Here is a 62,629-nt window from a genome sequence, read left to right as displayed (position 1 = left end):
CCTGGGGCCTCTCTAGGAATCTCCTGGGAGGAAAGAGGGCGGAAAAGGCTGGGAGAAGCCTCTGTGGGGCCTCTCTAGGAATCTCCTGGGAGGAAACAGGGCCAGAAAAGGCGTGGAGAAGCCTCTGTGGGGCCTCTCTAGGAATCTCCTGGGAGGAAACGGCCGGAAAAGGCAGGGTGAAGCCTCCATGGGGCCTCTCTAGGAATCTCCTGGGAGGAAACAGGTCCAGAAAAGTCAGGGAGAAGCCTCCATGGGGCCTCTCTAGGAATCTCCTGGGATGAAAAAGGGCCTCCACCCTCCCTGTTCACACGCATTATTTGCTTTTACATTGATTCCAATGGGAAAAATCGCTTCTTACAAACTTTTCTACTTAAGAATCTGGTCCCGGAACCAATTAAGTTCGTAAGTAGAGGTACCACTGTATAAGTCTGCTATTGCTAGTGCTGCATGCAGCTGCAGGGATAGTTAAACCTAATCCATGCGCAACGCAAGTAAACCCGCAGCTGTGCCCCCGTGCTGGAGTCCTTGCCATCAGCCCGAAAACTGCCCAGAGCGACAACTTTACATATAGATATATATATATATATGTTCGTATTTATGTAAAACATTCTCAGCAAAGTTATATGCAATAACATTAGTACAAACCGATTTTAAAGTATTTACAATGTGTTTTGCAAGAGTCCTGTTTGTTCAAAGAGATTCCACTGGTGCATTTTTGAAACCCAAAAGACTTTCTAACCAGCATTAAGACGACCACTTCTTAAAGAAGTCGCTTCGGAAGCGATTGCATCTGTTACAAATTTAACCGGGATTAATTGACCCGACTTTGATGGAAGAGATTTTTTAATGGACTCATCCCATGGCACTAATAGCCCTTCCTAAGATCTTAAATTCATCCACCCGTTTGTTAAAGTAACAAATGCGTTAATGAGCTGTGTCAATTCCGACAGAGATTGAGAGTTTGTGCAACAAATTGTGTCACCTTAAATCACACAACCCGTTTGGGGTTCGTCTGGACAAATCTCTGTAGGTAACCAACTGGCAAACCTTGAGGAATCTTGAATAGTTTTGCCGAGCAGTCCTCATCCACTTCACTGCCAAACATTGGCCATCCTAAATCACCGCTGACCTTCTAGGATCTTAGGTTCTCCAGCAATATTCTAACATATTCTGAGATTCTTTTATCATATTCAGCCTTGAGTGGAGCTCAAGGCCCTAAAACAACATGGGAAGGTCATGTAGCAGCTCAAGTTGAGTTGAGCTTCTCCAACTTCATCCTGGCCCAAAAGACCATGCCTTGATGCCTTGATCCTGATAGTCAACCAAATTTTGATACGGAGAATCGAAATTCTTTTAACCTGCTCTCTAGCATTCCACACTTGCAAAGCTGTCAAGATTAAGTCTCCTTGGACTTCTAACTTGCCCCTAGTGGTCAACCATACCTGTTAATCCAGGTTAGGTGTGTAACATCTTAGACCAGGAGTGCCCAAACATGGCCACTTTTAAGATTTGTGGACTTCAACTCCCAGAATTCCCCAGCCAGTCATGCTGGCTGGGGAATACTGGGAGTTGAAGTCCACAAGTCTTAAAATGGCCAAGGTTGGACAACTCTGGTGTAGCCCTCTCCCAATGACAATAGATATCAATTCTTTGTTCTCCATCAAATATTCAAGAGTTTTTTTTTCTTTCTTTTGGGCGTCAGAGAAGCAGCCTTGGAAAAGCTTAGTGCATTCACCGACTAAGGCAAAGGGGAAAGCCATTTTGATCCAGAAGGCAACCTTTTAAAAGTTGACAGGGAGAAAGAAAAAAAAAATTGGCAGTAGATAAAACACCGTGCTTTGGTCGAATGCCGAGGTAGCCGCGGTTAAAAATCAAACCCAAGTTAGCTGGATTGGGGTGCCTTGTGAAAGCTCCCCGCCCCTAACTTTAGCGCCACTTTACCCTTGGAATTTAAAACTGGTGAACAGAAATGAAATGCACCAATGATTTCTCTTCTCAACTTCCTTTAAAAACAAAAAATAGAGAGAGAAAGCAAACCGATCCATTGCGTTGGATATTCTAAGGCAGATTAATACAGAAGGTCAACAAACCTGGTCCTACATCATTGTAGGTAATAAAATAATAACAATAATAATACTGTTTCTGTTCAGAATGAAGACTATGAACTTGGGAAAAAATCATCCCTAAAAAATAGATCGTGTTTTGGGCAGGAACAAAAACATGTTTTCCATCACAGCAAATCCTATGATCCTTGCTGTATAACAAGGGGTATCCAAGCTTGGCAACTTTTTTTTGTGGACTTCAACTCCCAGAATTCCCCAGCCAGCCAGCCAGCTTTGCATGGCTGGATAGAGAATTCTGGGAATTGAAGTTCACAAGTTTTAAAAGTTGCCAAGGTTAAATACTCCTGCTGTAGATCAGAGAAGGCTGTGGGAACTGCTAGAAATTAAATTGCTCCCTTATAAGCCAGATAAGTTGTCAGCTCCGATGCTTACCCGATCAGAAAAAAATAGAGAAATGCGGATTTAACTGCACTCCATTCTCTCATTCCTCTTTTTCTTCAATGGACCAGATAAGTGGAATTGGTCCAAAAGGGAGATAATGCATAAGATCAGCCTCCTCTGTTTTTGGCTTGGCTAAATTATGGAGCTTCATTTGAAAACCGTTGTATGGTTTAGCCTTTCCAAGACCTAAAGCACCCATTCAAGATTTAGAACTTAGTAACTTTGGAGCACCCCTTAGTAACTTTGGAGCACCCCTTAGTAACTTTGGAGCACCCCTTAGTAACTTTGGAGCACCCCTTAGTAACTTTGGAGCACCCCTCAAATGATTTGGGAATTTCTCTTTTGTGCATCTTGTCGGATCCCAAGTTCCCTTTCACTTACAAAACAATTCAAACCACACCCAATGCCTTCCCTTTATGCTCTTGCTAGCACTAGTATTTTTCTGCAAGGGGGGAAATAATTAACTACCCCACGAAAGGAAATAAGTGTTTTGCCACACTGCACTTTCGGTTAATACTGATATGGTTGTGATCAGTCCTGGAAAGCATAGATTGGAAACCCTGTAAAGTTCACTAAGTTATTACAAATTAACACCATTTGGCCTACCAACCTATTTACATTTTAAATTAAGAACAGGAAAAAAAATGACTTAAAAAAAAAAAAAGTAATCAAAATACATCTTTTGCCAAAATAAAACCCCAACAACAACAACAACAACAACAAAAGAGAAGGAAAATAATTAGACTGCAGAATTCTACAAACGAAAGAAGAACAAGTAGAAAAATAATAATAATTCGGTCTTCGGTCCCGGGAACCAGATCCAAAAGTCAGAAGGGTTGGCTTTTTGTTGTTGTGGTGGTGGTGGTGTTGTTGTCTGTTGTTGTTTAGCAACCCAAAGAGACGATTGCCGTGTGTGACCTGTCCCGCCAAGGGGCATCAAAATCTGTGATTATAGAGTTTGTCTCTGAGGCTACGTTCGTGTAAGAGTAGGAGAGGCAGCTCTGCTACCTTGAATGCCCTGCGGAATGATTCCCCGGAGACTTTAATAGAAGCGATTTTTTCCTCCTGCCAAAAATCGAAGCAACGGTCTCCTTGCCTCCCCCCGGAGAGAGAAAGATAGAGAAAGACACAGAGAGAGAGAGAGACCTGCAGTGCTGGAAACAGTCACTTCTGGAGTGGAAGACAGCAGTTTGGCAGTGAAAAAAAATCCAGGGCTCGGCTTTGGCAACCACAAAAAAGAGAGTTTTCTTTTCAAAAACCAGGAGCCGATCACAGGCCATTGCGCCCGCATGCCTGTAAATGAGTTTTTTTTTAAAAAGAGACAAGTTGAAAGACACACACATCAGCGATCGCCCCTTGCAAGGTGAAGATTTTTCTGCCCTCTCCTCTCCCCGCCGGGCCAAAATCCAAAGTGTCTCTGCTGGTTCATATCACGAACGAGGACTTGTGTCTGAAATCACCCTGCAGCAAAAACACAGCACAGTATGTATAAGAGAGGAGGAGGAAAAAGTTGGTTGCGTATCTCCCTCCTCTGCTTTGCCTAAATTATATCACCTGTCCGTCTGTTGGGTTGGGTTGGGGATATACAGTGTTCCCTCGATTTTCGCGGGGGATGCGTTCCGAGACTGCCCGCGAAAGTCGAACAATAGCACACAGCACAGAACAGGAAATATGAAATGCAGATAACAAACCCTTAAGAAACCCCATGGAAAAAATATTTAACAGGGATGGAAAGAAAGGAGGAGAGAGACAGAGATAATGAGACAAACGTAAGTCTCCCGAAAGCTAAGACGAGAAAATATGACGAAGCCTATGTAGCGCTTGGCTTCACTGTGACTACGGTGGGAGGCGAGGAAAGACCAGGATGTTTACTGTGTCTAAAAATGTTAGCAGTGGACAGCATGAAGCGAAATAAATTAAGGCGTCACTTAAACACATTTCACCCCAATCACGCAGCAAAAACCGCTTGAGTTTCCAGCAACAACTGTGCTAAATATTGCAAACAATCGTCCCAGCGGAGAATGGAGGGGGCGTTAAATGTTTACTTCTTCCTAGGGGGGGCGTAACAGAAAATAATTGAGAAATACTGCTCTAAGAAGACCCCCTTACCTCCTCATCTGTGTGAATATAGTTCACGCCATCTGGTTTTGCCGGAGTCTTGTAGCTGGGAAGGGAAGGCAATGTTTAGTTGGACCGTATCAACTGAAGACAACAACAACAAAAACTGTATCTCCTCCTTTGCATGAGAAGGACAGGCAGAACTAAAAGGGGGTGGAGTGAAGAGAGGAATAAGCCTAGAGTCCTTGCGTTCCCACAAATGGTCTAAATCCAACCCCTTTTGACGTCTGCTAACGGGTATCCAGCACCAATGTTGTTCTGGCCACAAGTTGATAGATTTTTATGCACAGATAGATCTGTACCTATAACATCTTTATCATTTAGTAAAAAGTAACTCTTTGTGGTTTAATAAGGCGTGGTTTTCCCAGCTCCCAATAAGGATCAGTTGAATTCCATTACGTAAACCAAGAGGTGACCTCCGACAACTTTAAGACCTGTGGACCTGCTCCCAGAATTCCTTAACATGAGGAATTATATTAAGGGGTCGCGGAACCCTGAAAAGAATGTAAATGTCCCACTGCCTGCAAGGACTATTATGAAACCTGGACAAAATGGTACCAATGGACAAAAAAAAGAAACTTAAAAGAAGCATTGAAATAAAATATTAAGAAATTCAAAAGCAATTAAAAGATAGGAATGTATATACAGTGGTACCTCGGTTCTCGACCACAATCCGTTCCAGAAGTGTGGTTGAGAACCGATTTGGTCAAGAACCGAATTAATTTATCCCATAGGAAATAATGGAAATGGATTTAATTGGTTCCCAGCCCATTGACTTGCTGGGAACCAATTAAATCTACAGTATTTCCTCCATTTCCTATGGGATAAAGATCTGAGGGGACGAGGTGAGAGGGAATGGGAGTCGGAATCCCAACACGCCCCTCCTGGCCGCTCTCTTAACAGCCTCCCAGTCTCTACCTTGTAACTGCTCCAAGCTGCAGGAAGGGTAGGGCTGGCTGCAATACCGGCAGCTTCGGGGGGCTCCTTTCCACAGCGGTTCAGTTCGTTACCTCCAGGCAGCTGCACCAACTTTTTCTTTCCCGGCGGCGGCGGCTCCGGCGGCTTCCCTTCATCACGTGACGTTCCTGATGCTGCTGCTGCTCCTCGAAGGGAAGCCGCCGGAGCCGCCGCCGCTGGGAAAAAAAAATGTTGCAGCTGCCTGGAGGTAACGAACTGAACCGCTGTGGAAAGGAGCCCCCCGAAGCTGCCGGTATTGCAGCCAGCCCTACCCTTCCTGCAGCTTGGAGCAGTTACAAGGTAGAGACTGGGAGGCTGTTAAGAGAGCGGCCAGGAGGGGCGTGTCGGGATTCCGACTCCCATTCCCTCTCACCTCGTCCCCTCGGATCTTACATTTTGGATAGTAAACAAAATTTTCTGTTCAGTGTCCGAATTTTTGTTCGGAAACCGAAGCAAATTTTTGCAGAAAATTTTGTTCGTTATCCAAAATGTACGAAAACCAAAGCGTTCGAGAATCGAGGTAGCACTGTATGATGTAGATTCATCTGTAAATATGATCATGTACTTTTTTTAAAAAAAATGGAAAAATTTAATAAATATATATTTTAAAAAAAGAAGAGGTGAAATGTCTTCAAGGAAGCACCAGAATGTCCAATTGCCTTTTGAAAAAAAGCTTGGCTTGGCTTGGATGACAGAATATCCGTAGACTTCTATTACAAAGACGATCCGAAAGGGAAATCCTTGCAATTTCAATGTTTTTTTCCCAAGAGAAGACGAAAGATCACAGAGTACCATCATCTTCAACGCATGAGTCAGCTGAATCAATTGAAAAAGGAACGGTTATCGCTCTTTGCTGGCGTTGGCATGTTTTTCCTCTTCCTGGTGTGGTTATTTCCTGCTAGGGACAATTTTGAAGCCAGCTGTGGCTTTGGTACTTAGCATTGCTGGTCCAACAGGCGATGCTCATTTCTTTTCATCCAACAGAGAGATCCAAGGAAAGAGGAAATTTGGAGATCCCGGTTACTTGTCCAATGCCAGTAAATTCAGGCCAACAGATTGATTGAACTTACTCTAACACTGCTAAAGTGACATGGTCAAGATTTTTTCTCGGCTTTCTATTCTCCTCCCTAAACTCGCTTCTTTCTTTCTTTCTTTCTTTCTTTCTTTCTTTCCTTCTTTCCTTCCTTTTGCAATGACCAACATTTAAATCTGTCCTGACATTGCTAAGGTGACATAAAATCCTTTCTTTCTTTCTTTCTTTCTTTCTTTCTTTCCTTCTTTCTTTCTTCCTTCTTTCCTTCCTTCCTTCCTTCCTTTTGCAATGACCAACATTTAAATCTGTCCTGACATTGCTAAGGTGACATAAAATCCTTCTTTCTTTCTTTCTTTCTTTCTTTCTTTCTTTCTTTCTTTCTTTCTTTCTTTCTGTCTTTCTGTCTTTCTTCCCTTCTTCCCTCCCTCTTTCTTCCTTCCCTTTCTCCCTCCCACCCTTTATTTCTTTCTTTCCTGCCTTCCTTTCTTCCTTCCTTCCCTCCCTCCCTCCCCCCCTCTCTCTTCCTTCCTTCCTTCCCTCCTTCCTTCCTTCTCTCTCATTCTCTCTTTCTTTTGCAAGGACCAAAATTACATTACATTGCCAAAGTGATATAAAAACCCTGGTCAAGAATTGTTCTCAGTTCTCTATTCTCGTCCCTAAACTGTCTACGGGAACGCAGGATGAATGACATTTAATCTTGTTTCTTTTGGCGCCGTTCCAGACTGAATTTCTTTCTCTACGTAGCATTTCCAGTCGCCCAGTGCTTTTCTACCAAAGAAGGATGAATAAAGAAAAGAAGCAACAACCCAAAAAAAACTTTTTCAGGAAAGGAAGATTCTGAGCAACGTACGTCAACATTTTTGGAGTGTTTCTGTTCATAACACAATTTGCCATTGGCCATATTTCTTTTTTTTTTTTCCCCTTTTTCCTTCTTTTCACGAACAGCACAAAATAAATGTTATACCCTGGTATCTGCGCACGTATTTCCTTTGCGTTCCTAAGCCCAGCGCTCGACAATAAAGTTGTACCTGTTTCCATTTTGTTTGTTGTGGACAAAGAAACCGTTCCTGTAGGCACAGCAGATCCCCACTGTAGTCAGGGACAGAACAGCCAGGACCACCAGGACTCCGATCACGATCCCAATGACATTAAGGTCATCTGCGGAGGCGAAAGGAGCATCAGTTGACATGTCCCCATTTCCTAAGCGCCCGACTCTAAAATATTCTACCTTCACGGCCCCGTCTACCAATTGAAGCATCTATATCAGTGGTGGGTTACTTTTGGTTCCGACTGGTTCTTAGAACTGGTAGCGCTGGTGGTGGGAGCTCCGCCCACTCAACCGGGACGGTTCTGCGCATGCACAAAAGCGTCACTCGTACATACATACCCAGGGGAAGAGCCTTCCCTGTGGCGGCCCCGGCCCTCTGGAACCAACTCCCCTCAGAGATTAGAACTGCCCCCACCCTCCTTGCCTTTCGTAAACAACTTAAAACCCACCTCTGACACCAGGCATGGGGGAATTGAGATCCTCTTTCCCCCTAGGCCTTTACAATTTTATGCATGGTATGTATGTATGTATGTTTGGTTTTTATATTAATGTATTTTTAATCATTTCTAATACCAAATTACTATTGTACACTGTTTTATTGTCGCTGTTAGCCGCTCCGAGTCTCCGGAGAGGGGCGGCATACAAATCCAATAAATAAATAAAATAAATAAATACGAGAACTGGTGGTAGAAGAATTTACACTCCATCTATATCCAGTAGAAAGTCTTAGCCACCCAAAGTCATTGGATACGAGGTGGGTGGGAAAGGAAAGAGGGGAGAAGAGGAAAGGAAAGGAGGAAGGAAAGAAGAAGAGGAGAGAACAGAAAGGGAGGGAAGGGGGAGGAAGGAAAGGAAAAAGAAAGGGGAGGAGGAAGGGAAAGGAAAGAAGAAAGGATGGAAGGGAAATTAGGAAGGAAGGAAAGGGGAGGGAGGGAAGGAAGAGAAAGAAAGGAAGGAAGGAAATACAGAAAGAGAACGGAAGAAAGAGAGAAGGAAGGAAGGAAAGACAGACAGAAAGAGAACGGAAGAAAGAGAGAAGGAAGGAAGGAAGGCAAGAAAGAAGGAAGGAAGGAAAGACAGAAAGAGAATGGAAGAAAGAGGGAAGGAAGGAAGGAAAGAAGGAAGGAAGGAAAGACAGACAGAAAGACAGAAAGAGAACGGAAGAAAGAGAGAGAAGGAAGGAAGAAAGGAAAGAAGGAAGGAAGGCAAGAAAGAAAGAAGGAAGGAAATACAGAAAGACAGAAAGAGAACGGAAGAAAGAGGGAAAGAAGGAAGGAAGGAAAGAAGGAAGGAAGGAAAGACAGACAGACAGAAAGAGAACGGAAGAAAGAGAGGGAAGGAAGGAAGGCAAGAAAGAAAGAAAGAAAGAAAGAAAGAAAGAAAGAAAGAAAGAAAGAAAGAAAGGCTGTTTACTATTAGTTTGTTCAGCAAATTTCTTGATTGGGGTCTTATTTACTTCATTGTTGATCTGATGTTAAACTTGGAGTTACTTTATGTTGACTACTGATGGGGAGGAGTTTCGGTCTTTGTGTTTCCCTTCCTGGGCTTGTTGAATGACCCTTTTGCATAATACGTAGGTATTGTTTATGTTCATGTGTGTTTATTGATGGCTAATTTGTCAAGAGCGCCGCGAGGCCTTTAGAAACCCCGAGAATTCCCCCCCCCTTGCTCAATTTCCCAAGCGCAACTAGGGTTAAGTTTGGCCGTACCCTGTGAAATTAAAGAGTTTTAAATTAAATTTAAAGAGATCCCAATTCAGGCAGTACAGCGAGGACTACCGGCGATCTGAATCGAACCGCGCCCGTTCCGCCCTCCGATGTGAGAACACGTCGCCCCGCTACTCACAAACTTCCATTTCTATCCCTTCGCACCACGCTTCTCCCACGACGTTCGCGGCTCGGCAGCTGTAGCGGCCCGTGTCTCCTTTCTGGACTTCTTCGAAGGCCTGTGCAGGAGAGGAATCAATAGTTGAGTCCCGTTGGGATTGGACGGCACAGAAGCTGAGTCCAATAAATAACATAAATAACGCCTTGGTCTCTTCATCCTTGAAAGACGGCGTTGAAGCGGTGACTTGATCGAAGTGTAATAAAATCATGCATGGGATAGAAAAGGTGGATAGAGAAAAAATATTTTCCCTATCACACAATACTAGGACGAGGGGGCCCTCCCTAAAGCTCATAGGTAAGAAAGTGAGGACAAATCAAGGGAAATATTTTTTCATCCAGAGGGTCCTTGGTTTATGGGATTCACTTCCAGAAGAGGTCGTGACAGCTGTCAGCCTGGATAGCTTCAAGGCAGGATTAGACAGATTCATGGATGCCAAATGTATCGGTGATTATTGAAACGGATATTCATGTGCCGCTTCTATGTTGGTTGAGGCAGGCAGGATTCCCTTGAGTATCACTTGTTGGGAGTCAAGGGAAAGGGAAGGTCTTGCCTTCTCTTTCTGCTCAAGATCCCCATGGACAATTGGTGGGCCACTGTGTGACACAGAATGCTGGACTCGATCGGCTTTGGCCTGATTCAGCATGGCTCTTCTTATGTTCTTATAACATAAATGTGGTCTCCTGTGCTCGGGAGAATGTCAAGTCAACTAAGAGAACCCCCCCCCCCCCCCTTTGCAGGAAACCCAAACTGTTCCGGGATCGCTGGCTTGGGAAGGAAGCGTATGAGCTGCGTGTTAGTAAGCTTCCTGCCATGACAAAGAAAAAAGGAGGAGGAAGGAAGCAAGAGAATGAAACAACCCTGCTTGGGGAAAAAAAGAAACAAAGGAAAGAACAGTTGAAGTCAAGATTTTATTCTTCTTTTTTTAATTGCCGTGCTAGGTTCCCATGTGTTTCCTACCAAGGCAGCATTCTTCCTCCTTGCCCTATCTTTCTTTCTTTCTTTCTTTCCTTCCTTTTTCCTTCATTCTCTTTCTTTCTCTCTCTCACTCTTTCTCTCCCTCCCTCTTTTTTTCTTTTCTTTCTTTCCTTTCTTCTCTTTCTTTCTTCCTTCCTTCTCCCTTCTTTTCTTTATCTCCTTTCTTTCTTTCTATTTGTCTGTCTCTCTCACTCTTCCTTTTTTGTTTCTCCTTCCTTCCTTCCTTCCTTCCTTCCTTCCTTCCTTCCTTCCTTCCTTCCTTCCTTCCTTCCTTCCTTTGTTCTGTGCTGTATGGAATTGAAAACCTATTAAACCTGAACTTTTGATTCACTGGACAGAAGCATAGAGATAAATCAGTCCCGGTCGTAATATTCTCGCCCCTCGGAATTTGCAAAGCTCTTCTTAATCACAGAATATACTGTTGTGTTGTGTTATGTTATGTTATATTGTGTTGTGATGGTATGTTGTTATGTTATGTAATTAAAATATATTATATTATAATATATTAGATAATAGTATAATATTATAATTATAATAATTTAATATTATTACAATAATAATACAATGTTGTTATTATTATTGTTGTTATTATTCCCAAACCCTTCCCGAGTCTTCGCAGAGGGGCGGCATACAAATCTAATAAATTGAATTGAATTGAATTGAATTCTCCAAAGAAGGACATCCCCCCCCTACCCCGCTTCTCCTTGTCCTCACCCCTGACTTACCAACAAGCCAGTTTTGGGGTTCACCGTAAAGGAAGAATTCTGGAACTTCGTGCTGGTTTTGGAATCGAGGGGCAACGTTTCATCATTCCGGTACCAGCTGTAGGTTGGCTCTGGAAACCCTTCCTTTTCTTGGCAGTAGAGGGTGGCTGGTTTCCCCACGGGGACCGAAGGCGGCACCCGACATTTGGGGGCCACCGGCTTCACTGCAGGGAAGACGGCAGAAGATGACGCGCGTCAGACGTGAACCTACCAGCCTCACCCACTCTCGGGTTTAAGTGTTCTTCGGTGTGGAACGGAGGGGGTTACAGGGGAGTGTAAACCTCGCTTAACGCCCAAGTCGCGTGGCGGCCATTCGGAGTTACGACAGAGCCAAAAATGGCTGCCGCATGAAAGGTCATAAACACAGGTCCAGTCGTGTAGGTGCTTCGTGTTCTGACCCAGTCCCCACCCCAACCCCAGTCCAAACACGACAAACCCTCTGAAGCTAACTCAAAGATTCCTTTATTAGGAGCGCCGGGAAAAAGTTTCAACGCTGCCTAACAAGTCCGGCGAGCCCGGGGATGAATCGTTGTCTGCCCCAACTATTCATCTCCGGCCCCTGCCTTTTATCCCCATAATAAGGTGGGGCTTCGCTAGCAGCAGTGGTTCTTCTGTCCCAAGGACAGGCCCATAGATTTCCACTACTCTCCTCTTCTCTGCCTTCTGCACACCCATGCATCAGGCACAGGACCCAGCTGTTCCTCCTCTTCTTCATCAGCCACCTCCAGACTTTGGAGTTGTTGACTCTCCCTCTGAGGACTGATGGACGGCCCAGGTTCCACTTCCGTCTGTCTCTCTGTTGTCTCCATTCATCTCCGCCCCCTGTCTTTTATCCCCAGAACTAGGGTGGGGCTTCGCTAGGAGTGGTGGCTCTTCCATCCCAAGGACCAGCCCATACATTTCCACTGCTCTCCTCTCTTCTCCTCTGCCTTCTGCACATCCATGCATCAGACACTGGACCCCGCTGTTCCTATTCTAACAAGCTAAGGTGGGGCTTCGCTAGCGGAATGGCTCTTCCATCCCAAAGACCAGCCCATAGATTTCCACTGCTCTCCTCTCCTCTGCCTTCTGCACATCCATGCATCAGGCACTGGACCCCGCTGTTCTTATTCTAACAAGCTAAGGTGGGGCTTCGCTAGCAGGGGTGTCTCTTCCATCCCAAGGACCAGCCCATAGATTTCCACTGCTCTCCTCTTCTTTGCCTTCTGCAAATCCATGCATCAGGCACAGGACCCAGCTATTCCTTCTCTTCTTCATCAGCTACCTCTAAACCTATGGGTTGTTGAGTCTCCATCTGAGGGCTGGTGGATGGTCTGCCTCTGTCTGTCTGTCTCTGGCGTCCCTACTCATCTCCACGCCCTGTCTTTTATCTCCAGAACTAGAGTGGGCCTTTGCTACAAGTGGTGGCTCTTCCATCCCAAAGACCAGCCCATAGATTTCCACTGCTCTTCTCTCCTCTGCCTTCTGCACATCAGACACTGGACCTGGCTGTTACTCTTCTTCTTCAGCCGCCTCCAGACCTGATGGCCAGCCCAGGTTCAACCTCTGTCTGTCTCTCACTGCCATCCCTATTCATCTCCATCCCCTGTCTTTTATCCCCAGAGCTAGAGTGGGGCTTTGCTAGGAGTGGTGTCTCTTCCATCCCAAGGACTGGCCCATAGATTTCCACTGCTCTCCTCTCCTCATCAGGCACTGGACCCAGGTGTTCTTATTCCTGCTCATCAGCCACCTCCAGACCTCTCCCTCTGAGGGCTGATGGATAGCCCAGGCTCAGCCTCTGTCTCTATCTCTGGCAGCTCCATTCCCTCTTCCTGCTCGGAGATTCCAATCAGGTTGCCTTGATGCTGACCCTGAATCCCATCGTCCTCCTCTTCCTCCTCTGATTTGGCTGCTAGAGGGGCCAGCAGGCCACAATACTTGAATTTACGAATTATTGTGATGTAGGACAGAAATTCTGGGCTCCTTTACAGAGAGCCGGGGTGGCGCAGCAGGTAGAGTGCTGTACTGCAGGCCACTGAAGCTGACTGTAGATCTGAAGGTCAGCGGTTCAAATCTCATCACCGGCTCAAGGTTGACTCAGCCTTCCATCCTTCCGAGGTGGGTCAAATGAGGACCCGGATTGTGGGGGCAATAGCCTAGCTGTGTACAAAAGTGCTATTGCTAACATGTTGTAAGCCACCCTGAGTCTAAGGAGAAGGGCAGCATAAAAATCAAATAAATCAAATCAATCAATCAATCAATAAATAAAAATAAAATAAAAATAAAATAAAAATAAATATAATAAAAAAATAAAATAAAAAATAAAATAAAATAAATAAAATAATTAAAATAAATAAAAATAAAATAAAAATAAAATTAATTTATAAATAAATAAATAAATAAATAAACAACTAACTAACTAACTAACTAACTAACTAACTCAAGGACCACGGTACTCCCGAACCAGCTTCGGGAAAGGTCATTTGGGAAAGTCAGAAAATCAACAGTTATCAACACATGCTGCAGAATATGTAGAAGCAGATGTTGTGTCTTTCACCATTTCATTGGGAGCTCAGTCAAAAGCCGCTTTATCTCACACTGAGCAAAGAACTAGAGACCTTATCGCGATGGCGCTCAAAGCATGTGATCTAGTGGATTTATCCACGGCGAGGTGTGAGCGTTGCCCCCCCACCCCAGGTTGCTAAGAAGCATGCTCTCCCCACATTCAGCCTGCCATCCAGTTAAACCATGGTTTAATGCAAAGAGATGCAAGCAGCGAGAAATGGGTGGTCAGCCTTGCAAATCAACATGCTACGTTCTCCTGTCTCCTCTATACAGCCAGGATCCACCTCGTAGCATTGAAATCCATTGGACTTTTCTTTCGGGGAAATCTGAGATTGTGGTTTGCAGCCAACTCCGGCAGGCTCCCCAAACAGGCCGATGCGTTAAACTGTACAGTGATACCTCGTCTTACAAACGCCTCATCATGCAAACTTTTCGAGATACAAACCCGGGGTTTAAGATTTTTTTGCCTCTTCTTACAAACTATTTTCACCTTACAAACCCACTGCCGCTGCTGGGGTGCCCCGCCTCTGGACTTCCGTTGCCAGCGAAGCACCCGTTTTTCCACTGCTGGGATTCCCCTGAGACTCCCCTCCATGGGAAACACAATCTCCGGACTTCCGTGTTTTTGTGATGCTGCAGGGGAATCCCAGCAGAGGAATCCCAGCAGCGCAAAAACGGGCAGTTCGCTGGCAACGGAAGTCCAGAGGTGGGGTTTCCCAGCGAGGGGAGCCTCAGTGAAATTGCAGCATCACAAAAACACAGAGGTCCGGAGGTGAGGTTTTGAGGACTTCGGTGTTTTTGCGATGCTGCGATTTCACTGAGGCTCCCTTCGCTGGGAAACCCCACCTCCGGACTTCCGTTGCCAGCGAAGCGCTCGTTTTCGTGATGCTGGGATTCCCCTGCAGCATCGCAAAAACCCAGAAGTCCAGAGGTGGGGTTTCCCATGGAGGGGAGCCTCAGGGGAATCCCAGCAGTGCAAAAACGGGCGCTTCAGCTGGCAAAAGGGGTGAGTTTTGGGCTTGCACGCATTAACCGCTTTTCCATTGATTCCTATGGGAAACATTGTTTTGTCTTACAAACTTTTCACCTTAAGAACCTTGTCCTGGAACCAATTAAGTTTGTAAGACAAGGTATCACTGTATATTTATTTCTCTAGCTGGCTGAAAATGAGAGTTTGTCACAAACCCACAATCGTGGTTCCAGACGCCACGGGGGAGCAACGTTGGGAGAAAGCAGAGTCGCATCCTGCCAAAATCTTTCAGGCGTAGAAATAGGTGTAGTATCTGGGTTGAAGGTGCTCGGCAGCAGAATTCTCTTTGTTCATGCAGATCAACCCAACCATGATTTAGCGGATACGGAAATCACATTCATACCTTCACGAAAACCTCCTATTTCAACAGTCTGTAATCTCAGGAAACAAAAACCAAGAAGGTGAATCACTCTCAGCTGAGGGGGGAAGGTGGGAGTGAGGGGGGAAATTATAATGCTTTTCATACGAGGAGTATAGTGCAGTGGTACCTCTACCTACAAACGTCTCTACTTCTGAACTTTTCAAGAACCATTTTCCACTTACAAACCTGACCCTCCAAAACTGTAACAGGGAAAGGCAGGGAGAAGCCTCCGTGGGGCCTCTCTCGGAATCTTCTGGAAGGAAAAAGGGCCAGAAAAGATGGGGAGAAGCCTCCGTGGGGCCTCTCGGAATCTCCTGAGAGGAAACAGAGCCGGGAAAGGTGGGGAGAAGCCTCCGTGGAGCCTCTCTAGGAATCTCCTGGGAGGACACAGGGCCAGAAAAGGCAGGGAGAAGCTTCTCTGGGGTCTCTCGAAATCTCCTGGGAGGAAACAGGGCCGGAAAAGACAGGGAGAAGCCTCCGTGGAGCCTCTCTAGGAATCTCCTGGGAGGACACAGGGCCAGAAAAGGCAGGGAGAAGCTTCTCTGGGGCCTCTCGAAATCTCCTGGGAGGAAACAGGGCCGGAAAAGACAGGGAGAAGCGTCCGTGGAGCCTCTCTAGGAATCTCCTGGGAGGACACAGGGCCGGAAAAGGCAGGGAGAAGCTTCTCTGGGGCCTCTCGAAATCTCCTGGGAGGAAACAGGGCCTCCACCCTCCCTGTGGTTTCCCCAATCGCACACATTATTTGCTTTTTACACTGATTCCTATGGGGAAAATTGCTTCTTCTTACAAACTTTTCTAGTTAAGAACCTGGTCACGGAACAAATTAAGTTCGTAAGTAGAGGTACCACTGTAGTCGGTTCCTGCTGGTACAGCTAATTGCTCAGAGCTCTGTGGCTCTGGCGCGCAAGCACGGTTTTGAGTGCAATTTTAGTTCCTGCACCTGTGCAGGTAGCAAAATCTCGCACGGGGACACACGGGCGTGCGAGTTTCGGTGGGTTTTTTTGCACAAAAGCGTGCATGGAAGCACAAAACCCTCACCGAAACGCGCACACCTGCCTTCCCATGCGAGGTTTTGCTACCTGCACAGGTGCAGGAAGCAAAGTTGCGTTTGAACCCGCGTTCGCGCGCCAAAGCCAGGGAACTGCGCACAATTAGCCGTAGCGGCAGGAACCCACTATCGGAGGAGTGGACTATTCCTTGTCGCTCCTCGTTCCTAGTCTGCAAAGTTAAAGACGTCCAGCTAAAGGGATAAAAGGTTTTACAGGACAAGCTTAGCTAGATCATATTAATCTCACGGGGCCGCCAGTTGGTCACGTTATTAATCTGGTTCAGTGGGAACAGCTACACAATGCAAAGGACACAAACACACACACACACAGAGCTTTGGAAAGTCCATTGAGTGCAGGTAAGGGATGGGGTCCATCCACGTCTGACCCTTTCAGTTATCGAGGAGGGTCTGCTAATCAAGGGCAGGGGGCATTGAGCACAACAGAACACCTGGGTTTGCGTGAAAGAACCTGCATGTACCAGGTAATATTCTGAGGACCAGGTGATATTCTAGCAAGGATGCATGTACACCCAAATACAGAAAGGGAGAGGAAGAGTGTAAGGGCAAGATCTGGGATGCTCTCTCTCTCTCTATTTTTCTCACTTTCTCTCTCTTCTTTTCTCTCTTTTACTTTCCCTTTTTTCTCTCTTGCTCTCGTTTCTTTTTCTTTCTCTTTCTTTCTGTCTCTTTTTCTTTTTTCTTTTCTCTCTCTCTGCCTTCTCTGTTTTTCTCTCATTTACTGTCTCTTTTTCTTTCTTCTTTCTTTTTCTTTTTTCTCTCTCTCTTTTTTCTCTTTCCCCTTTCTCTCTCTGCCTCTCCTCTTTCTCTCTCTCTCTTTTTTTCTCATTGTCTCTCTTCCTCTCTCTTCTTCTCTTGTCTCTTTGTCTCTGTCCCTTTCTGTCTCTCTCTACTTCTCCCACTTTTTCTTTCTCTCTTTTTCTCTTTTTTTCTCTGTCTCTTTTTTCGTCTCTCTCATTTTCATGTTTCTCACTTTCTCTTCTTCTTCTTTCTGTCTTTTTCTTTCCCTTTCTTTCATTTTCTCTATCTTCCTCTCTTCCCTTTTTGTCTCTCTACTTCTCCCACTTTTTCTCTCTCTTTTTCTCTTTTTTCTGTCTCGTCTCTCTCATTCTTTTTTCTCATTTCTCTCTCTTCTTTCTCTCTTTTTCTTTCCCTTTCTTTCCTTTTTCTCTGTCCTGTCTCTCTTCCTTTCTCTTTTTCTCCCTCTCTTGTCTCTTTCACTCTTCCTCCCTTTCTATCTCTCTTTCTCTCTTTGTCTCTTTTTCTCTCTCTGCCCCTTCCACTTTGTCTCTCTCTCTCATAAACACACACACACACTCTTAAAAACTTGCTTTCCACACCGGATTCCTATAGAAGGGAAACAGGCGTGGCCTACGAAGCTTAATCCACACTTATCGTGAAACATACCGTGAACGGTCAGGTTAACGTTGATTTCCGCGCCCAGATTGGCATCGTCGGGAGCTACGACCTCACAGCGGTAGATCCCCTTGTCCGCTCGGGTGACGTTGTAAATGGTCAGGGAGCTCCTGCTGCTGAGCTGCGCCCGGTTCGCCCACTCACCTAAGGGAGAAGCGGAGGAGACAGGAAGCCCTGAGACCCCAGTCCTTGACTTACAACCATAAATGAGCCCAACGTTAAGTGAGACAGGCCTGACCGTACCGGCTGCAGCCCAATACTGGCGTGCCAGAGTTCCTACCTTGCACTTTGCCGTCAAAATACACGTAAGTGGTCCCTTGGCTGCCGATTTTCTTCCATTCGATCCTCGGGTTCGCTGTTTTGGTGGCTGCAATAATGCAGGAGAGTTCGGCCTCTGCAAAAACACACACACACAACAGACATCACAAGGAGAGGTAGAGACGGTTGCCGGAACAAAGTTGTGTCCTCCCATTGCAACTGCATTTTTGACATACACCCACCCACTGGGGGGAGTTGGTTCCAGAGGGTCGGGGCCGCCACAGAGAAGGCTCTTCCCCTGGGTCCCGCCAATGGATGTGGGCTGGTAAAAAGGGTGCCAAGCCAGACACCGATGAAAATACGGTAGTACCAGGCAGGGGGTAAACACCTACCAGTTGCTACCAGTGCGCTCTCCGGGACCGTTGCATGTGTGCACATGCCCATCAGTGCGAGATTTTGATTCTGCGCATGCCTAGCAAGTGAAATCTCACACAAGGACGCTCTCGCACATGAGATTTCACCGATTTTCGGCGATTTCTTTGCTTCCGCGCATGCACGGAAGCAAAAGACCGCCACGAATCGGCAAAATATTGCGCGCGCGAGCATCTTTGTGCGAGATTTCACTTACTGTGCATGCACAGAAGTGAAATCTTCCGCGGGCACATGCATACATGCATCGGGGCAGAGAGAGACGTGCACATGTCAATCTCTGCTATCAGAACCCCGATCCCAGGCGTATTGGCTGCAATCCACTACTCGGTAGCACTCTTCCGCGCTCCCTAGACTTACGTCGAAATTCTTCCACCACCGGATTGATATTTTTAGAGATCAGGTCTATCGCCAGGACTCTGTAGCCTAGGGAGCAAATGAGAGGCGGGTTAAGAAACATGAAAGGCTTTTCAATGGTGAAACATGTTTGAACATAAATCAGGTCAGGTCAGTGGTAGGCGGGTCACGAGGCTCCAATTAATAGGAAATGAGTGGAAAGTGTACCACTGGGTGAGCAACAAAGCTCCATTTAATAGGAAATGAGTGGAAAGTGTACCACTTGGCAAGCAACAAAGCTCCATTTAATTGGAAATGAGTGGAAAGTGTACCACTCGGCGAGCGACAAAGCTCCATTTGATAGGAAATGAGTAGAAAGTGTGCCACCCGGTGATCGTTTTTGTCCTTACTAAAATTGATGAGAACTATGTCACTTTTGACAGAATGTGGCCACGGTGGCACGTTTATTTTATTTATTTATTTATTTATTTATTTATTTATTGGATTTGTATGCCGCCCCTCTCCGTAGACGTTGGTTAGAATGCAGTCTTGAAGGCTATTTCTGCTACCTTGCCGGGCTGCCAGTTCGATTCCCACCAGCTCAAGGTTGACTCAGCCTTCCATCCTTCCAAGGTGGGTAAAGATGACGAAGGGCCGAGGCTGTTCAAAATGCTGCTGAATGCCTAGCTTCGCCATCCCACCACCACCTTTGGCTATATCCACTAGGCATGCTGGCCGGTGGATTCTGGGAATTGAAGTCACACCCATTTTAAAGTTGCAGAGCTCTGTATTGCAGGATATCCACATTGTCCCTTTGTTTATCACTTATAGATTAGTAACAGGACACGATTTGAAACACACTTCCTCTCCCTGAGCTAGGAACGCAGGTGGCCAATTGCCAAGTGTTAACCTTCCTCCCAAATGAAGGGGCTCAAAATTTGCAGAGGAACCTCAGTGGCATCGGAGGGCAATACATAAAATAATTTTTATTTATTTTATTTTATTTTATTTTGTTTTATTTTTTTTGTTTGTTTGATTTTATTTTATTTTATTTTATTTTATTTGTATGCCGCCCCTCTCCGTAGACTGTTTTGGGAGGACTGGGCTGCCCCATGCCAGAACAGAACTTAGAATTTAGAATGGAGTAGAGTAGAGTAGAGCGCAGGGTAGAGTAGAGGAGTGGAATGGAATGGAGTGGAATTGAATGCAGAGTAGGGTAGGGTAAGGTAGAGTAGAGTAGAGTAGAGTACAGGAGTAGAGCGCAGAGTAGAGTAGGGTAGAGTAGAGGAATGGAATGGAATTGAATGCAGAGTAGGGTAGGGTAGGGTAGGGTAGAGTAGAGTAGAGCAGAGTAGAGTACAGGAGTAGAGCGCAGAGTAGGGTAGAGTAGAGGAATGGAATGAAATTGAATGCAGACTAGGGTAGGGTAGGGTAGGGTAGAGTAGAGTAGAGTACAGGTGTAGAGCGCAGAGTAGAGTAGGGTAGAGTAGAGGAATGGAATGGAGTGGAATTGAATGCAGAGTAGAGTAGGGTAGGGTACGGTAGGGTACGGTAGAGTAGAGTAGAGTACAGGAGTAGAGCGCAGAGTAGAGTAGGGTAGAGTAGAGGAATGGAATGGAGTGGAATTGAATGCAGAGTAGGGTAGGGTAGGGTAGAGTAGAGTAGAATAGGGCAGACAGAACAGAATTCTTTATTGGTCAAGTGTGATTGGACACACAAGGAATTTGTCTTCGGTGCATAAGTTCTCAGCATGCATAAAAAATACATTTATCAAGAATCATAAGATACAGCACAGTGATAGTTATAGGATGCTATACATATGCCTCTATCTAGAGGAATCTTACAGTAAATTCTCTCAATCAGTTTTTGCTTATGTAATGTATTATACATAATACCTTTTCAACAATAATTAAATATACTTATTTGTATTACCAAAAATTATTAAATATTTATCATCTTTTTCCTAATAGATACATTATTCATATATGCATGTTATCTATACTATATTTCTATTGCTAACTCCAAGGTATTGTCTTGTTTTATTTCAGGTTTGTATGTTTTTGTTCTTTTAATGGATATAACTCAATAAAGATAGTTATAGGATACTAAATAACCAAGCACAATCATACTAGGAAACTAAATAAAACAATATCCATAGTAAAGATACAAGCAGCAAGGTCCTAAGTTGGAGGAGACAAGTAATAGGAAGGATGAGAAGAATAACATAACACAGCAAATATACACAGCTCAAAAAAATTAAAGGGAACCCTTAAACAACAGAATATAACCCCAAGTAAATCAAACTTCTGTGAAATCAAACTGTCCACTTAGGAAGCAACACTGATTGACAGTCAATTTCACCTGCTATTGTGCACATTCAACATTGTATAGAACAAAGGATTCAATGAGAATATTTCATTCATTCAGATCTAGGATGGGTTCTTTGAGTGTTCTCTTTATTTTTTTTTGAGCAGTATAGTTTGACAGTTGTTGTGGGAATTTGTGGTTTAGCAGTATCTAGTTGTTTAGATAATTTGGACATAGATGGACTCTTTGAATGTTCTTTCAAACCAGCAGTCCTCTCTATCCAAAATGTGGACTTTGTTGTCTTGCAAAAGAGTCGGCCCCGTGTTTTCTAAACCGCGCATTTTGCAGGATGGCCCAACCTTGCCACCGAGTTCTTCTACAATCTTCTAAAATTAGATAACCTGTGAGTAACACAGGCACGCGCACACACACACACACACACACACACAAAACTCGGCTGTCGGAGACGCTGCTGTTAATCAGGATAATTGCCAGGGTGTAACCCCGGCTGTCTGGAGTCACGCAGGTAACAATGCCAGTAAACAGCTTGTATTACACTCTTACGGCTTCGGCTCTTTTTAAGCCGAAAGAGGAGGAAGAAGTTGATCAGCAATTTGCATCGTCTTAATTTTGTACGTCTTTCTTTCTTTCTTTCTTCCTTTCTTTTTCCTTCCTTCCTTCCCTCCCTCCCTCTCTTTCCTCAATCCCTCCTTCCCTCCCTTTCCTTCTTTCTCCTTCCTTCCTTCCCTCCCTCTTTCTTTCTTTTTCCTTCCTTCCCTCCCTCCCTCTTTCTTTCTTTTTCCTTCCTTCCTTCCTTCCTTCCCTCTTTCTTTCTTTCTTTCTTCTTTCTTTCTTTCTTTCTTTCTTTCTTTCTTTCTTTCTTTCTTTCTTTCTTTCCACCTTGGCTCTTTTAAGTAGTCCTTGACATACAACCGGAATTGAGCCCATGATTTTGGTTGTAAGTCTTGATAGTTGTAAAGCAGGTCACCCAAAGGCTGCTAAGATGGAACGGTGACATGTGCTCGTCCCCGTGGCTCTGAGTGCTAGCGGAGTCCAGCGCGATTCCGCCACTGCACCTGCGTGCCCACGCGCGATTTCGCTACCTGCCCAGGTGCAGTAGCAGAATTGCGCTAGACTCCGCTAGCACTCAGAGCCACAGGGGCGAGCACATGTCACCTTAGCAGCCCACCTCTGGGATCACCCTATGGCCGGATCCGATTTTACGATCTTTTTTTTTGCACCAATCACTTTTTTCCGCCCTTCTCTGTGCTATTCTAACTTCAAACGGCTACTCAACGAACGGTTGTAAGTGGAAGCTTTCTTTCTTTCTTTCTTTCTTTCTTTCTTTCTTTCTTTCTTTCTTTCTTTCTTTCTTTCTTTCTTTCTTTCTTTCTTTCTTTCTTTCTTGGATTTGTATGCCACCCCTCTCCGTAGACCCGTGGCGGCTAACAACAATCATAAAAAACAGCATGTAAATCCAATACTAAAACAACTAAAAAACCCTTATTGTAAAACTAATCATACATACAAACAAACATACCATGCATACATTGTAAAGGCCTAGGGGGAAAGGGCATCTCAGTCCCCCCATGCCTGACGGCAGAGGTGGGTTTTAAGAAGCTTACGAAAGGCGAGGAGGGTGGGGGCAATTCTAATCTCCGGGGGGGAGTTGGTTCCAGAGGGTCGGGGCCGCCACAGAGAAGGCTCTTCACCTGGGCCCCGCCAAACGACATTGTTTAGTTGACGGGACCCGGAGAAGACCCACTCTATGGGACCAAACTGGTCGCTGGGATTCGTGCGGTGAGTAAAATAATCTTTACCTGTCTAGGGGTGAACTTGAATCTATTTCTGGCTTCTCTCAGCTGGGAAAGAGTCCAAAAGTTGCTATTTCTGTATTATTTGACTCAGAAGGGTCAAACGGATTGGAAGTTTTAACTGGCACCTTCCAGGGCTAAATAAATTCTCCAACGTGCCAAGTGCAAGAAAGGAAGAATTTTTGGTCCAAGAACAATAATGGTCAGCATTGAACAACTTTGAACTGAATTCCAAGGAATAATGCAAAGGAAAGATCCCACAGAGTCGGCCTTCTCCAAGTCCCGTCAGCCAAGCAATTCGCCTGGCGGGGCCTAGGGGAAGGGCCTTCTCTGTGGCAGCTCCGGTCCTTTGGAATCAACTCCCCCCCCAGAGATTCTCACTGCCCCCACCCTCCTAGCTTATCGAATGTTTTAAAAACACAACTTTGCCAGCAGGCCTGGAGCCGTTGAGCATTGACACTCAGGTCCAGCTTATAGTAGAACTGTGTTTGGGATGAATCTAGTTGAATTGGTTTTAGATTCATTTTTTATGCTTGGGTTCATACATTTTGCATTTTTATTGATTTTATCTTGTAAACCACCCTAAGTTCCCTGGAGAAGGATGGCCTTGAAGTCCAATTAAACAAATGAACGAATAAATGATTGATAAGAGTTTTATAGAAATTACTTTTTCGTCTTCTGCCACACGAATCCGAGTTGGCCTTCTCCGGGTCCCATCAACAAAACAATGTCATCTGGCGGGACCCAGGGGAAGAGCCTTCTCTGTGGCGGCCCCGGCCTTCTGGAATCAACTCCTCCCAGAGATTAGAACTGCCCCCACCCTCCTTGTCTTTCGTAAATTGCTTAATACCCACCTATATCGCGAAGCATGGGGGAGTTAAGATACCCCACCCACCCAGCCTTAAATAGTTTATGTATGGTATGCTTGTGTTGTATGGTTTTAATGATGGGTTTTAGATGTTTTTTTAAATATTAGATTTGTTATATTGTATTATTGTTGTTGTGAGCTGCCCTGAGTCTGTGGAGAGGGGTGGCATACAAATCTAATAAATAATAATAATAATAATAATAATTATTATTATTATTATTATTATTATTATTATTATTATTATTGCATTTAGCAATACTTAATTATAATTATAATTGGATTGTTGCATGCTGTTTTTTATCACTGTTGTTAGCCGCCCCAAGTCTGCGGAGAGGGGCGGCATACAAATCAAATCAATCAATCAATCAATCAATCAATCAATCAATCAATCATAAATAAATAAATAATATTTTTTTAAAAAAATTAAAAGCCTGGTGTAGAAGGAACAGTAAGCCAAAAGAGGGAAAGCTCAAAATAAGTTGATTTTTTTTCCACCCCCTTCCTTCCTCGGCTGAAATTCTTGGTTAAAACCTCGCCCTGGGCTGGTGTGCATTCTTTGGCTGAACCAAAGCAACAAAGGCCGATTAAGCCATTCCCAGATATATATTTTTTCCCCCAGGTGGACGGAAGATAGGAAAAACAGCATATTCGTGCCAAAAATAAATATATCATCCATGGGGTTGAGAGAGAGAGAGAGAGAGAGAGAGAGAGAGAAGGAAAATGAGGTGGTGTTGTTTAGACATTTTTCAGAGGGAAGAAAAATAAAACCCCAGAATAACTTCAGAAGATGTAAGCATTTCTTATCTGAGTAGCTGTCCATCCTCCTCTCCTTAAAATAGCAGGGGAAAAGAATCCGCTGACTATTTTTTTTGGTAGGGGAAGAGTTAAAAACAGCCTTCCCTAAAGCGGAGTCAGATCCCAGAAGCATTTAGCCAAGAAGGCAAATTCTTCTAATCCTGGAGCCATTTTTTCTCTCGGTCTCTATTTTTAGACCGCTATTTCCCCACACCACCACCAAATATGTGACAAAGATTCCCTCCAATAGATCGCCGTTCGGGGACTTGATTCCCAGCTCCCAAGATCCAGCTGGATCCTGACACCAAACAGAGCCCACTCACCCCACAAAAATTTCAGTATCCTTATTTTGAATTAAGACCTCCGATCAAAGTCTCCTCCAAGTCATACTCAGCTCCTGTTTTTCTTGACCGTAATATAGACTGAGTTGTGTTGTGGTTAGCTCTGCCCCAGCTCCTGCCCCAAGGACTGTGGATGTGGGGGAGACATCCACATGATGCAGGCCTGTTTTGCCCCCGGTGGAATCTGCTGATGAAGGCTCCTCTGACCAAGAAGACATGAGTGACAGGGAGGAGGAGAGTGTGGCAGACAGCTCAGAAGGAGATCAATTATCTAGCTCCTCCTTGGATTCAGAACAAGAGTTAATGATACAGCCACGCATGCGGAGAGCGATGCATAGGCAACAGCAACTGAGAGATTATTATCAAAGAAAATGAGGCCACCTGTGGTTGGGTGGGGCTGTGGTCATTAGTGAAGCTGCTATAAAGAGCAGCCCGTGGGTTTGGCCATTGTGGAGGATTATCTGATCGTTGTGTTTCGTGACTGCTTTGCTGACTTTGACCTTTTGTGTGCTGATTTTTCCCCGCTTTGAAAGTAAACCAGAGCAAAGTGTGTTTCACTTTGTGAAAGAAGGACTGTGAATTGCCTCACAGCTGCAAGCTAAGTATCACAGAACTGATAAGGGACTTGTACAAATTACCATTTTTTTTGGAGACGAGTGCTCTTTGCTATACCAAAAGAGGGCTTAGGTTAAAGGAATTTTCATTATAAAGAGCATTGTTTTGAATTTTCAAACGTGTGTGTGTCTGAAATTTGTACCTGTGAATTTTTGGGAGGAGTCTACCAGAGAGCCCAACAAAACAAGTTGCTATTGACTTTTTTCAGAATATGGTAGTGCAGTGATGGTGAAGTCTAGTATGTGAAAAAAATGCCCTAATGGGCAAACTGGAAGTTTGGGAAAACACACTTCTGGTTTGCCTGTTGTGCTGTTTTTGGCACTCCGGAGGGTTCAGAGAAGCAATATTTTTTGGAATATAAGAAGTACCATTTTCTCTTTGTAAAAGAGGGCGGAAATGTTGGTGCGTCTTATTATTATTATTATTTATTAGATTTGTATGCCGCCCCTCTATGAAGACTCGGAGTGGCTCACAACAGCAAAGCACAGTACAAATCCAATTATTAAGACAATTAAAACCCTTAATATAAAAACAGCCATACATCCCAAACAAACCATACATAAAACAGAACGGCCAGGGGGAATCAATTTCCCCATGCCTGGTGGCAGAGGTGGGTTTTTAGGAGTTTGCGAAAGGCAAGGAGGGTGGGGGCAGTCCTGATCTCCGGGGGGAGTTGATTCCAGAGGGTCGGGGCCGCCACAGAGAAGGCTTTTCCCCTGGGTCCCGCCAAACGACATTGTTTCGTCGACGGGACTTGGAGAAGGCCAACTCTGTGGGACCTAATCGGTCACTGGGATTCGTGCGGCAGAAGGCGATCCCGGAGATATTCTGGTCTGATGCCATGAAGTGCTTTATACACTGAATACAGCCATTTTGACCTCCCAAAGCCCCACCTCCGGATCCCATTTTTGTGAAAAGATAGGCCCATTTTTCACAAAAAAAACAGGGTGCACTGAGGGCTTGGGAGGCCTATAGGGTGCTCCTGGGGGCTGGGGGAAGGGAAAGAAACACCCCATTTTTGTGAAAAAGCCCATTTTTGCAAAAAACCCATTTTTGCACACACACCCCCCACCTCGTTTTTGAGAAAAATGGGGCACGCAATGGATTTGGGAGGTGCGCAGAGTGCTCCTGGGAGCCGGGGAGGATTTTTTTTTTTCTTATCTTTGAAATCTTGCTGCGCCTTATACACCGGTGTGTCTTATAGTCTGAAAAAGTCCTTCATGGCATTGGACCAGAATATCTCCGTGACCGCCTTCTGCCGCACGAATCCCAGCGACCAGTTAGGTCCCACAGAGTTGGCCTTCTCCGGGTCCCGTCAACTAAACAATGTTGTTTGGCGGGACCCAGGGGAAGAGCCTTCTCTGTGGCCGCACCGACCCTTTGGAACCAACTCCCCCCAGATATCAGAGTAGCCCCCACCCTCCTTGCCTTTCGTAAGCTCCTTAAAACCCACCTCTGTCGTCAGGCATGGGGGAATTGAGACTTTCCCTTCCCCCTAGGCTTATAAAATTTATGTATGGTATGTCCATATGTATGATTGGTTTCTTAAATTGGGGTATTTAAATTAACTTAAATATTAGATTTGTTTACATTGTCTTATTATTGTTGTAAGCCGCCCCGAGTCTACGGAGAGGGGCGGCATACAAACCTGATAAATAAATAAAATAAATAAATAAAATACGGTAAGACATATTGCTTATGTTTTATCAAATAGAAAAAATATAGTTATTTGTATCTTGTTAAGAATTAAGACATATGTATGAATGTACTGGGGAGAAAAACAATAAAAATGTATTTAAAAAAAGCACTCACAGACAGAAGGACCTCGGTTAAGTCTTGATCTGCTCAGGCCAATCTAATCTTTCTAATCAGGCTGACCGCCAACAGCGTCCCACCCTCTACATTTACCAGCTACCAACCTCGGCATCTGCTCTCAACCGGCTCCAGCAATTTATTAAATGGAGCTTTCGAAATCTTTCTGAAATACATCCAGACGATCGTTGCAGCCAATGACAAATTTGGCCCCAGTTTGGAAAGGCTTGAAGCGCCGAAGGAACGGAGAACGTGGATGGGTTGCGCCAACGAACCGTTCTCTGAAAATGGAAACGGCACGAAAGCTTCTTTTTTGAAACATCTTGTAGGGATTTTGGGACTTTGGCCAAGAATTGTCTTTATTTTATAAACGTCTCCACTGCTGAAAAGAGTCCGCCGGAGAATACAAGGCCAAGCTGAACTCTTCTGGAGACAAACAGAAAAAGAAGAATTGGGCAGTCCTCGACTTGCGACCAATCGCTTAGTGGCGGTTCAAAAGTTACAACCGGACTGGAAAAATAAAATGACTTAAAGTGGTTTGTAAAATAAATGTAATTGGGATAAAAATTAAATGAAATCAGGAATGGGAGGGAGGGAGGAAGGAAGGAAGGAAGAAAAGAAGGAAAGAAAGAAGGAAGGAAGGAAGGAAGGAAAGAAGGAAGGAAGGAAGGAAAGAAGGAAGGAAGGAAGGGCAAGGAAAACAAACAAACATAAGGCCAGGTTGAATCTCACTTTTCTTTTTCATATCTGAACTCAGCTGACCTTGGGAAGACTCTCTTATATTTTTATTTTAATTATCCCATCATTATTATTATATATTACATAATATACTAGTAGCTGGATACCTGTGCTTCCCTAGGAAACGGAACTCCTTAGCATGGAGTAGAATGTCTAAACTCCCAGCTCGCAGGTCGGAAGAGTCACACGCTGGCAGTTGGAACAGAGTTCTTTTCAGGTGGGGAGGGGAAGTAGAACATCTGACTCCTTAGCATCAGAGCGTTAATAATAATAATAATATAAAAAATAACTAAAGATCTGATGGTCATTTCGAATAATCCTTTCTTAGCGAACATCTAGAAGCCAAGAGGAACGTTCGTGTCAAGTTTCAAGTTTGTAGGTTTTATGGTCCTGGAGATTTCGTGATGATGCATGGGTAGTATTCAGCTTTTATATAGAGAGATTATTATATTTTTAGCATCCAGCATACCTAACACTCCTCCCTGCCTCCTATTTTCAATGCAAGCACCAAGGAAGCGGACAAACCAGGACAGGTTAATATCTCCTCCATCCATGAGGGACTGGACAGATGGACATTCACACACTCACACTCTCCCAATCCTTAACCTAACCCTCCTCTTTTTAATGCTGTCATCTTATGAAGGCTCCTGGACTGGGAAGCTTCTTGCCAGAGGCCATCGGCAAGGAAAACTCAATCCCATTACAGACAGGGAGCTAATGCAACCTGACCTCTCCTTAGGGTAAATCGTGTGATCACAATCAAGAGCTTGCTTGGAATTGCAACTCCGTGGCTCAAACTGACCCCGAGTTAACCTGGTGAAAACTATCAACATGCTCCGGCTGATTATTTAATTCTCAGAAATCGGAATGCTCAGAAATTTCTTGATTCTTGATTTTTATACTAAAAAAGGAAAACAAATAAAACTTTACAGATTTTATAGTTGTCCTCCGGGCCTGTCTTGTGTCGAATGCAACAAATTCTCCCGGTGCTATTTTAAAAATAAAGGTTTTGCTTTGATTTCCGTTGGTAATGCCTTGGTTAGGGGAAAGGCCATGCTTGGAATACTGCACCCAGTTTTGGGTCACAGCTCCTTTTTGCCTCTAGGCCCAACCCAGGACCACTTCAAGGCAGTTAATATATTTATAGCCGACAACTATATTCTGTATGTGTTAAAAAAAACATTTAACATATATATATATATATATATATTTATTTACTTACTTACTTACTTATTTATTTATTGGATTTGTATGCCGCCCCTCTCCAGAGACTCGGGGCAGCTAACAGCGACAATAAAACAGTGTACAATAGTAATTTGGTATTGATGATTAAAAATCTATTAATATAAAAACCAAACATACATACATACATACCATGCATAGAATTGTAAAGGCCTAGGGGGAAAGAGGATCTCAATTCCCCCATGCCTGGCGGCAGAGGTGGGTTTTAAGTTGTTTACGAAAGGCAAGGAGGGTGGGGGCAGTTCTAATCTCTGGGGGGAGTTGGTTCCAGAGGGCCGGGGCTGCCACAGAGAAGGCTCTTCCCCTGGGTCCCACCAGGCGACATTGCTTAGTTGACGGGACCCGGAGAAGATCCACTCTGTGGGACCTAAATGGTCGCTGGGATGAACAATGGTTGCAGGAACTGGGCATGGCTCGTTTAATGAAAAGAACGACTAGGTGAGAAATGATATCAGTGTTCCAATATCTCAAGAGTTTAAAAACTCATCTTTGCCGCCAGGCCTGGGGTTTTTAGATTTCAATTTAGTTTTTTCTTTAAAAAAATAGGATTTTAAATATTGTTCTAATGTATTATTAATTGGATTGTTATTCCTGTTTTCTGTTTTTTTTGTACATGCTGTGAGCCGCCCCGAGCCCTCGGAGAGAGGGGCGGCATACAAATCCAAATTAAATCTTAAAATCTTAAACCAGGGGTTGCCACAAAGAAGAGGGAGTCAAAGTATTCTCCGAAGCACCTGAGGGTACAGCAAGAAGCAATGGATGGAAACTAATCAAGGAAAGAAGCAATCGGGAACTAAGGAGAAATTTGGTGGCAATGAGAACAATTAATCAGTGGAACAGCTTGCTTCCAGAAGTTGCAAATTTTCCAACACTGGAGCTTTTGAAGAAGAGGTTGGACAACCGCTTGTCTGAAATGGTATAAGGTTTCCTGCTTGACTCTAAGACCTCCAAGGTCCCTTTCAATTGTTATCTTGGATGGTTGGTTTATTTGTTGCCTGCTGAATAATCCAAATTGATTGAGGAAACTGTGGTTTGTATACCGTAAAGGCTGGGTGCGCATACAACATGTAAAGTCAAACATTATGATGTGGGGTAATGGGAAAATTCAGCATCCCTCCCTCCCTTCCTCCCTTCCTCCATTCCATTACTTTCCCTCTTCCCTCCCTCCCTTATCACTCATTCTTTCCTTCCTTCCTCCCTTCCCTCATCACTCATTCTTTCCTTCCTTCCTCCCTTCTCTCATTGCTCATTCCTTCCTTCCTTCCTTTACTTCCTTCCTTCCTTTACTTCTTTCATTCCTTCCTTCCTTTACTTCCTTCCTTCCTTCCCTCCCTCCATCCCCTTTCCTCCATTTCTTTCCTTTCCATTCCAATCCATTCCTTCCCCTCCTTTCCTCCTTCCTTCTCTCATTGCTCCTCCCTCCCTTCCCCTCCTTCTCTTCCTTCCCTACTTCACTTCCCTCTCTCATTGCTCCTTCCTTCCTTCCTTCTTTCTTTCCTTCCTTCCTTCCCTTCCTCCCTCCCCTTCCCTCCATTTCTTTCCTTTCCATTCCAATCCATTCCGTCCCCTCCTTTCCTCCCTCCTTCTCTCATTGCTCCTCCCTCCCTTCCCCTCCTTCTCTTCCTTCCTTACTTCACTTCCTTCTCTCATTGCTCCTTCCTTCCTCCCTTCTTTCCTTCATCCCTCCCTCCCTCCCTTCATTCCATTCCATTCCTTCCCTCTCTTCTCTCATTGCTCACTCCTTCCTTCCTTCCTTCCTTCTTTCTTTCCTTCCTTCCCTTCCTCCTTCCCCTTCCCTCCATTTCTTTCCTTTCCATTCCAATCCATTCCGTCCCCTCCTTTCCTCCCTCCTTCTCTCATTGCTCCTCCCTCACTCCTCCTCCTTCTCTTCCTTCCTTACTTCACTTCCTTCTCTCATTGCTCCTTCCTTCCTCCCTTCTTTCCTTCATCCCTCCCTCCCTTCATTCCATTCCATTCCTTCCTTCCCTCTCTTCTCTCATTGCTCACTCCTTCCTTCCTTCCTTCCTTCCCCATCACTGGAAGTTTTTAAGAAGAGATTGGAGAACGATTCATCTGAAATAATATAGGGTCTCCTCTTTGAGCAGGAGGTTGTAGAAGACCTCCAAGGTCCCTGCCATCTCTGTTATCTTCCTTCCTTCCTTCCTTCCTTCCTTCCTTCCTTCCTTCCTTCCTTCCTTCCTCCCTCCCTCCCTTTCCTCCCTCCCTCCCTCCTTTCATTTTCTTCCCTTTCTTCTTTCCCCATCACTGGAGGTTTTTAAGAAGAGCCTGGAGAACCATTTGTCTGAAATGGAATATTCTCCTTGAGCAGGGGGTTGGACTAGAAGACCTCAAGGTCCCTTCCAGCTTTGTTATTCTGGGCTGCTTTCGACGTCTGCTTTTTTAAAAAACTGTTTTTGCAGCAAGTGGCTGATATTTAGTGCAAAGACAGGCTGAACGCTGAATATCCATTCCGACTGCACACATTCAGGCTAAAGGGAGAACGGCTATGCTAAAGAAAGACCCAAAAGGTGTTTTTAATGAATTTCAGCCGCAAAGAAGCTCAAGAGTTTAAGCTGACTTCGGAGAGTCATGTCGTAGGAAGCTCTAACCACAGTCAGCTGAAAAAGCACATTAATGCTGGACTCACTGCCAAGAAGGTCTGGCGAAGCAAAACCTAATGTTTTGAAGCCCGATTGGCTGTGGCAATCCAACCCCGCCTTCCTGTGCAACCCTGGCCAACAGGGAGGAGGCTTGTGACATCACGAAGGCTTGCCAATGCTTGCCAAGAACAAGGAGTCATGGGATACTAGGCATTGTTTTAAATCAGTGCTTTTTAAACTTTCTGCTCTTCTAAAAATGTTGGAGCTTTGCATTACACAGGCTGTACTGGTCCACAATTACTGCGTTCAGAAATAAAATTGGATTATACGGATCAACTGAATCAGACAAAAATAAAAACCCAACCAAACCCATTAGATCAGTGTTTCCCAACCTTGGCAACTTGAAGATATCTGGACTTCAACTCCCAGAATTCCCCAGACAGCATTCGCTGGCTGGGGAATTCTGGGAGTTGAAATCCAAATATCTTCAAGTTGCCAAGCTTGGGAAACACTGCGTTAGATATTAACAGATTTTTAAAAACAGCTCATTAAAAAAGTTATGCATTTGTTTGAAAAAAAACCCTAAAAAATGATACCCTTTTTAAAATTATCATCATCATCACCATCATCATCATCATCATCATCATCATCGTCATCACAAAAAACAGTAATACACAGCAAACGCTGGATGCTGGATTTTGTATCATAATATCACAAGTCAAAACACTTCCCAAGCTTCTAGGACTGTGTGATGTATTTTCGCATGATGCGCGCAGATCCATGTACGGTGGCCTTGTGCAATTGACGGAACATGATTTTGTCAATGTTTATTGTTTTCAAATGCCGGCTGAGGTCTCTTGGCACAGCACCCAGTGTGCCGATTACTACTGGGACCACCTGTACTGGTTTATTCCAGAGTCGCTGGAGTTCGATTTTAAGATCATGATATTTGCTAAGTTTTTTCTTGTTGTTTCTCATCAATTCAACTGTGACCTGGAATGGCCACATCAATGATCCACACTTTTTTCTTTTCCACAACCGAGAGGTCCAGTGTATTGTGTTTCAAAACCTTGTCATTTTGAATTCAAAAGTCCCAAAGTATTTTGGAACAAAAAACGGGGCTGTGTGTAACTCCTTGAGTTGTGTTTTAGATGGCATAGGCTGCAGGTGACCGTGGTTGTTGAAAACGCTCCTCCGCAGCTCGTTTTTTGCTGGCTGAGGGCTGCAGGAGGCCCTCACGGCTGAAAACGGAGCTCGGGAGGGCTGTGTGCGGCCATTCCAAGTTCCATTTTCACTGGTAGAGGCTGGTCCTTTGCTGCTTCTAGGGTGACCCCCAAGGCCCAGATCCCCGTGGGCCAGATCTAAGCACCTCGTGGACCAGATCCAGCTGGACACCTGTGCAGTAGACCAGTGTTTCCCAACCTTGGCAACTTGAAGATATCTGGACTTTAACTCCCAGAATTCCCCAGCCAGCATTCGCTGGCTGGGGAATTCTGGGAGTTGAAGTCCAAATATCTTCAAGTTGTCAAGGTTGGGAAACACTGCTGTAGACCCTCTTGGCTTTTCCAGCCAGCCTTTGCATCTTCTCGGCAGCAGGAAAACTGCTTTTCCAAAGGTTTTTTTTTCCTTCTCACCTGACGCTTCTGAGAAGTAGGAGCAATTGCTTTCCTTCCTTCCTTCCTTCCTTCCTTCCCTCCCTCCCTCCTTTCCTTCCTTCCTTCCTTTCCTTCCTTCCATCCTTCCTTTCCCTTCCTTCCTTCCCCATCACTGGAAGTTTTAAAGAGGAGATTGGAGAATGATTCGTCTGAAATGATACAGGGTCTCCTCTTTGAGCAGGAGGTTGTAGAAGACCTCCAAAGTCCCTGCCATCTCTGTTATCTCCCTCCCTCCCTCCCTCCCTTCGTGGGAAGGAATTCTGGGAGTTGAAGTCCAAATATCTTCAAGTTGCCAAGGTTGGGAACACTGCTGTAGACCCTCTTGGCTTTTCAGCCTTTGCATCTTCTTGGCAACAGGAAAACTGCTTTTCCAAAGTTTTTTTTTTCCTTCTCACCTGACGCTTCCGAGAAATAGGAGCAATTGCTGAGTTTTTGCTGAGTTCCCCGAGTCAGCAAGCATTTATTCTCCCTTTGTAATTATCTTTAGCCCAAACAGTGGCGTTGGTTCTTAAAACAACTCTTTGGGATCAACTCTTCCACTTCCTAAGGTGAAGGAGCCAATTACCAACTCTTTTCCCAGGCTAATCTCTCTCTGAAATCTACAGACGCAGCAACAATTTGTTTTAAGATACCTGCTTAGCCTCCAGGGCTACAAGCTTTGAAGAAGAAGAAAAAAACAAGGTTTGCGCTGCCAACAACCCATTGCAAACAGCCATTTTTTTGCATGGCGGGTTGAAATGCAGAGATTAAGAATGTTAAAAAGCCGCCTTTGCCAGTTCAGGCCACCCACAGCATCTAAAGCCCGGGTCTCCAACTTTAAGTGAAGAACTTCAACTCCCAGGATTCCTCTGGCTGGGGAATTCTGGGAGTTGAAGTCCTCCAGCCTTTTATTATAAATAGACATAAAAGAAACATAAACAAAACATTATAAAAACATTGGACGATGTGTGGCAGTCCTGTTTCTTATTTCCTATAATGATTTTTCTATAATGATTTTACTATATTACCATCATTTCATATTCCTAATACTATATACATTTTATTTTACACGTCTTACATCGGTATCTCTTTTATTCCTATATTCAACAATCCTCTTTTCTTTTCTATCCATTAGTTGACTATTTAATTGGTTGTCTTAGAAACATAGAAGACTGACGGCAGAAAAAGACCTAATGGTCCATCTAGTCTGCCCTTATACTAGGAGGAGGAAGAAGAGGAGGAGAAGGAGAAGAGGGGGAGGAGGTGGTGGAGGAGAAGGAAGAGGAGGAGGAAGAAGAGGAGAAAGAGAAGGAGGAGAAGGAGAGGAACAGGAAGAGGAGGAAGAGGAGGAAGAGAAGGAGGAGGAGAAGAGGAGGAGGAAGAAGAGGAGGAGGAGGAGGAAGAAGACGAGGAGGAAGAAGAGGAGAAGGAGAAGAGGAGAAGGAGGAAGAAGAGGAGAAGGAGAAGGAGGAGAGGAGGAGGAGGAGGAGAAGGAGGAGTCCAAAGAAAAGAGTTTGAGAAATGTTTCCCCAAATCCTTCAGATCTGGAGGAAAACAGTGGGGAGGTAATAATTATCTGCTTCTGTAGAAGGATGGCCAGAGATAAAAATAGGCACCGCTGGTTTGCCAGCGTGAGGGAGAGGAGTTTATTATGAAATGCTAATTTTAACTGGTGGTTTGAGCTGACCAATTTCATTTTCTTCTTCTTCTTCTTCTTCTGTCGGGCAACATCCTCGTCCTCCACTTGGCAGAGAAACCTGTGTGTTTCATCTCGCCAAGAATGAGATCCCGCCTGGGGGGCAGGGGGGTTACAAAAAAAGCTGGGGAAGGTTTATTACCTTTGTTTTTGATTGGATCCGCTTTGCAAATTAAGGAGGGAGTGCCAATTCAAACTTTATTTTGCCCGGCAAAGCGTTGGGAGCCCCTGTGAAAAACAAACAAACTACAGACTAAAATTTAATCCCTAACAATGGCAGTACCAAGACGGTGCAGGAGTTGGTGGTAAATCGACGGTTTGCCACACTATCTGTAGAAGGCCCGATGTTTATGGGAACTTGGGGGGGGGGGTTGATTTCGTGAGGGAGCAGATGCCGCCACAAAGCATTCTTTCGAGAACGTCAAGGTCATCCTTTGTTCCACCACCTGGGCGGAAGCGGAAGGAGGAGTTGCCAATGGCATGGTGCAGAATTTTTTTTAAAAAATCTTCTCTCTGATCCCTGTTCCACAACTGACGACCTGCACAAACTTTTGCCACGTGCCATCCTGACGTTACGTTCTCTCCATGAACTGAAACGATTTTGCGATGAATCGCGGCAGCGTTCCTGCCCTTAGCATCCATTACAGCGCGCACTGTCACACTTTGGAGGGAAACGGAATGAGGACGCGCATCTCTAACCTTCCCCACAACGCCAGACGATGATCTACTGACCCCTGGCACTGCTCGTTCTCTTCCGCTGGCTTCCCGCTACATACCAAGTTCCCGCGCGAACATTCCCCGCCAGAGATACGTGCCTTGTAACATTACTTTCCGAATAACCCTTGTAATTGTAACGCTCACAGTTCGCACAAAGAGACCGATCCACAATCCACATCACTTGACCCCCTATTTTGAGGACAACACATACCCATGTCCACACCCCTCAAGTGTCACCCTAAAACCAGCACTTAGACAAATTTCCACACCCAGGATAAGTTTCCCCTATAAAACACCCGTTTTCCCTGCAGCTTCCCTCATAGGCAAAGCTTCTTTCTCTACAGCTGCCTGGATTTCATTTTTCTTTTATCCTCGCACAACCCCCGGCTCGAGTGGGAATCCCAAATTTATTCTTCCGTCAGGGAGTTTTTAAACTTTGCCAAGGCACGTTGTGAATTGGAGACTTTGGCCTGCCATAAGTAGAAAAGTATTGTGGGAATTGGGGAAGGGTGGTTGCATAAGAAAGGAAAGATACCAGCCACAACAAATTGTGCCTCTCTGCATGGGGCTACCTTTGAAGAGTGTTCAGAAACTTCAACTCGTCCAAAATACAGCTGCGTGAGCAGTCTTGAGCCTTCCAAGAAATGCCCACATCTCGCCATCACTCCACGGACTGCATTGGCTACCAATCCACACAATTCAAAGTGTTGGTTATGACCTATAAAGCCCTACATGGCATAGGACCAGACTATCTCCAAGACCGCCTTCTGCCGCATGAATCCCAGCGACCGGTGAGGTCCCACAGAGTTGGTCTCCTTAGGGTCCTGTCGACCAAACAATGTCGGCTCGCGGGACCTAGGGGAAGAGCCTAATCTGTGGGGGGCCCGGCCCTCTGGAATCAGCTCCCCCGGAGATTTGCACTGCCCTACCCTCCTCGCCTTCCGAAAGAGTTAAAAAACTCATCTTTGCCGCCAGGCTTGGGACTTTTAGATCTTTCCCCGATCAATGAATGTTTTAAGTACGAAGTGTTGAATGATTGGTTTCATAGGTTTTACTTTCTTTTAATTGAATTTAATGGTTGTTTTTAATTGGATTTATATATTGTTCTGTTTTTGTATATGCTGTGAGCCGCCCCGAGTCCTTGGAGAGAGGCGTCATGCAAATCCAATTAAATAAATAAATAAATAAATTCCTTCCAGAAGATTCAAGGTCATCTTTTGTTCAGCACCAGCTGGAAGTATGGAGGAAGGTTGTGGACACTGAGAGAAGCGGAGTGGTCCATGTGATGAACTTGTGGGTTTGGGGACGAGGGATGAACCTTAACCTGGGTGAACTGTAGGCAAACTTAGGATCGGGTAGACTATAGTTCGTATCCTACATGGCTCGGTTAATAAATTGGAACTTGGAAGAAACCCAAGCTTTGGACTCTGGTTTATTTCTCGGATGTTAACTGGGGCGCTGACATGCCGGAATAGGGGAGACCAAGCACCATTTAAAATAAATTGAACTTAATGACTTAAATAAAATTGGAGCTCTGAATGTAGCCTTCCCCCCCCCTGCAGCCCAAATTAGCTGTTAACTATCTTCCCAGCTCTTATTTTGCAGGCTCGTTCATTGTCTCTCTCTCCAAAGAATGTTTTCCAAGCCCTAAGTCTTTGCAGGTTTTTTTTTTTCATTGCTCTAACTTGCTCCAAATAAGTTTCTTAGCCAGATTTCATGCGTTAAGGTGGGACTAGAACTCACAGTCTCCTGGTTTCTAGACCAGCACTTGAACCACTGCACAAATACTGGCTCCCGATACCATTCCAGGAATTGTTGAATGTTTAAAGCACAAAGAGATCACTTTGTCCTCAACTTTTTCTACAACCCCGGGGACAAAAAACAAAAATATTTTGGAACAGCAAAGCCCGGAAAGGCATTCGGAATCAGAGCTAAGAGCTTATCCCATCTCTCCGTCCCAACTCAACCAGGCTTTAAAAAAAATGTTTAACTGCATTCCTGGCCGGACAGGAGCGCGGTCAGCTGTGAAAACGGGACTTTTGAATTTACAACATCCATTTCTGCCTCAGCACACAGGGACACAGGACTACATTGTAGGAAAGCCGGCGGGCGGGGAGAGAGGGGAGTTGGCGGGTGGTGGTGAGTGATGACAAAGGATGCCAAGAGGCGAGGTGGCCTTTGCTACGAAGCAAAGCTTTTAACACAACTTTCTCCAAGCTCCCTTCTTGTTGTAAACTCCCACTGGCTTGTTTTTTCCCCCCAAACTTTGTGGCAGGGGAATTTACCAGCTTAGGGGGCCGGTTAACTCAAGAGAAGGCGAATGACCCCGCGTTGCTTTCGATTTGTTTAAAACGAAAAGAATGTGAGGGCCTTTCTGTTCCTTTCTGATCAGTCTGCAGAACACAGCAATGATTTGCATGGAAACTCAGCCAATCAAGTGCCCTGCATTCACAGCAGAGGTTATTTTATTTTATTTTATTTTATTTTATTATTTTATTTTATTTTATTTTTTTATTTTATTTTATTTTATTTTACTTTATTTACTTACTTACTTACTTACTTACTTACTTACTTACTTACTTACTTACTTACTTACTTAGTCCAATACACAATGAGAGTTTTAGTGGATATATATCTATATACACATAGTAAAATACATGATGAAGGTTATAGAGGAGATACTCATAGTAAAATATATCTAAGAAAGAATAGAAAAGAAGGTATAGGAATAGAACATATCAATGAAAGAGTAGAAGAAGAGATATAGGAATAGAAGAAAGGTATAGGAGATATAGGAGAGCAATAGGACAGGGGACGGAAGGCACTCTAGTGCACTTGTACTCGCCCCTTACTGACCTCTTAGGAATCTGGAGAGGTCAACCGTAGATAATCTAAGGGTAAAGTGTTGGGGGTTTGGGGATGACACTATGGAGTCCGGTAATGAGTTCCACGCTTCGACAACTCGGTTACTGAAGTCATATTTTTTACAGTCAAGTTTGGAGCGGTTAATATTAAGTTTAAATCTGGTTGTTTGGTTGGGTGGTTGGGTGGTTAATTGATTGATTGGATACAAATCTAATAATTTGTCTTCGGAGAGGGGCGGCATACAAACCTAATAAGTTATTATTATTAAATTATGAATAAATTTATTATTATTAATTATTAATTATTATTATTATTATTATTATTATTATTATTATTATTATTATTATTATTTACATGCCGCCCCTCTCCCAGAACTCGGTGCAGCTCACAACAACAATGCAAAACAATGCAAAAAAAAAATCAAAACCAAAATGAAGCCTATAAAAATAAAATAGCAACATTGAATAATAAAATTATAATGAAACCAATAAATAAAAAAAGTCATAATAAATACTACCCTGCCCAGACTTTTTCAGAACGGCCGGGGTTCAGAACGATGGGAGATGTAGTCCGAAACATCTGGTGGGACCCCTAAACTTCCTCCTCTTGAATAGCCTGGGGCAGGGGTAGGCAAAGTTGGAATTCTGGGCGTTGAAGTCCACATGTCATAGAAGAGCCAGATTTGCCTGCCCCTGTTCTAGTCCAACCCCCTGCTTAGGTAGGAATCCCTACACTACTTCAGACAGATAGTTATCCAACATTTGCTTTAAAACTTCCAGTGTTGGGGCATTCACAACTTCTGGAGGCAAGCTGTTCCACTGGTTAATTGTTCTGACTGTCAGGAAATTTCTCCTTAGTTCTAAGTTGCTTCTCTCCTTGTTTAGTCTCCACCCATTGCTTCTTGTTCTACCCTCAGGTGCTTTGGAGAATAGGTTGACTCCCCTGAGATACTGGAACATTGCTAGCTAGCTAGCTGTTTGTTTGTTTGTTTATTTGTTTGTTCAATTTTTTTATGCCGCCCTTCTCCTTAGACTCGGGGCGGCTTACAACATGTTAGCAATAGCACTTTTTAACAGAGCCAGCCTATTGCCCCCACAATCCGGGTCCTCATTTTACCCACCTCAGAAGGATGGAAGGCTGAGTCAACCTTGAGCCGGTGATGAGATTTGAACTGCTGACCTGCAGATCTACAGTCAACTTTAGTGCCCTGCAGTACAGCACTCTACCTGCTGCGCCACCCCGACTCTTATTCCCCTGGTCCTTCTTTTCATTAAACTAGACATGCCCAGTTCCTGCAACCGATCTTCATAGGTTTTCGCCTCCAGTCCGCCTAATCATCTTCTTTGCTCCTCCCTGCACTCTTTCTAGAGTCTCAGTATCATTTTTGCATCGTGGAGACCAAAACTAGATGACCTTCCAATTCTGTTAATCTGTAAATTCACAGGCATAACTTCTGCACCATGTCGCAACTTTACTTATCACAGACATCCAAAGCCGTTGGGATTGTCAAGAGCAGTGATTTTCAACCTTTTTTGAGCCGCGGCACATTTTTTACATTTACAAAACCCTGGGGCACATTGAGGGGGGGGCGGCTAAAAAAAGTTTAGACAAAAAAATTCTCTCTCTTCCTCCCTTTCGCTCTATTTCTCTCTCCCTCTTTCTCTCCCTCTTTTTTCTCTCTCTCCATCCCTCTTTCTTTCTCTCTTCCTTCTTTCCTCTTTTTTGCTCTCTTTCTCTCTCCCTCCCTACTTCCCTCTATGTCTTTCTCTCTCCCACCTTCCCTCCCTCCCTCTCTTTCTTTCTCTCTTTCTTTCTCTCTCTTGTTCTCTTTCTCTCTCTCTTGCTTGCTTTCTCTTGCTTACTTTCTCTCTTGTTTTCTTTCTCTCTCTCTTGCTTGCTTTCTCTCTCTCTTGCTCTTTCTTTCTTTCTCTCTTTCTCTCTCTTTCTTTCTCTCTCTGAGCTTCGCGGCACACCTGACCATGTCCCGCGGCACACTAGTGTGCCACGGTACACTGGTTGAAAAACACTGGTCAAGAGGGTGTATGATGGTGAGCAGCATCCGCAAATCCCACCGTTAAGTCTCGGGACGGATAAAAGGAAAAGACACCATCGAGAAAAGAAAACTAAGACGGCTCTTTCGACTTCGCTTCTTCATGGCACAAGCAAAGACTTGGCACAAACACGCACGCAATTCTCCGTGAACTCAAAGCCATTTGCATAATAAACAACACCGGCTTGGAGAAGATGTCCAGAGACAGCCTGCTACCATCACACATTCTTCGCCAGAGCTAGAAAGTGGGTGCGGGGGCAAAAAAAATTAAATTCTTCCCACGTTAGAAGCTTAAGCTTTGTTTACAACTCTAGGAGAAACTTCACATTTTGCTTCGGAACGGAATTCAAAGCAACAATTCCAAGCAAACTATTGAGCCAACAATGGTGGCACAGTTTGGGGCCTTTCATCGTATTATAGCCCTCCCCATTCCTCCTTTCTTTTCTTTTTAAAATAATTTTTATTAGCGTATTTTTTGGAGTATAAGTCGCACCTTTTTCCTCCCTAAAGAGGCTGATAATTTGGGTGTGTCATAATAATAATAATAATAATAATAATAATAATTTATTAGACTTGTATGCTGCCCCTCTCCAAAGACTAGGGGCGACTCACAACAACAACAAAAAATAATAAACTCTGAATGTAGCTTTTTTCCCCAACCCTAATTAGCTGCTAACTATCTTCCCAACTCTTATTTTGCAAGCTCTTTCATTGTCTCTCTTTCCAAAGAATGGTTTCCAAGCCCTAAGTCTTTTCAGTTTTTTTTTCATTGTTCTAACTTGCTCCAAATAAGTTTCTTTCCAGCCCTAACCAGGAGCTAACAATGTCCCAGCTTTTACCCACTTGCAAGCTCTTTCATTGTTACTCTCTGTAAAAAATGTTTTCCAAAACCTGTCTTTGTAGTTCCCCCCCCCCCCATTGCTTTACTTGCTTTGAATGTTTCTTTCCAGGTAGCAACCAGGTCCTAACAATGTTCCCAGCTCTTACGGGCTTGCAAGCTCTTTCATTGTTACTCTCTGCAAAGAATATTTTTCAAGCGTTAAATCTTGGCAGGGTTTTTTCCATTGCTCTATTTGCTCCGAATGTTTCGTTCCAGGTGCTAATGATGTTCCCAGCTCTTACTGGCTTGCAAGCTCTTTCATTGTTACTCTCTCCGAATAAAGTTTTTTTAAAGTCCTAACCAGGAGATAAAATAATGTGCTGAAGCTGACCAGACTAAGGACGCTATTACCTGGTAAGCAGATTCTTTTCCCTATTTTCCTCCCAAAAAACTAGGTGCATCTTATACGCCGAAAAATATAGTGATTTATATACATTGCAAACATTACAGAAATAAAAAAATTAAACATACATTACATACAAAAAGAAAAACACATACCAACAAGAAAAGATAAACATCCTAATATTAATGGATATATTCATACTTATACTATGTACTCCTTAAAGTTATTCTACAGCAATTCGTATCAACAAATTAACTAATGTGGTTATTTTCCTTGTACTTGTTATCCCCATTCCCCCTTTTCAATTCAGGAGCCTAGCAGGCCAAATCCACTAGGCTAGAAAAAGCCAAAAAGGACCGACCACAAGCGTGGGACAGCTGGTTAGGGCCACTTGCTTCCTTGAGAGACAGCTGGGTCTCTGTTTTAAAAAGAGGGGATTGTCTAGGGATATTCTGATCAGAATGCTACAAAAAGTCTTTTGTGGGCACAAAACCTAATTTGGGTCTTTGGAGAATCCCAAAACTCCCAGCTATTCGAGGGGGGATGCAACCCACGCGGGCTTTGGAGGAGCAGGTGAAGTTCTCAAGAAGTTAGACTCACCATGAAATGAGTGTGTGGTTGGCTTTGGCCAGGGAGGAAAAAGGTTCTTAAAAAAAAAAACCTTTTAAGGTAAAAAGATGTCCTTAATACGTGTGCGTATTTGAAGCAGTTTCTTTTGGCTTCTTCTGGGACCTTCTTTGCTCACCTACATCTCAGGAATGAATGCCTGCTAGATGTTCCCACATCCCTGGACTAAACAGATTTGATCCTGTTTGGCTTCTAAGGCCAGAGAAATTTCCCTACATAAATTATTTATTCCTTCATTAAATTTGTATAAAGTGACCCAGTGACCCTCAGTGGTTCATAAAATGGATGGAGGGGAAAAATCAATGGGAAAAAAGGCATAATTTAAAAAATGAAGCTATAAAATAGGTACGGGGAAAATATGCAGGAAAATTGGACACCCACAAAAACACAACACAGGTCTACCAAAAAATATTTTTGGGAATCATCGCAGTTGGCCTTGTACTTTTCTGAATCATTTTTTTTGTGTTCTGATTTCAAAAACGTGTATAGTTTTTCTGTAGCAGGTCTAGTTTCCACCGAGCAGCATCATTATTATAAGTTATAGGAAATATACTGGTGACATTAAGAAAACAGTAATTACCATATACATTGAAAATGTAGAAATAAGGTAGTAACAAAAATGCTTCTATAACAGAAACGTTATGTGATAGAGCAAAACTAAGCATATTGTTGGAATCAGCACATCAAACTCCATAAAACAGACATATTACCTTTGTTAATGATTTTTTGTGTGTTGACCAGTGTAGTAGTAGTAGTAGTAGTAGTAGTAGTAGTAGTAATAATAATAATAATAATAATAATAATAATAATAACAACAACAACAATAATAATAATAATAATAATAATAATAATAATAATAGTAGTAGTAGTAGTTCCGGCACAAGATGATCCACTGGAACTTGTGCTGGAACTACCATTTACCAGTGGCAAAGAATTGGTGGGATCATAAGCCCGAAAAAGTAGTCGAAAATGAGCAAGCAAAACTACTGTGGGACTTCCGACTTCAGACTGACCGAATTCTGAAGCATAACACACCAGACATTGTGATCGTGGAGAAAAAGAAAGTATGGATCATCGACATTGCAATCCCAGGAGACAGCAGAATTGAGGAGAAGCAGCTAGAGAAATTAGTGAAATACGAAGATCTAAAAATCAAGCTGCAACGACTCTGGCATAAACCCCTGAAAGTGGTCCCAGTGGTACTTGGCACACTGGGCGCTGTGCCAAAGGATCTCAGCGGATATTTGAAAACCATCGGAATTGACAAAATCTCCATCGGTCAATTGCAAAAGGCCGCTTTACTGGGATCGGCAAAAATAATTCGCCGCTACATCACGCAGTCCTAGGTGCTTGGGAAGCGCCCGACTAGTGATGAAACACGAAATCCAGCATAGTGATCTATTTTGCTGTGTTGTACTGACATAATAATAATAATAATAATAATAATAATAATAATAATAATAATAATATGATGATGATGATGATGATGCTGGCAGCAACTTGTATCAACCATTAGCATCAGTCAATGGTATTTGTGATGCATTTTTGGATGTTCAGTTGACTGAGCTATTCATGTTTAATGAATAAAGTATATAACAATACTAATAGCCCTCCTTATTGTCATCGCACATCATGTATACAACAAAATTGCTTTAACACACATTTATTCCGAAGGGGCTTGAAGTAACTTGAACCAAAAGTCTGTTGGAATTAAGACTGCAAACTACAAGCTCCAGCAAAAATCATCACACACAGTTAAAACGTAAAGAGACTGAAAGTCAGAAATAATTTTCAGCAAGGAAATTATTTCTGATCATTAACTCAGTTCCTTTCCATTTTTGTCAACTTTTGGACTCATGTTTTCACCGCAACAAGACTTCTTTGCACTTGGTTGATTTAAAAGAATAATCAGGGAGGCCGGTTAAGAATTATTCCCTCTGAACTCAGCAAGCCAAAAGTATATTTGTCATATCCGAAACCGATTTTTGCATCGTCTCCCCGCTGTTTTATCAGCCTACAAATAGACTACTCGGATGTTACGTCCCATTGATTTTTATTACCATAAAACGCTTTTTGGGGGGCTGGCAGGAGAGAAAAACCAGCATAAACAAACCTCAATTAATTTTTAATTGCTTGTACCAAAGCTTTTTTTCTTTCTATCTCTCCCCTGATCACATCCAAACACATTTGCTCTGTTTTAAAAACCAGAGATGCCTCGCCTTATCACCAGACTGGGTGTTCAAGCAGCTAACAGCTCGGTTAAAACAAGCCTAAAATATCACATAATAGGCTAAGCCAATAATAACAGCAGACAAGCAGCAGCCGTGAAATTAATAAGCAAGATCTTTATGCCCTGACATCAAAGGGCCTAGGAGATTAGCAAAGTTTTAACCTGATGCCCAAAGGATTGTAGTGTTGGGCCAGACTGAGGTCTCTGGGAAGGAATCCCACACAGCTCAAAACTGGGTTTTCAAGAACTGTGGTGAAGCTGGAGGGGTCAATCATTTCTTTTTATCTGTGGTGGCTTTACGTCCCAGGACCACACTCCGTGGGTGGTGATTCAAACCAGCACTCCAAATTTTGCAAAGGAAAAAATTAGAAGTTGGCAACAAAACTATCCCAACAAAATACAGGAGGTGGACAGAAAAATGGAAACACTTGACTTTTTGGCATCATGATGTTTGAACATGTTCAAATCAATCAAAACGTGACATATTTTAATGGGGTTTTTTTATTCTGTTATTTGATACGTTTTTTTAAACTACATTTTTTTAAACAGAAATTTAAGGAAATTGGTTATAACCTTCTAGAAATGCAGACCTCTGAGACTTTCAAAGAGGCCAAATTGTGGGTGCTCGAATGGCAGGCGCTAGTGTAATAGAAGGTGCCCGAATGTTTGGCGTTTCAAGAGGTCATGTCTCAAAAGTCATGAGTGCTTTTAAAAGAGAAGGGAAAATGTCATCAGCCAAGCACAGGTCTGGTCGAAAGTCGAAGTCGTCTGAGAGAGACCGTCGGACTCTAAAGCGAATTGTTAGAGCGGATCGCAAGACCGCAGCTCCTAAAATCACTGCAGAGCTCAATAGACACGTACAGAACTCAGTTTCCACAAAAAACTGTTCGAACGGAGCTTCACAAATCTGGATTCCACGGAAAAGCTGCAAGGTGTTTCCATTTTTATGTCCACCCCCTGTACACTGCTCAAAAAAATAAAGGGGAACACTCAAATAACACATCCTAAATTGAATGAATGAAATGAAATGCACTTCTATTCTATTAGTTTTTCTCATCATTCCTTTCACCCATTTCCTCCCATGTTGACTGTATGACTGTAACGTGTTGCTCATATCCTAAGATTTTTATTAATATTGCTTCTTCATTGCTTATTTGACCCCTATGACAATCATTAAGTGTTGTACCACATGATTCTTGACAAATGTATATTTTATTTTATGTACGCTGAGAGCATATGCACCAAGACAAATTCCTTGTGTGTCCAATCACACTTGGCCAATAAAAATTCTATTCTATTCTATTCTCATTGAACACTTTGTTCTGTACAAAGCAGAATGTGCTGACAACATGTGAATTTGATTGTCAATCAGCGTTGCTTCCTAAGTGGACAGTTTGATTTCAGAGAAGTTTGATTTACTTGGAATTATATTGTGTTCTTTGAGTGTTCCCTTTATTTATTTATTTTGAGCAGTATTTATTTATTTATTTATTTATTTATTTATTTATTTATTTATTTATTTATTTATTTATTTATTTATTTATTTATTTATTTATTTAGATTTGTATGCCGCCCCTCTCCGCAGACTCGGGGCGGCTCACAACAAAGTGAAAAACAATTTATAACAAATCTAAATTTCTACTAAAAACATTTTAAAAACCCCATTTTCTAAACACACATACATACACACATACCATTCATAAATTGTATATGCCCGGGGGAGATGTCTCAGTTCCCCCATGCCTGACGACACAGGTGGGTCTTAAGGAGCTTACGAAAGGCAAGGAGAGTAGGGGCAGTTCTAATCTCCGGGGGGAGTTGGTTCCAGAGGGCCGGTGCCGCCACAGAGAAGGTACTTCCCCTGGGGCCCGCCAACCGACATTGTTTAGTTGACGGGACCCGGAGAAGGCCCACTCTGTGGGACCTAAGCGGTCGCTGGGATTCGTGCGGCAGGAGGCGGTCTCGGAGATATTCTGGTCCAGTATATTTGTTGCATTTACCCAGGGGCATCAACCCTCCGAGATCAAAAGTGTCTATATTAACTGAACACTCCCCTAGAATAAAACCCACCCAAACTGCCCTATCTAGCCCTTTATTAATAGCCCCAAACCCCAAGCAAGTCCGAACTCATTCATGAATGGAATTAGCAAATGTTTTTGTAATTAAAGCTGCACGCATTTGCATGGGTCTCCCAGAACAATGAGTCTCTCTGTTGCCAAGTGGAAGAAGGATCCAATATCAGCTACTCTCGAGCTGGCCAAGCTGCACATTCCTAAATCTCCCCTCCTCGAGATAAGCACAGAAACACTTAGAAGATTTGGGGTGGAGAGGGACATGGGGAAATCCATGCTTTTATATAACGGGACAGGAGCAAAGATTGTCTCCTACAGCAGTGTTTTTCAACCAGTGTGCAGCGAGACATGTTCAGGTGTGCCGCGAAGCTCAGAAAGAGAAAGAAAACAAGAGAAAGAAAGAAAGAGAAAGAGAGAAAGAAAGAGCAAGAGAGAAAGAAAGCAAGAGAAAGAAAGAAAGAGAACAAGAGAGAAAGAAAGCAAGAGAGAGAGAGGGAGGGAGGGAGGGAAGGTGGGAGAGAGAAAGACATAGAGGGAGGGAGGGAGGGAGAAAGAGAGCAAAAAAGAGGAAAGAAGGAAGAGAGAGAAAAAGAGGAAGGGAGAGAAATAGAGCGAAAGGGAGGAAGAGAGAGAATTTTTGTCCAAACTTTTTACACCCCCCCCCCCCCCAAATGTGCCCCATGGTTTTGTAAATGTAAAAAATGTGCCGCGGCTCAAAAAAGGTTGAAAATCACTGTCCTACAGAGATGATAAAGAAACACAAACCATCCGGAGGGGCAAAATACCATCCACACACACATAGCACCACTTTTGTTAAATGTGTGTACATTCGAAATGTCATACAGATGGAGGAAGAAGGGTGGCTTAGTTCAAAGTAAAGTTTCCATTCTTCTTGTTATTTTTTCCTGGGTTGGCTTTATTCTTCAACTCCCCAAAATAGTTTCGAGCAAAGCAAATGGACTCTGAGTGCCAGCTGTTCTTTCTTTTTTTAAAAAAGAGAGAGAACTGGTCTATTTTTTGTGAAACTTTTTCTTTTTTTAACAGAAACTTTTTATTTACAAATACATATAACAAACAAAGGACATTTAAAAACAGTGGCAAGTCAGTTCACATTTCTCATGATATTCATTAATACTTGTTCAGACTTATATCGCTAATATTAACAATTTATTTACAGTTTCTCTTTCAAATAGGTCTTTCCCTCTTTCTCCCTTTTTTTCTTTCCCCCTGGTAATTAAGCTTCTGTTTCTTTCTCCTCAATCGTTACGTCTTCTATTTTAACTACCTATTTTGAACTTTTCCAAACTTGTTGAAGAATAAAATACAAAGGAAAATAGTGTGAAACTGAGAGAGGGAAAAGAGGAAAGAAATTTATTTATTTTATTTTATTATTTAGATTTGTATGCCGCCCCTCTCCGCGAACTGAATGAGTTCGGACTTGTTTGGGGTTTGGGCTATTAATAAAGGGACAGATAGGGCAGTTTGGGTGGGTTTTATTCTAGGGGGGTGTTCAGTTAATATAGACACTTTTTATCTCAGAGGGTTGATGCCCCTGGGTAAATGCAACAAATGTACTGCTCAAAAAATAAATAAATAAAGGGAACACTCAAAGAACACAATATAATTCCAAGTAAATCAAACTTCTCTGAAATCAAACTGTCCACTTAGGAAGCAACGCTGATTGACAATCAATTTCACATGTTGTCAGCACATTCAGCTTTGTAGAGAAATACGTGGAGGGTTAAGGTTGAAAACGAAAGAAAAGCATTGACTCTTTTTAGCCTAGTAGACCCTCGCGATAACATTACAACCACAACTTTTTTATGTTTTACATACTTCAAATGTCTTGACTTGACTTACGACCACCAATTGAGCCCAAAATTTCTGTGGTTAAGTGAGACATTTGTTAACCGTCTCATTTTATGACCTTTCTTGCCATAGTTATTAAAAATTAAATTAAATTAGTTGTTAAGTAAATCACTGCAGTTGATAAGTTAGTAACAACAGTCATTAAGTGAATAAGCTCCCCCTAGGCCTTTACAATTCTATGCATGGTATGTATGTATGTATGTTTGGTTTTTATATTAATGGATTTTTAATCATTTCTAATACCAAATTACTATTGTACACTGTTTTATTGTCGCTGTTAGCCGCCCCGAGTCTCCGGAGAGGGGCAGCATACAAATCCAATAAATAAATAAATAAATAAATAAAACCCACCACTGTCGTCAGGCATGGGGGAATTGAAATTCCTTCCCCCTAGGCTTATAGAATTTATACATGGTATGTTTGTATGTATGATTGGTTCTTTAAATTGGGGTTTTTTAGATTATTTTTAATATTAGATTTGTTTACATTGTCTTTTTATTGTTGTTAGCCGCCCCAAGTCTGCGGAGAGGGGCGGCATACAAATCTGCTAATAGTAATAATAATAATAATAATAATAATAATAATAATAATAATAATAATAATAATAATAATAATAATAATAGATTTTGTCAAAAGTTCACAAAAGGGAACACAGTAATGGTCATAAGTATGAACCAGTTGCCAAGCATTGAATTTTGATTACATAAGCATGGGGATGCTACAAAGTGTGAAAAATTGTCATAAGTCATTTTTGGGGGGGTTGCTGTTGTAACGTTAAATGGTCACTAAATGAAGCGTTGTAAGTCGAGGACGACTAGCCATTTCTATAATAGTCTGTGCAAGCTTGTAGTGGCCACATTCAGAGTATTGGACGATAATAATAATAAGGGGGAACATGATCGAAACATTTAAATATGTTAAAGGGTTAAATAAGGTCCAGGAGGGAAGTGTTTTTAATAGGAAAGTGAACACAAGAACAAGGGGACACAATCTGAAGTTAGTTGGGGGAAAGATCAAAAGCAACGTGAGGAAATATTATTTCACTGAAAGAGTAGTAGATCCTTGGAACAAACTTCCAGCAAACGTGGTTGGTAAATCCACAGGAACTGAATTTAAACATGCCTGGGATAAACATATATCCATCCTAAGATAAAATACAGGAAATAGTATAAGGGCAGACTAGATGGACCATGAGGTCTTTTTCTGCCGTCAGTCTTCTATGTTTCTATAATAATAATAATAATAATAATAATAATAATAATAATAATAATAATGGGTGATTTAGTGCCAGTTACTATCGCTTAGCCCTACTTCTGTTTCAAACATCCAAGGACACCATTCGAAAACAATTTTGGGACTCTTGATAAAGACATACGGGAGAGAAAGGTTAGGAAAATAATAACAAGGAACAAGTATTTTTAGTCCAACCTTTTCACGCACAGACCAAGTTACAGAAAAAGGGGAATAGATGGTGAGTTGTGAGGAGGAAAAATGACTCCCAATTATTTTACAACTCCACAAAATCCACAATCAGTAAAAATAGTTGAAAGGGGAAGCCCGCAAGGCCCTATCAGCAAACTTTCATCTTCCTATCTTCCTTCCTTCCTTTACTCCCTCCCTCCCATCACAAGAATTGTACATTTTGTACCAAGTGCGGAGATCATCCAATGGCATAGTGCGGTGATGGTGAACCTTTTATGGCTCGGGTGCCAAAAGGTGCTTGCGTGCACGATAGCATCCTGGCTGGGGAATTCTGGGAGTTGAAGTCCAAAGATCTTCAAGTTGCCAAGGAGGGAAGTGTTTTTAATAGGAAAGTGAACACAAGAACAAGGGTACACAATCTGAAGTTAGTTGGGGGAAAGATCAAAGGCAACATGAGAAAATATTATTTTACTGAAAGAGTAGTAGATCCTTGGAACAAACTTCCAGCAGACGTGGTTGGTAAATCCACAGGAACTGAATTTAAACATGCCTGGGATAAACATAGATCCATTGTAAGATAAAATACAGGAAATAGTATAAGGGCAGACTAGATGGACCATGAGGTCTTTTTCTGCCGTCAGTCTTCTAGGTTTCTAGGTTTCTATGCCAAGGTTGGGAAACACTGCCATAAAGCAATGCCGTCCTCCTGCACATGCGTGCACAATACCTCTGCTGCTCCCCTCCCCACAAATGTGCTCAGGCAAGTTGAAGACTCCAAACTTCCAGTAGGCCCGCTGGGCTATTCTTCGCCCTTCCCAGGCTCTCAGGAGGCTTTCCTGAAGCCTGGGGAGGGAGGGCAAAAAATGAGCTTCTGGTAGACCCACTGGGTCAGCTTTTTGCCCTCCCCAGGCTGCAGGAGGCTTTCCTAAAGCTTGGGAAAGGCCAAAAATGAGCCTTCCTTTTTGAATTTCCGGTAGGCCCGCTGGGTCCGTTTTTTGCCCTCCCCAGGCTTCAGGAGAGTTTCCTAAAGCTTGGGAAAGGCCCAAAATGAGCCTTCCTTTTTGAATTTCCAGTAGGCCCGTTGGGTCCGTTTTTCCCTGTTCACAGGTTCCAGAAGCTTTCCTGAAGCCTAGGGAGGGCAAAAACGTACAAAGTCTCACACGGAGACACACGTCTCGGTGAGGTTTTTTGCTTCTCCGCAAACGCGCACAGACGTGTCCCCGTGTGAGATTTTGCTACCTGCACGGGTGCGGGAAGCAAAATTGTGCTCAATCTTTCTCTCATGTGCCGGAGCCGCGCGCAATTAGCCGTATCGGCTGGAGTCCACCTCTGGCGCACAGGAATGCTGGAGCTAACACAGGGCATCTAGCGTGCCCTCAGATACGGTATGTGCCACTTGTGGCACACGTACCATAGGTTTACCCTCAAAGGTATAGTGGAATTACTACTACTACTACTACTATTACTACTACAGTAAGACCTCACCTATCGCTGGTGTTACATTCCAGACCCGGCCGCGATAGGTGAAATCCGCGATGGGGAATTTATCGACTGATAGTACTTATTTAAGTATTTATATTGTAATTGTTTGGTAAGTTTTCATTGTTTTAAGTGTTTATAAACCCTTCCCACACAGTATTTATTTTAGATACAGTGTTTAAATACAGTATTTACAACTTTAGATATATTTTTTTGGGGACTACTGTACTACCACAGAGGCTGTGTGTGGGTGTATAGGTCTGGCAGCTACTTAGGAGACACTCCTGAGCCAGGCAAGCCTAATATTCCTGCTTTCGGCGCCTTTGTTTTGTCCAAACCCGACAATCCCAATAACTGGACTCACAATATTTTTCTTGTTTAGGCCTTGAAAAGAGCAAAAAAAAACCAACAACCAAAACTTTTCCCCCCCCTCTGCCAAAGCAGCTGCAGATCCTTTTTTCCCTTTGTCCCAGATGCCTCGGACTGGAGAAAAGTTTTCCTGCCTCTCCCCCCCCTTGAAAGACACACACAAAACACACACACACACCCTCCAAATCCTTGGAGAATCCTACTATCTTTTATCCTTTCTATCACTACTTTTTACTTACAGTTATGCGAACACATACTACAGTACTATAGTACTCTATAGTACTATAATACTATACTTGTTTGACAAATAAATAACTGAAATAAATGTAAATTAAAAAACACGCCTAAGGGGCCTATTGTTTCAGGAACTCCCCCTGCCCAAGAATGAGGGGCGGCATACAAATCTAATAAATTATTATTATTATTATTATTATTATTATTATTATTATTATTATTATTATTATTATTATTATTATTATTATTATTATGGGTTAGGGAGGAATAACTCCCCAAGGGACACCCCCCCTCCCACCTCCACTCCCCCAGTCACAAACTTTGCAAACTGGCGGATGCTACAAAACAAAAGGACGCCGGTGATGGAGGAGGAGGAAGGGGATGTTAAGCCCGGGAAAGAATGGAACACCCCCCCTCCCCCGTTGTCCGCCTTCCCCGCTTGGAAAGACCCCGCCCGGGTTTTCCTTCGGGTCCGGGTCGCCTCCCGGCCCTCCCCACGCCACCCCGCGTTCCCACAACCCGCAGGGCGAGACTCACGGAGCAGGAGCAGGAGCAGCGCCGGCCGCCAAAGCGCCATGATGCCGAGGGACTCGGGGCGTCCGTTCTCCGCCGGGCCGAGCTTGCGCATTCCCCGCCTGGCTCGAGCCCAGCGCCGGGTGGGAGGAGAGAGAATGGGAGAGCGAGAGAGAGCAGGCGGGGAAAGGCAGCCGGGGAGAGCCGCGGTTGCTAGGCGACCCGAGATGCTGGGCTCCGTTGCCCCGGCAACCGCATCCCCCGCCGGGGGGATGAGGATGCGGGCACGGAGGGAGGGAGGGAGGGAGAGAGGGAGGAGGGAGGGAGGGAGGGAGGGAGGGAAGGAAGGAAGGAAGGAAGGAAGGAAGGAAGGAAGGAAGGAAGGAAGGAAGGAAGGAAGGAAGGAAGGATAGAAGGAAAGGGCCGGGGGAATATGTTAGGTTTGGGGAACTCATCTTGGTTCCACCCCTTCCTTACAAAAATGGACTTGAAGCTTCCTACCAATTTTTAAAAAAGAATATTTGTAGCTCGGAGTTGAAAATTATTTATTTATTGTTTTTTATCTGTCTGTCTATCATTTATGTATGTATGTATGTATGTATGTATGTATGTATGTATGTATGTATGTATGTATCTATCTATCTATCTATCTATCTATCTATCTATCTATCTTTATTGTTTTTGTCTGTCTGTCTATCATTTATCCAACTATACATCCATTCATTTATCCGTCCATCCATCCATCCATCCATCCATCTATCTATTTATCTATCTGTCCATCCGTCCGTCCAAAGGGGTTGTATAAACAAGTGTAGCCCTTGGATTGAAAGTAGTTCTTCACCGTTGTTCTAAAAATACACAAAGACTATCTGTGGGAGTTGTGTGATGCTTAAACCAGCAGCTCCTTAAATGGGTACTTTTGATTATTTATCAGTGGTGGGAAGTGAAGAGGCCATAAACAGAAGTCAAAGGTTAAGAGATCCGAGTTCATTCAAGAGACAAGATCCTAAGATCCAGATGCCTTACAACCATAGTTCCCTCTAAGCTGAGCAGTGAGCAATCGCTCACTTAAAAATCATCATCAACTCAGAGTTTTCCAAACATGCCCAGAAGCCGAGAGGGAAATTTTATTATTATTTCTGTGTTGCCCAGTCCCGAAGGGACTGTCGCTCAGACACTATACTTTTCCGCCCACCCCAAAAAAAATTTAGAGAGAACACTGCTTACAACAGGGCTTATTATTGCAAACCATCCAGGAATATGTGTGAGTGTGATAGAGATACCCGAGCTGTATTCAAAGCAGTGTAAAATAAACACATTAGATATGGATGTTTACATGAGTAAGATCTAACAGAATAGCTGAGAATTTTCATTAACAACATTCCTGGCTTTTGTCATTGCGCAAATAAATCTACGTTGCAGAAACATGAATAAAAGGGAAATCTCTTAGACTGGACATTGATTATATTAATCCTGTTAATATTGTTAATCTAATCCTACGTAGTTTCTGCTCTGGAAATTTCACACTACTTACCAGAGCTTACAAAACATTCGCCAGACCCATCCTAGAATACAGCTCATCTGTTTGGAGCCCATATCACATCTCAGACATTAACACCCTTGAAAATGTCCAAAGATACTTCACCAGAAGAGCCCTTCACTCCTGTACCCGAAACAGAACACCCTACGAAACTAGACTTACAATCCTGGGCCTAGAAAGCTTAGAACTAAGACGCCTTAAACATGATCTAAGTATTGCCCACAAGATCATATGCTGCAATGTCCTGAAAGACTACTTCAGCTTCAACCACAACACCACAAGAGCACACAACTGATTCAAACTGAATATTAACCGCTCCAAACTTGACTGTAAAAAATACGTCTTTAGTAATTGAGTTGTCAAAGCATGGAACTCATTACCAGACTCCATAATGTCATCCCCTAAGCCCCAACATTTTAACCTTAGACTGTCCACGGTTGACCTCTCCAGATTCCTAAGAGGTCAGTAAGGGGCGTACATAAGCGCACGAGAGTGTCTTCCGTCCCCTGTCCTATAATCTCTCCTATATCTCCTATATCTTCTCTACTGTATCCTCTATAACATTCATTGTGTATTATTGTGTATTGGACTAACAAAACAAACAAACAAACAAATATTATCGGACACAATGTTTTTGAAGAGTTCCTGGTAAACTTCAGAACAAGAATGGTAAGACATCCTGTATATCAGAGATGGGTTTCAGCAGATTCTGGCCAGTTCTGGAGAACCATTAGTGGAAATTATGAGTAGTTCGGAGAACCGGTAAATACCACCTCTGCCTGTCTCCATCCCATCTATTCTCCCTAGTCTCAGATGATCGGGAAGGAATGGGGATTTTGCATCCCCAGGAGTGGACGTGGTATTGCTTGAGAGCATGGCAGGGGAAGGTTACTGCAAAATCTCCATTGAAGGTACACTAGTTGGCTGACTTGTAGATCTGAAGGTCAGCGGTTCAAATCTCATCACCGGCTCAAGGTTGACTCAGCCTTCCATCCTTCCGAGGTGGGTAAAATGAGTACCCGGATTGTGGGGGCAATAGCCTGGCTCTGTTACAAAAGTGCTATTGCTAACATGTTGTAAGCCACCCTGAGTCTAAGGAGAAGGGCGGCATAAAAATTGAATAAATAAATAAATAAAATAAATAAATGTAGTACATTAAATATCTCCGAGACCGCCTTCTGCCGCATGAATCCCAGTGACCGATTAGGTCCCACAGAGTCGGCCTTCTCCGGGTCCCGTCAACTAAACAATGTCGGTTGGCGGGCCCCAGGGGAAGAGCCTTCTCTGTGGCCGCCCCGACTCTCTGGAACCAGCTCCCCCCAGAGATTAGAACTGCCCCTCCCCTCCTTGCCTTTCGTAAACTCCTCAAAACCCACCTTTGCCGTCAGGCATGGGGGAACCGAGATATCTCCCCCGGGCCTATACAATTTATGTATGGTATGTTTGTATGTATGGGTTTTTAAAAATATTTTAAATTGTAAATTACATTAGATTTGTCATGAACTGTTTTTATTGTGTTGTGAGCCGCCCTGAGTCTACGGAGAGGGGCGGCATACAAATCTAATTAATAATAATAATAATAATAATAATAATAATAATAATAATAATAAAATGAAATTTTGTTGCATCCAATTTTCATGATCCTGGGCCTGCTACAAAGGTCGTAAGTGTGAGAAATGGTCACTTTTTCCAGTGTCGTTGTAACTTTGAACGATCACTAAATGAACTGCTGTGAGGTCAAAGACTCCCTCTCCTGTAGAAGAGCTTGCTACCTTTTGCTAAACATTCTGCTTTTTTTTTTACACAGCTGAATTTTATTGCAACAACCTAAACCTCCCTGTTCTCTCTGCCTTTGCTTTTCTATGTTCCAAGAAACAGACTTCTCATTTGTCCAATGAACAGAATGACAGTAACTGAGCAAAAGATGCTTCAATAATTGGCTGAGATCTCCCATCGTTGGTCTTTCCCGATCTGTCACAGACTCCATAGGAAACCTCACCGCAGTGGACACAATAATTGGGAATTCTGCATCTTGCAATAATCCATCGGGAAAATAGGATAAGACGGCCTGCGTAATGAATGATTTGATCTCAGTGGACTAATGGGGTCAATAAGAAAGGCATCCTCCCACCCATCCGTCGGGCTTCGAATTCTTGGCATTATTCTCCCAAATATTTCACAGCAAATGTGATTTAAAAAACCAACCACTCCAGAAATATGGCACCATAAAGCATCAGCTGTTACCTCTCCACTAAGTGAAGGAAATAGACAGGTTTGAATTTCATTTCTTCATCTTGCCACAAGCAAACCCCGACATGCAAAATTCTCCAGCCGTTCCTTGAATTTTTTTTTTTTTTAAAAACATTATTTTTTACAGGCTGTGCTTTGATAAGAAAACGGCTTTCCAGGCAGCCTGACCTGAGGTCCGGCCGAGATAGGAAATCCTGTGTCTTTTAATAAGTCCTATAAAAGGCTACTTCCTGGCAGATATAAGTTAGAAAACGGGAGTGATGAGAGGCCCAAGATTTAAGAGAGACACATAACTCAATTTGTTTATCTTCATTTTATTACAAAGAGCTCAAGCAGTCTGAGTCAGTGATGGGCTCCTACGGTAGAACCGGTAGAAAAAGTTTGAATTTTTTTTTCTTGTTTAAACTTTTGGGCACGCAACTGTGTGGTTTTGTAAGTAGATCGGAGTCTTAATACGACATCTCAGCCTCCTTAGTGCCTTTCAGCCTTCATCTCTCAGCCTTAATGCTCCCCCATGTGGTCACTTGCCATTCATGTTATTTATTTATTTTTTATTTATTTATTTTGTCCAGTACACAATGAGGGTTTTAGTGGGTATACAGTGAACCCTCGATCATCGCGAGGGTTCCGTTCCAGGACCCCAAGCGATGATCGATTTTTCGCGAAGTAGCGGTGCGGAAGTAAAAACACCATCTGCGCATGTGCAGATGGTGTTTTTACTTCCACCGCCGCAGCGCGTTGCTGGGGAGCGCGCGCGCGTTGCTGGGGCCGCTCCCCAGCTGGGAAGCGAAGCTAGGCTGCCCCAAGCTCGCGCGCGTTGCTGGGGCTGCTCCCCAGCTGGGGAGCGGATCTGGGGTTTCCCCAAGCGCGCGCGCGTTGCCGGCTCCGCTTCCCAGCTGGGAAGCGAAGCTAGGCTGCCCCAAGCGCGCGCGCGTTGCTGGGGCTGCTCCCCAGCTGGGGAGCGGATCTGGGGTTTCCCCAAGCGCGCGCGCGTTGCCGGCTCCGCTTCCCAGCTGGGAAGCGAAGCTAGGCTGCCCCAAGCTCGCGCGCGCCGCCCGCCCGCCCACGCTGTTGCCGGCTCCGCTTCCCAGCTGGGAAGCGGAGCTAGGCTGCCCCAAGCTCGCGCGCGCCGCCCGCCCGCCCACGCTGTTGCCGGCTCCGCTTCCCAGCTGGGAAGCGGAGCTAGGCTGCCCCAAGCTCGCGCGCGCCGCCCGCCCGCCCACGCTGTTGCCGGCTCCGCTTCCCAGCTGGGAAGCAGAGCTAGGCTGCCCCAAGCTCGCGCGCGCCGCCCGCCCGCCCACGCTGTTGCCGGCTCCGCTTCCCAGCTGGGAAACGGAGCTAGGCTGCCCCAAGCTCGCGCGCGCCGCCCGCCCGCCCACGCTGTTGCCGGCTCCGCTTCCCAGCTGGGAAGCGGAGCTAGGCTGCCCCAAGCTCGCGCTCCAGCCCACCGCCGCTGGGGTCTTACCGGGGCAAGAGGGGGAAGACCCAGGGAAGCCTCTGCCCGGCGGGGAAACTCCACCATCTATGCATGCGTGGAAGGGCACGCATGCGCAGATGGTGGAGTTTACTTCCGGGTTGAAAACTAGCGAAATAGCCCTTTCGCGATCCTTGAGGACGCGAAACTCGAGGGTTCACTGTATATCAATATACACATAGTAAAATACATGATGAAGGTTATAGAGGAGATACTCATAGTAAAATATATCTAAGAAAGAATAGAAAAGAAGATATAGGAATAGAATATATCAATGAAAGAATAGAAGAAGAGATATAGGAATAGAGGAAAGGTATAGGAGATATAGGAGAGCAATAGGACAGGGGACGGAAGGCACTCTAGTGCACTTGTACTCGCCCCTTACTGACCTCTTAGGAATCTGGATAGGTCAACCGTAGATAATCTAAGGGTAAAGTGTTGGGGGTTTGGGGATGACACTATGGAGTCCGGTAATGAGTTCCACGCTTCGATAACTCGGTTACTGAAGTCATATTTTTTACAGTCTAGTTTGGAGCGGTTAATATTAAGTTTAAATCTGTTGTGTGCTCTTGTGTTGCTGTGGTTGAAGCTGAAGTAGTCGCCGACAGGCAGGACGTTGCAGCATATGATCTTGTGGGCAATACTTAGATCTTGTTTAAGGCGTCTTAGTTCTAAACTTTCTAGGCCCAGGATTGAAAGTCTAGTCTAGTAGGGTATTCTGTTTCGAGTGGAGGAGTGAAGGGCTCTTCTGGTGAAGTATCTTTGGACATTTTCAAGGGTGTTAATGTCTGAGATGCGATATGGGTTCCAAACAGATGAGCTGTATTCGAGGATGGGTCTGGCAAAAGTTTTGTAAGCTCTGGTAAGTAGTGTGAGATTGCCAGAGCAGAAGCTACGTAGGATTAGGTTTACAACTCTTGAAGCCTTCTTGGCTATATTGTTGCAGTGGGCTTTGGCACTTAAGTCTTTTGTTATTAGTATACCAAGGTCTTTAACCGAGTGAGGATTATCTGTGATAATTTGATTATTCAATACGTATTTGGAGTTCAGATTCTTCTTCCAAATGTGTAGGACAGAGCATTTGCTAGTTGAGATTTGGAGTTGCCATGTGTTAGACCACTCAGAAACAGCGTCAAGGTCTTTTTGGAGAGTAGTTGTGTTATCGGTGGTGTTGAAGAGTTGTTCTGCTTTGAAGCACTGGTGCGCCTTCTTTCCTTCGTGTCGATTCCTCCAGGTTGAATCTCTCCTTGTTCAATTTCCATCCATTATTCCTTGTCTGGCCTTCGGGTGCCTTGGAAAATATCTTGACCCCCTCTTCTCTTTGGCAGCCCCTCAAGTACTGAAAGACTACTGTCATGCCTTCCCTAGTCCTTCTTTTCATTCAACTAGCCATGCCCAGTTCCTGTAACCATTCATTGTAGGTTTTAGCCTCCAGTCCCCTAATCATTTATTTATTTATTTATTTATTGGATTTGTATGCCGCCCCTCTCCGTAGACTCGGGGCGGCTAACAACAGTAATAAAAAACAGCATGTAAATCCAATACTAAAACAACTAAAAACCCTTATTGTAAAACCAAGCATCCATATACACAAACATACCATGCATGAATTGTAAAGGCCTAGGGGGAAAGAATATCTCAGTTCCCCCATGCCTGACGGCAGAGGTGGGTTTTAAGAAGCTTACGAAAGGCGAGGAGGGTGGGGGCAATTCTAATCTACGGGGGGAGTTGGTTCCAGAGGGCCGGGACTGCCACAGAGAAGGCTCTTCCCCTGGGCCCCGCCAAATGACATTGTTTTGTTGGCAGGACCCGGAGTGGGACCTAACCGGTCGCTGGGATTTGTGCGGCAGAAGGTGGTCTCGTAGATCGTCTTGGTTGTTTGCTGTTAGGTGATTAGCAATAGTAATAGCAATAGCATTTAGACTTATATACCGCTTCACAGTGCTGTTCAGCCCTCTCTTAAGTGCTTTACAGAGAGTCAGCCTATTGCCCCCAACAATCTGGGTCCTCATTTAACCCACCACGGAAGGACGGAAGGCTGAGTCAACTTTGAGCTATTCAGGATTGTACTCCTGGCTGTGGGCAAAGTTATCCTGTAACACTGCCTACTAACCAGCGTGCCACCACAGAAGGAAGGCAGGAAGGGAAGGAAGGAAGGAAGGAAGGGAGGAGGGAAGGAAGGAAGGAGGGAGGGAGGGAGGAATAGCATTTAGGCTTTTATACTGCTTCCCAGTGCTTTACAGCCATTTCTAAGTGGTTTACAAAGAGTCAGCCTATTGCCCCCAACAATCTGGGTGCTCATTTTACCCACCTCGGAAGGATGGAAGGCTGAGTCAACCTTGAGCCTGGTGAGATTTGAACTGCTAAACCACAGCTAGCAGTTAGCTAGCTGTAGTTCAGCATTAAGGTATTGAGATTTAAGCCCTGACCGCATGCGCAGAAGCGAAAAACTGGGAAATGGGTAAACAAGTAAGTGCCTGCTCACCTTTGGCCACACTCACCTCTTGTTCTTGGGGTGAATGGCGGTAGCGCGGGCAATGGGTGGAGCCAGCATGAGGGGTGAGCGAGAGGCGAGCGAGGCAAATGGCAGCAAGCGGGCGGTAGTGGGGCGTTGTGCTTTGCTTAAAAAAAAGCTCATAAAATCGAATCTGACGCGCTTAGCCAACTGCCTAGAGATGGTGATGATGATGATGATGATGATGATGATGATGATGATGATGATTATTATTATTATTAATTAGATTTGTATGCCGCCCCTCTCCGAAGACTCGTGGTGGCTCACAACAATAAAAACACTACAAATCCAATAATTAAAAACAGTTTAAAATCTTTTAATGTAAAAAACAATCATACGTCTCATACAAACCATACATAAAACGGAAACGGCCCAGGGGAATCAATTTCCCCATGCCTGATGGCAGAGGTGGGTTTTAAGGAGTTTACGAAAGGCAAGGAGGGTGGGGGCAGAGAAGGAAGAAAGGAAGGAAAAGGAAGGAAGGAAGGAAGGAAGGAAGGAAGGAAGGAAGACTCTCTTAGTCTAGGATAGTTGTATTCCCTAGGTTGACCGCACATTCAAGACGGCACATTTTTACCCAGGTGACAGGCATGACCTCCACCTCGCTGGCTGAGCAGTGGAAGGCCCCCTATTCCATCCCCAACCTCCCCCCCCAATCTTCAGCTGAGACCTAGAGACCTCCCGCTATTGTGTCTCTCCCTAATGATGCTGAGACAGGTGGGAGCGAGGTGAAAGAAAGACCTTCCTCTGTGTCAGCAGGTGGACCCCCTCCATCTGCTCTTCAGGCACAGAAGCAAATTGCCACCTCCATCAGCCCCCGAGGGGTTGTGTGTGTGTCCATCAACCTCCCTCAGCCCCTGAGTGATGTTTTCGTTGACAGCTCCATTCAGCTTAATTATGGCATCCCTTTCTTCCCTCCGCAGCTCTGAATCCGGCTGTGTTTATCATTGTTAAATTGTCAAACCCGTAAGAGCAGCTGCCCGGGATGGTTCTCCATCAGTTGAAATAATTACTTTCTCTCGCCCTCCCAGTGCCGAGATGACCTTCCCCTCTGGCCATGTTCTAGAACAGGGATGGGCATTCTTTGAACACAATTTTCTTGTGGCCTAGAGGTGGAACGTGGTGTGGTTGGGTTTTAAGAAGCTTACGAAAGGCAAGGAGGGTGGGGGCAATTCTAATCTCTGGGGGGAGTTGGTTCCAGAGGGCCGGGGCCGCCACAGAGAAGGCTCTTCCCTTGGGTCCCGCCAAGCGACATTGTTTAGTTAGTTGACGGGACCTGGAGAAGACCCAATCTGTGGGACCTCACTGGTCGCTGGGATTCGTGCAGCAGAAGGCGGTCCCTGAGATAATCTGGTCCGGTGCCATGAAGGGCTTTATAGGTCATAACCAAAGTTGCATAAATTATGCTGGTGTTGCAAGCTAGGCTGCTCTGAGACTGCAGATAATATACTATAATTCCCTAGTATTTCAGAAATTTTTGAAGGGGAGGCTATTTTTCTATCTTATGGCTGCATTTTTCCCTCTGGGACACACCTGGCACCTGGGCATCGGTCAGGGAAGGGGAAAAAAAGGAAGGTGACACAACTCCCCTTCAAAGTGTTTTACTTCACATTTTATTTATGTATTTATTTTATTATTTAGATTTGTATGCCACCCCTCTCCGCAGACTCAGGGCGGCTCACAGCAAGATACAACAATTCATAACAAATCCAAATATAATTTAAAATATTTAAAAAGAACCCCATTTTTCTAACAAACACACACACAAACATACCATGCATAAATTGTACATGCCCGGGGGAGGTGTTTCAGTTCCCCCATGCCTGATGACAAAGGTGGGTTTTAAGGAGTTTACGGAAGGCAGGGAGAGTAGGGGCAGTTCTAATCTCCGGGGGGAGTTGGTTCCAGAGGGCCGGGGCCGCCACAGAGAAGGCTCTTCCCCTGGGGCCCGTCAACCGACATTGTTTAGTTGACGGGACCCGGAGAAGGCCA

At 44.0% G+C, this 62,629-nt stretch overlaps 1 protein-coding gene across 1 annotated transcript; it reads right to left on the bottom strand.

Moving 5' to 3' along the window:
• Positions 1–1,986: 1,986 nt before the first annotated feature.
• JAM3 (junctional adhesion molecule 3) lies at positions 1,987–52,998 on the bottom strand. The gene is made up of 9 exons (XM_070765233.1): positions 52,883–52,998; positions 18,751–18,816; positions 17,984–18,097; positions 17,695–17,847; positions 11,248–11,450; positions 9,506–9,605; positions 7,641–7,770; positions 4,614–4,668; positions 1,987–3,965 (listed from the first exon to the last, which is right to left on the bottom strand). Exons 1-9 carry the CDS (start codon positions 52,971–52,973, stop codon positions 3,930–3,932), a joined length of 948 nt encoding a protein of 315 aa, XP_070621334.1. The 5' UTR covers positions 52,974–52,998; the 3' UTR covers positions 1,987–3,929.
• Positions 52,999–62,629: the final 9,631 nt, after the last annotated feature.

This window comes from Erythrolamprus reginae, chromosome 12 (genome assembly GCF_031021105.1).
Source record: "Erythrolamprus reginae isolate rEryReg1 chromosome 12, rEryReg1.hap1, whole genome shotgun sequence".
Classification (NCBI taxonomy): Eukaryota; Metazoa; Chordata; class Lepidosauria; order Squamata; family Dipsadidae; genus Erythrolamprus; species Erythrolamprus reginae.
The sequence above is the reverse complement of the archived record's forward strand: the minus strand, read 5'-3'. Positions and strand labels throughout refer to the sequence as shown.

Coding starts and splice junctions, on each gene's coding strand:
- JAM3 (XM_070765233.1), bottom strand. CDS start 52,973: ATGCGCAAGCTCGGCCCGGCGGAGAACGGACGCCCCGAGTCCCTCGGC. Junction 18,817..52,882: donor GCTGCTCCTGCTCCTGCTCC/GTGAGTCTCGCC, acceptor TTTGCTCCCTAG/GCTACAGAGTCCTGGCGATA. Junction 17,848..17,983: donor TTTTGACGGCAAAGTGCAAG/GTAGGAACTCTG, acceptor CTTCTCCCTTAG/GTGAGTGGGCGAACCGGGCG.